This window comes from Pelophylax lessonae (assembly GCF_965119305.1).
Source record: "Pelophylax lessonae genome assembly, chromosome: 2".
In the NCBI taxonomy this organism is placed as follows: domain Eukaryota; kingdom Metazoa; phylum Chordata; class Amphibia; order Anura; family Ranidae; genus Pelophylax; species Pelophylax lessonae.
In genome coordinates this window covers 519,524,421-519,596,509 of record NC_138769.1, presented here as the reverse complement: position 1 = coordinate 519,596,509, position 72,089 = coordinate 519,524,421, and positions in this window count along the sequence as shown.

Below are 72,089 nucleotides of genomic sequence, written 5' to 3'. Positions count from 1 at the left end.
TTTCATACATTATCCACACATGGGACTTAAAATCTTGTCTTTGGACGTGCATGGACTCAACCATTCAGCTAAACGGATGTTTATGTGGAAAGTGGCCCAAAAACACAAGGCGGACATGATAGCAATCCAAGAAATACACTTTCAGGCTGATGCAGTTCCCCGCTGCCAACACAAAAACTTTCCACATATATTCTTTGCTTCTGTGCCAGTTTCACAAAAAGAAATTATTTAATGTATGCAGACATAATTCCTACTCCTGAATTGACCTTTTTGTCATCGACAAATGGTTATTACAACAAACCTCATCCTCTGACATACATTACATAACTTGGTCTCACCATGCAGACACTGTAAGGGCTCTTTCACACGGTCCGCCTCCGTAGGCGGATCCGTGCTGCTCAGCGGGATCGATCAGCGATCCCCGCTGAGCTGGCGGATGACAGCTCCATCTCCGCTTGCAGTGCGGAGAGGGAGGTGTCACAGCCCCCGCTGCTCTCTATGGGGAATCGGAGTAAGGCGAGTAAGTGGAGTTTAGTTTACTTCAATTACAATTGTTATTTCAGTCTGAATGCTTTTTGAGACTAATTAAGGTGAAAATATGGATGCAGTCCTAAGTCTATAGATATAAGATGGCAAAAAGTTTTTTTGATTGCTCAGTGCACTTACAGATTGACTGAACTGTTTAGAAATCCCTGGAAGGCAACCATAACAAGTTAGGAGATCAGAAAATCCAGCTTGGTGAGTTGTGACTTTTTCTAGTTGGTCATTCAGGAATAGTCTGCACAACCTGTATAATGGTCACAGACATGCAGTTATCTGCCAATCCAAAATCATATAAACTGTATGATGGTACCTTCATCTTTATTGGCTCCACTATATGCAGCTCTTGTCACAGCACACATATACAGTTCATTGTGCTGTATTTGAAAGATATTGTTATAATTTATTTTTAATAATTCCATTTATGTATAAGAAAAAAAAAAAACATTTCCTTGTGAATATACGCATTCTAGAACTGTTTACCTGTAAATTATTGCATGGATGGTTTTGCAATACCTGTATATTTTAATGGTAAGAACTTGAGTTACCATATTTTCCTGACACTTGATTCTTGTTTTCTGGTGCTTATGTTTTTCAATTGAATGCACTGGAATAGAAAAGCAAAGATCCTTTAATCTTCAGCTTCAGAAAATGTGTAAATGTCTAAATAGGCTGCAGTGCTTACTGATATTTGATATGTTAACTCAATTTGGAATATATTCATGCTTTTCAGGGTGCTTCTCTATCCAATTGAGTATGGGCCAAAAAAAACAATCAAAAATTCTAATTAAAAAGAAAGCACTTTCAGCTACTTAGGCTCACTGAATATTGTTTACAAGAACAATTGCCTTGATTTCCAAGATTTTCTAATCCATAGACTGGTGATTCAAGTACAGTACATGTTTCTGCTAAATGCTAGATTTCATAAATTGGATTATGAGTTGAGATAAGGTTTGGGTTTGCCTCTACCATGAGTACAAGGCAAATCTTGCACGTGCCATATTCTCACTCCCGACAAATTTACAGTGAATTTCACAAAGCAAAACTCTTTGAAACCATGATGCACCATGTGGACTTCAGCCTCTACCTCCAATATATCAGCCATGGTAAAAGTACTAGTCACCACATGCATGGGGAAACATATGACTGTTCATCACAGATCTGGGAGCTGATAATGAGGGTCAAATGAAGTATTGAACATCTGCAGAATTCTCATACATCCATTTCCAGCAGCATCCTTCCCAAGGCAGTTTTCTTTTATGCAACTATTGGAGAGAAAGAAAAATACTGTATGTCCCCAAATAAATCCCACGCCCAGTGTCCCAATTTCAGCTAGGTAAAACTGCTGGCTTTGCATTGGCTCTCATTCCAGCTCACAAAATAAGCCTTAATTTTATGCTATCTGCTACACCACAGTTACAGGTAACTAAAGGCCATACCTGCATTCCCTTACTATGTGGAACGTAATGTGTTTAAGTCACTGTGCAGGGTGTAATATGCTGTAAATGATTATGGAATTTTAGTATTAGAATTATCAGGATAAACAAGTCACAAGTACAGTCAAAATAACAACATAGGCTACTTACACAATGTGCAACATACTATATTTAATTAGGTATCCAGGCCTGATTATGGCATGGTATCAGATTCAGACACAACAATATCAAAACATGCTGCAAGTAGTTATGGGTTTTCCCTCAATTAATTGTCTAAAAATGTCATGCTTAGTCCATTTAAATCCTATTTAAAGGGATTGTAAAGGAAAAATATATATTTTTTAATCTTTTTATATTGTTTGGCTATAAACAAATAAGATTGACAATTAAAAAAAAAAAAAAAAAAGAACATTATTTTTTTACTTTTTGCTATTAAACATATCCAATAAAAAATGTAAAAAAGCCACTTTTTCATAAATGTAGGCCAATATGTAGTCTGCTTTATGTTTTTGGCAAAAAATAAATTAGATAAACATATATTGTTTGGTTTATGTGAACATTATAGCGTCTAGACACTATGGGATATATTTAGATAATTTTTTTTATATTAGTAATGGCAGTGATCGATAAAAGAAAATGTCCAAATATAATAGGTGATAAGGTGCTCCAGTGCAGATCAAACACTCGTGATTCAGGTGGTAGTGACCCCTCCAGGACCCCTACTCACCAGAACATGTGGACCCAGCAAGGGTCTAATAAGCTTGTAGACACTTAATAATATCAGGGCTTATCCTCAGGGATTAGAGCTGGATGGATTTTCCCAACTATGAGTAGTCCTGGGGGACCCAAGATAGTGAAGCCCATTTTAAAAAGTTTATTAAGTAAAAGCCAAAAACATACTCACATTACAAATGAGTAAAATGAGCGAGGTAATACAATATAGGCCGGAAGTGCCGCTAGCGGCGTGCGTTCCGCGGCCGTTCGGGAAGTAAACCAGAAGTGACGATACACTGGTGCTGTACCAGAAATTACGTCAACGCGTTTCGCCCTCCCAATAGGGTGTTTTCAAAGACTCATTTGTGATGTGAGTATGTTTTTGGCTTTTACTTAATAAACTTTTTAAAACGGGCTTCACTATCTTGGGTCCCCTTTTTCTTTTGTGGCAACACTGTCTAGAGGAACCCAGGACTACTCATAGTTGGGAAGATCCATCCAGCTCTGATCCCTGAGGATAAGCCCCGATATTATTAAGTGTCTACAAGCTTATTAGAGCCTTGCTGGGTCCACATGTTCTGGTGAGTAGGGGTCCTGGAGGGGTCACTACCACCTGAATCACGAGTGTTTGATCTGCACTGGAGCACCTTATCACCTATAATATTTGGACATTTTTTATTATCAATTATAATTCTTATTATTAATTTCTTCTATCATCTATTTATCTTCCAAATGTATATATTTTTTGGATATTCACACACATATATATATATATATATATATATATATATATATATATGCTTTTATCACTGTGTATTGAAAGTTTTAATATATTCACATATGCTAGCGCTGTGTTAACTGATTACCTACACCTTTATCCGAATACTTACTTGGTGAACAGCAGCTGCAATATTCGTATTGCATTTTATTTTAGGGTGGCGCGGGTTTAATTTTTTTTTCACAATGGCAGTGATCAGCGACTTATAACAGGACTGCGATATTGTGACGGACAATCAGACACTAACTGACACTTTTGACACTTTGCAGGAACCAGTGACACAAATACAGTGATCAGGGCTAAAAATATGCACTTTCACTGTACTAATAACACTGGCTGGGAAGTGACTAAACATCTAGGCTGGTCAAAGGGTTAATTGTGTGCCTAGCCAGTGTTTATATGTACTGTATGTGCCACTTTTACTAGGGGAAAATATGGATTCTAGTCCTGATTTGAAAGAACACAGAATATATCCCTCCTTCTCCCCTGTCAGAATGGTGATCCACCTTGTTTACAGTACATAGGCAGATCCCCATTCTGCATTATGTACTGACAATCGGCAGGTCCCAGAAGACATCGAGTGATCGACGCCTGCAGATCGGCTTCCCCTGCAGGCAGAAATGCAGAATCGTGTATATATACGTGGTCCTGCACACAAATGCCACCCTGTAGCAGTAAAACTGCTATAGGGTGGTCAGCAAGTGGATAAAATCTTTCCAAATTACTGTATTGCATAATAGAATATGTGATATACAACTTGTTCTTTCAATTGTTTTTTTTTTTCTAAATATTATGGTTCATTTTGTGAAAACTGGTAATTAGGGTGATGTCCAAAATTTCCAGTTGTTCAGATGTCTAATGTTAATAAACTATACAAAGTGAGCTGTTTTTAAAGAAATTCCCTCTCTTTCACCTAAAAGTAAAATTTCTTGAGGTTAGAAGATCTGCTAGCCCATAGCCAAATATTGAATAAATAACACAAGAATCCATGAGTTTTCCAAATCGTATCTAAACAAGGAGAACATGGATGTCTTACTGCTGCTGATGCTTTGTCTAGAACTGTAGGTGTTAATTGGTAGAGCAGCAAAGTGGGAAAGATAACTGGAGCACCTAGTGGAGAGATTTCAATTCTGTGACCATGGTAGCTACACAATTATCTAGGCTGTCATCTTGATCCTTCCTTAATTACTTGATGAGTCACTGGCCAATATGTACCTATTAGGTATCCTAACACTCAACTTGTTTGATAGCTGTTTGCGGGAAATGATTACAAGCGATCAAGCAAGGATGATGGTCCAAGAAATGGCATCCTTAAAAACTTGTGAGTTATATTTCTATCCTGTCTAGTTCACAAACAACAAAACTCCTTATAAAAGACTGTCCATGATTCTAGAAACATTGAAAATGACAATGTTTTGCACTGTCATAGTAGTTATTTGAATTTTCTTTGACAGAATATACAGTACATAATAAAAGAACAGTGTAGTTATGATAACCATAAATTGTATGTGCATTTTGATTTAGTTCATAGTAATTTTTTAGTCTATTAATTGCCCCTTTCTGTAAAAATTAGGGAACTCATCATTACAGAGATGTATGGAGTTTTTTTTTAACAGACTTTATTTGTGAGTAGGTACAATAATACAGTACATCTAATACAAACTGGAATGGTATATATGTGTGGATCATCTGTACTTATTTAAAAGGCGGATGAGCAAGTTTTGACAACTGTAAGGTAAACAAACAAACAAACAAACAGGGTAGGTACACCAGTTTCATCGCCTGAGTTGGTATAAACATGTAAGGTAAAAATACCAAATAGACTATTCATCCATGCGTAACATGACCAAAAGTAAAGGCAAGAGCAGAAATATTTCCACTATGTCTTAGAGATTGAGGATTCTGACCATATCGCCCAGTTGTGATCAAAATCTGCTTTGGTGAGGGAGTTGATGGCAGGACCATCTTAACGAATGGGCACACTGGGCAGTTGCCCGGGGGCCCCACTTGCTGGGGGGGCCCCACCTGCCTAGTAACCCAGCCCCAGTCAAGCATTAGTCCCAATTCCCGTTTGCATCCCGTCCCTCAGAGCTTAGTCATGATCATAGGGAGACCTTCTCTTCACTTTGAGGCATCCCTCCCAGCCCAGCACTATCAGCAGGGGACATTTTGGGCTTGAACCCCTTCCAGAGAGCCTGAGTGGCACACAGTGCAGGTTTTTGGGTCACAAGTTTTTTTTTTACAGTGTTCATTTACCAGCACTGTCACTAACCACTGATTGGAAGGGGGATGTTACTGCCACTAGATGGGATAAGGTTCATTTATTAGCACTAACCAGTGATTTAGGGGAAAAGCACTGTACTGTGAATAACCACCAAAATGATGTGGTTTTCAGTTACAGACATTGGCCACCAATAATTAGAGGAGGGGAGGTGGTTTGGGGGGCATTTAGCTAAAAAAAAACCACACCCTCTTTTTATCAAAACACGTCTTTTTTAATACAAGCCAATGTAAATTGATGTTAGAAAGCTACTCTAACCATTATCTATTAAAATTGAAAATATATTAAAGATAAAAATGACATGAAAAGTAACTTTTTTCCTTTATAGAGAAAAGATTTGAAAAACACACAGGGGATATTAAATAACACAAAAATCTCTATTGCTCACAAAGAAATATATATTTTAAACTCATTTGGGTACAGTGTTGCGTGACCGAGTAGTCGAACTATGAGAGCAGTAAAAATTGAAAATTGGTAGTGAAGCGGTATATACAGGCTAGTGCACAAGTGGTTAATAAACAGATATATATTGAGACAATGACTTTGTTGCTGAATATGTGATCCAATTCCGTGGTTACAGTGTAGAAATGGCTTTAATATTCTTATTGTACATGTCACATTCAATCTGACTCATTCTACAGCTTAAACAATAGACAAAAGTGAGGAACAGACCATTTTGATAATGACAATCTGACAAAGGCAAATTAACATTTTATGATCTAACCCAAAATGTATTAAACTCAATGGAATCAGTTGAATTATTATATGCCTAACTACCTGTCAGAAAAATCTTCCAAAATCTGCAGAAAACTCTGTGAACCGTGATTTATATGGAATAGAAAAAAAATATGCCTAGAAGACATTTCAGACCATTGATGTATCACAGATCAACAATGAACAACCTACTCACAGAATAGTGAGATCCCACAGTTTTGTCTTGTTTTTGGGTGGTCAGTTAAATATATTTACAGTAGATTTAAAGGTAGAGCAATAATTGCATTCTTTGCTGCTCATTTCAAATTAATTTTCAATATTTTCAAAATCTGCCCCTTTTTCACAAATAGTCTTTATTCAGGTATTTCCTATGATAGGATGGCTATGCTCTGTCGCTGTCTCCTAATTGTGCGCCTGGCCTTTTTATGTGGCATTAGCTTCTAATGAGGAATACAAGTGACCGCTTCCACACATGTTACACACACGGGTCACTGTTGTCATCAAGTTACCTGCCCTGGGAAATGACATGCAGCCTGTGAGGCTTTTCCTATACAAAATGTAATTATTAATGAGACATAGTGCTTTACCAAACAAATGTCACCCAGCTAAGGTTTATATCTACCTTAAAGGGTACTTCCACGTTTGCAGCCAAATAGGAATAATAATATATTTGTTACATGTCTTCATTCACATAGCATAGGTGGAAAATGCACATTACCTTTTTAGATGCTATTTTCTGACACTTCAAGAAAGAATAAATGCTACCTAGTTCTCTTTGTTAAAAGGGAGACTGGGAAGCTCAATTAACCCTGTCTGGAAACAGATATTCCATCAGTTGCACTAGATTTGAACATAGTGGGGGAGAGTTAGGCCTCTTTCACACGGCCGCTCCGTTTTTTTTTGTCCGCTGCGGCATTTTTTTTTTTTTTACGGACACGGATGACACTTGTGTCATCCGGTCCGTATGTCCGCATATCATCCCATCCGTTTGCGGATGATATACAGAAATAATGTTAGTCTATGGGGATTGCTAATGTCAGCAGATGACACCGCTAACATCCGATTTTGCATCAGTTCCGTTTTTTTTAACGGAGGAAAAATAGGGTTCTATTCCGTCCCAAAAAACGGAACAGAACTGAAAGGACACAAATCGGATGTCAGCGGATGGTCATCCACTGACATCCGCAATCCCATTGACAAGCATTATGTCCGTATATCACCCGCAAACGGATGGGGTGATATACGGACATACGGAACGCCCGTGTGAAAGAGCCCTTACTTAAACTGGAGAGTTCAAACTCTGGTGCTGCTCTAGATAGTAACCAATAAGCTTCCAGGTTTTATTGTCAAAGCTTAATTGAACAAGCTGACGTTAGAAAATGATTGGCCACCATGCACAGCTGCACCAGATTCTGTGTGCACCAGTTTTAGTAACTATATCCCAGTCTGTCTCTACAAAAGGTTAGAGGTTTAGAAGCTGAGTTCTTCATTGTATGGTAACCACTTGCCGACCACCTGCCGCAGTTTCACTGCAGCAGGCTGGCTCGGCTGCGCGAAACAATGTAGGGGTACGTCAGTCGCGTGAGTGGTGCTAATGGGCCAGCATGCGCTCCTGCCCCCACTAGACAGCAGGGATGCGGTTCCGCAGGAGCGTCCGCCACAACTGTCGCCGGGCACCTGCAATTGCTCCCCTCTGAGAGAGAAGGATGGTGAGCTGTTGTAAACACAGCTGACTGTTCTTCTCTCTGAAATGAACACAGAGCGCCTGTGATCCTTCTATATAGGATAGCAGGTCTCTGTGTTCATTTTACAAGCCAATCCCCCATACAGTTAGAAAACAGTCCTCTATTCTCACACCTAACCCTTTGATCACCACTGAATTAGCCCCTTCCCTGCCAATGTCATTATTACAGTAACAGTGCATATTTTTAGCACTGATTGCTGTAGTAATGTCACTGGTCCCCCCAAAAGAGTAAAAAATGTCAGTTAGGGCTCCAATCTGTCTGCCGCAATGTCAGATCGCCGCTATTACTAGTAAAAAAAATAAATAGGAAAAATCACATAAATCTTTCCCCTAGTTTGTAGACGCAATAACTTTTGCACAAACCAATCAAAATACGCTTATTGTGATTTTTTTTTTTTTTTTACCAAAAATATGTAGCAGAATACAAATTGGCCAAAAAAAAATTTAGATTTTTTTTTTTTTTTTTTTTGGGAATGTTATATAGCAGAATGCAAAAAAAATAGTTTTTTTTTTTTTTTCAGAATTGTCGCTCTTTTTTTGTTTAGAGTGCAAAAAATAAAAATCACAGAGGTGATCAAATACCACCAAAAGAAAGCTCTATTTGTAGGAAAAAAAGGACATCAATTTTATTTTGGTACAGTGTCGCACGACCATGTAATTGTCAATTAAAATAACGCAGTGCCAAATTTGCAAAAAAATGGCCTGGTCATTAAGGGGGCAATTCCTTCCGGTCAAGATCTGGTTAATGAGAACTGGACTCACTGGGCTATTGGGACAGATCATGCTGAGCAAGTTGAGACATTCTTGCAGTCAGCCATGACACCTTTTCCTCATCTAAAATGTAAGATATAGTAAAATAAAATCTTTTTAGCTATGCTTTGTGAAAAGGAAAATATAACGAACATATAGGGGTTGATGTATTAAAACTGGAGAGTGCAAAATCGGGTGCAGCTGTCCATTGTAACCAATCAGCTTCTAACTTCAACTTGTTCAAATGTTGCACTCTCCAGTTTTTTTAGTAAATCAACTTCATAGTGTGTTTTTTTTTTTTCTTTCCTAAATTTAAGTGCAAAAGTGGAAATACACTTTATGTAAGATAATTACTTATAACACAGATAATTGTACATAGAAGCCCCACTGGTTTATATAGTTTTCTGCATAGAGTAAGAAGACAGTAGTTAGGTCTTCATTGTAGAAGTAGTTACTGCTGTAGACCATAAAGAACATATTGGTAGCTTACATTTTAAGGTGTCAGATTTAGAGAAAAAGAGGGGGTACCGTTGTCCAAATTAACATATATGGAAAAGAGGAAATAGAGGCATATTGGACTTTGATGGTACCATAAACACTGGATGTAGACAAGATACCAATTTTATATAAACAAAAATATATATTTTTTAAATCACCATAAAATCATTGGTATAGAAAACACATACATATCGACAGATCATAGACATCACAACTGAAAAGACTCTGCATAGCTAATACCATGGATGCGACAACAAATAACATGTATTATGCAATAAGCATTGGTAGCTTAATCCAAATGCAAGTAGTGAAAACTAGAGATGTATAGAACTGTTCGCCGGCGGACAGTTCCCGGCGAACTTAGCATGTTCGCGTTCGCCGCTGCGGGCGAACATATGCGATGTTCGGTCCGCCCCCCATAATACATCATTGAGGCAAACTTTGACCCTGAACTTTACAGTCAGCAGGCACATTTCCAGCCAATCAGCATACCTCCCTCCCACACCCTCCCACCTCCTATAAATAAGCAAGGGCAGCATCCATCTTAGATCATTCTGAAGCAGTGTGTGTTAGTGAGAGCAGGGAGAGCTGCTGCTGCTGCTGCTGCTGCTGCTGCTGTTAAGCTAGGGACAGTTAGTCAGTGTTCCTGGTCTTGCAGTGTTCTTGGTCCACTACTGCTGTAAGGACAGCACCCCAAAAAGCCCTTCTAAGGGCTGGTATTTGTGTAATTTTTTTTATATATATATATATATATATATATATATATATATATATATATATATATATATATATATATCTAGCGTCCCCAAAAGCCCTTTTAAGGGCTGGTAATTGAGTTTCTTCTTCTTATATATATATATATATCTATCTAGTGTCCCCAAAAGCCCTTTTAAGGGCTGGTAATTGAGTTTCTTCTTCTTATATATATACATATATATATATCTAGTGTCCCCAAAAGCCCTTTTAAGGGCTGGTAAGGTAATAGAGTTTTTTCTGCCCACCACTGATATATATACGGTGGCACAGCATCTTGTTGCAAATTGAAAAAAAAAAATATTTTTTATTATTGCAGTTGCCTGGGCTGCCAGTGACTGTCAGGTCCACAGAGTGTACTGTGCCCACTGCAGTGCCACTGTGTGCCCACCCACCACTGATATATAAGGTGGCACAGCAGCTTGCAAAGTAAAAAAATATATATATATTTTTTAATTGCAGTTGCCTGGGTGCCAGTGACTGCTGTCAGGTCCACAGAGAGTGTACTGTGCCACTGCCCACCCACCACTGATATATAAGGTGGCACAGCAGCTTGCAAAGTAAAAAAATATATATATATTTTTTAATTGCAGTTGCCTGGGTGCCAGTGACTGCTGTCAGGTCCACAGAGAGTGTACTGTGCTACTGCCCACCCACCACTGATATATAAGGTGGCACAGCAGCTTGCAAAGTAAAAAAAAAATATATATATTTTTTAATTGCAGTTGCCTGGGTGCCAGTGACTGCTGTCAGTGTCAGGTCCACAGAGAGTGTACTGTGCCACTGCCCACCCACCACTGATATATAAGGTGGCACAGCAGCTTGCAAAGTAAAAAAAAAAATATATTTTTTTTAATTGCAGTTGCCTGGGTGCCAGTGACTGCTGTCAGGTCCACAGAGAGTGTACTGTGCCCACCCACCACTGATATATAAGGTGGCACAGCAGCTTGCAAAGTAAAAAAAAATATATATATTTTTTAATTGCAGTTGCCTGGGTGCCAGTGACTGTCAGGTCCACAGAGTGTACTGTACCCACTGCCCAACACTCCAATAGGGTGGCACAGCACCTTGCACTCATAGTACACAACACATTAAAAGAAAAATGACAGGCAGAGGCAGGCCACCCCGCAAGGGCCGTCGTGGTCGTGGTGCTGTGATTTCCTTAGGCCCTAGAATAATGCCCAGTGTTCAGAGGCCACCACAGACCCTGAACTCAAAAAATTCTGAGGCCATAGTTGACTGGCTTACACAGGACACCCAATCGTCTACAGCTTCCGCTCGGAACCTTAATGCACCATCCTCCTCCAGCTCAGCTTCGGGCACCTCTCAATTTACCACTCGCCAGCCCGCCGGCACCACCACCAACACTAGCACCACAGCCGCTTCACTTGATCCGTCAGAGGAGTTATTTTCACATCAGTTGGAAGAAATAAGTGATGCGCAACTATTAGTGCCAGAGGATGTAGATAACGGGATATGTCTCAGTCAGGCAGCATTATACACATGGACGTACATTGTGATGATGATGATGATGATGATGTTGTACCTGCTGCTGCTGCCTTTGCTGAGTTGTCAAGTGAAGCGGCTGATGATGACGATGTGTCTGTGGATGTCACCTGGGTGCCTGCTCGAAGAGCAGAAGAAGAGGGGGAAAGTTCAGATGGGGAGACAGAGAGGAGGAGGAGACGAGTTGGAAGCAGGGGGAGGAGGTCATCGCAAGGAGCTAGTGGCGCAGTCAGACAGCATGTAGATTCGGCACCCGGGGTCAGCCAGACAGCACGCTAATCAACACAAGCTGTTGCCACCACCAGAATGCCGTCCTTGCAAAGCTCAGCAGTGTGGCATTTTTTTTGTGTGTCTGCCTCTGATATCAGCGATGCCATTTGTAACCTGTGCCAAAAGAAACTGAGTCGTGGGAAGTCCAACACCCACCTAGGTACAACTGCTTTGCGAAGGCACATGATCTCACATCACAAACGCCTATGGGATCAACACATGAGTAAAAGCAGCACACAAACTGAAAGCCACCATCCTCCTCCTGGTCCAGCATCTTCAGCCACATCAACCACTGCTGTCCTCCATGCCCCCTATCAACAACCCGCCCCTCCGCCTCTCACCTTCAGCAGTTCCTGCTCACCTGCCCACAGTCAGGTGTCTGTCAAGGAAATGTTTGAGCGTAAGAAGCCAATCTCACAGAGTCACCCCCTTGCCCGGCGTCTGACAGCTGGCTTGTCGGAACTCTTAGCCCGCCAGCTTTTACCATACAAGCTGGTGGAGTCTGAGGCCTTCAAAAAATTTGTCGCTATTGGGACACCGCAGTGGAAGGTACCCGGCCGAAATTATTTTTCACAAAAGGCAATCCCCAACCTGTACTCTATTGTGGAAAAGGAAATCATGTCACGTCTGGCACACAGTGTTGGGGCAAGGGTCCATCTGACCACTGATAGCTGGTCTGCAAAGCACGGTCAGGGCAGGTATATAACTTACACTGCGCATTGGGCAAACCTGCTGGCGGCTGCAGAGGAGTTGGTGACACCGCCACGACTTGCAGGCAGGCCTGCTGCCACCTCCTCTACTCCTCCTACTCCATCCTCTTTGCTAACCTCCTCGGCTGAGTCCTCTTCTGCTGTTGCGTCTTGCTCCACACCAACTGCACCCCCCCCCCCAGCTCCCCAGGGGCTATTCCACATGCCGGATACGACAGTGTCACGCTGTCTTGGGGTTGACTTGCCTGAAAGCAGAGAGTCACACCGGACCAGCACTACTGTCCGCCCTGAACGCACAGGTGGATCAGTGGCTGACCCCGCACCAACTGGAGATCGGCAAAGTGGTGTGTGACAACGGCAGCAATTTGTTGGCGGCATTGAATTTGGGCAAGTTGACACATGTGCCGTGCATGGCACATGTGTTGAATCTGATTGTGCAACGTTTTGTGCATAAGTACCCAGGCTTACAGGACGTCCTCAAGCAGGCCAGGAAGGTGTGTGGCCATTTCAGGCGTTCCTACACGGCCATGGCGCACTTTGCAGATATTCAGCGGCGAAACAACATGCCAGTGAGGCGCTTGATTTGCGACAGCCCGACACGTTGGAATTCAACACTGCTAATGTTCGACCGCCTGCTCCAACAAGTAAAAGCGAGTATTTGTATGACCGGGGTGCTAGGACAGCCTCTGCGGAGCTGGGTATTTTTTTGCCACGTTACTGGACGCTCATGCGCAATGCCTGTAGGCTCATGCGTCCTTTTGAGGAGGTGACAAACCTAGTGAGTCGCACCGAAGGCACCATCAGCGACATCATCCCATATGTTTTTTTCCTGGAGCGTGCCCTGCGAAGAGTGCTGGATCAGGCCGTAGATGAGCGTGAAGAGGAAGAGGAAGAGTTGTGGTCACCATCACCACCACTAGAAACAGCCTTACCATCGCTTGCTGGACCTGCGGCAACACTGGAAGAGGAGTGTGAGGAAGAGGAGTCAGAGGAGAAATGTGGCTTTGAGGAGGAGGAACACCAACCACAGCAGGCATCCCAGGGTGCTCGTTGTCACCTATCTGGTACCCGTGGTGTTGTACGTGGCTGGGAGGAAGAACACACCTTCAATGACATCAGTGAGGACGAGGAATTGGACATGAGTAGCTCGGCATCCAACCTTGTGCAAATGGGGTCTTTCATGCTGTCATGCCTGTTGAGGGACCCTCGTATAAAAAGGCTGAAGGAGAACGACCTGTACTGGGTGGCCACGCTACTAGACCCCCGGTATAAGCAGAAAGTCTCTGATATGTTACCCAATTACCGGCAGTCGCAAAGGATGCAGCAGCTACAAAATAAGTTGAAAAGTATGCTTTACACAGCATATAAGGGTGATGTCACAGCACAACGGGAATCCAACAGGGGAAGAGGTGAAAGTAATCCTCCTCCTACCACCACAACCACACCGGCAAGGACAGGACGCTTTACAGACGTCTTGTTGATGGAGGACATGCGGAGCTTTTTTAGTCCTATGCATCGCCACAGCCCTTCGGGGTCCACCCTCAGAGAACGACTCGACCGACAGGTAGCAGACTACCTTGCCTTAACTGCAGATATCGACACGATGAACCCCTTGACTACTGGGTGTGCAGGCTTGACCTGTGGCCTGAGCTATCCCAATTTGCCATTGAACTTCTGGCCTGCCCCGCTTCAAGCATGCTCTCAGAAAGGACCTTCAGCGCAGCAGGAGGTATTGTCACTGAGAAGAGAAGTCGCCTAGGTCAAAAAAGTCTTGATTACCTCACGTTTATTAAGATGAATGAGGCATGGATCCCGAAGGGACTGACAGTGGGGGATGCATTTGACTAAAAAAGGCCTGGTGATGACTGAGATGCCTTGGCCTAAAAATTGGCCACACGCTGCTGTCTTTAATCATTCTCTGCATGCCGGATGACTTACGTGACGTCTCCACCACCAACTACGGTTCAAGCCGCAATGTTTTAGTGCACTTTCTGCCTTGAAAACCTCAATTTTTCAGGCCGCTGCTACAGCAGCGGCTGCAACAATACCTGCTTTTTCATGCATGTGTACATGCCTAATTTTTCTGGCCTCTGTGGCTGCAAAAAAACAAAAAACAAAAAAAAAGGCACATACATGTGTCAATTCCCCTTCGTGATCGTTACCTTGTCGTGGTGAAGGGGCTTGCGTATCACAATGAAGCGATCACCTCTAGGAGTGTGTTGGCACACCCCAGATGATAAGGTCGTTGCTTCATTGTGAACAGACCAAAAGCGATCCACAGGATAATTTTTCATAGAAAAAACATTCATTTTCTTTCATTCTTTCTGCGGAGCTGGGTATTTTTTGGCCGCGTTACTGAATGCTCATGAACAATGGCTGTAGGCTCATGCGTCCTTTTGCGGAGGTGACAACCCTGGTGGTCAGTTGAACCAAAGGCAACATCATCGACCTCATCCCATATGCGTTTTTTCTGGAGCGTGCCCTGCAAAGAGTACTGGATCAGGCTGTAGATGAGCATGAAGAGGAAGAGTTGTGGTCCACTCCCCATCACCACCAGAAGCAGCCTTGTCGTTGTCAATTGCTGGACCTGTGGCAACGCAGAGAGAGGAGTCTGAAGAAGAGAAGTCAGAGGAGGAAGGTGGCTTTGAGGAGGTGGAATACCAGCCACAGCAGGCGTCCCAGGGGGCTTGTTCTCACCTTTCGGGGACCCTTGGTGTTGTACGTGGCTGGGTGGAGGAAGAGACCTTCAATGATGTCAGTGAGGACAAGGAACGGGACGTGGCTAGCTTGGTATCCAACCTTGTGCAAATGGGGAGTTTGCGGTTGTGCAAATGGACTGACTGACTGTTGTTAAACGGGGAGTTTGGTCTGTCAGAGTTTGGTCTGTCACTGTGAAGCGGGCGTAACCCTTACACTACTTGACCGATAAAACATCATACCTGATCGTATTCACACACTGGATGTTTTAAAGCACTTTATTCCAAACAATTTAGGAATGTTAGGTGATTTATGCCCTTTATGGATCAAAACCCGACTCTGCGTCAACTACGTAATTTTCCATGGGAGTTTTGCCATGGATCCCCCTCCGGCATGCCACAGTCCAGGTGTTAGTCCCCTTGAAACAACTTTTCCATCACTATTGTGGCCAGAAAGAGTCCCTGTGTGTTTTAAAATTCGCCTGCCTATTGAACTCTATGGCGGTTCGCCCGGTTCGCCGGTTCGCGAACATTTGCCGATGTTCGCGTTCGCCGTTCGCGAACGGCGAATTTTAGGTTTGCGACATCACTAGTGAAAACCTTGCTAAAGACATCAAGTATATGCAAATGTTTGCATATGTGTGCCTTCTACCATTGGTGATATTGCTTGTACTGTATGTCTATTGAGTAAAGCTGTTGATTTAACTCCTTTACGACCGCCCGCCGCAGATGTACTGCGGCAGGCAGCCGCTCCTGGGCGAATCGCCATACATGTACGGTGCTCGCTCTCAGGAGTCTAGGGGGAGAGTGCACGCTCCCGCCCCCGCTCGTCAGTGGGGAAGCCGATGCGTGTGTCAGGCGGCTCCAATTGCCGCCTGACACCCATGATCGCTCCCCGCTGAGAGAGAAGGACAGTCGGCTGTTGTAAACACAGCCGACCGTCCTTCTCCCTGGGATGATCATAGAGCCCCTATGATCCTGCTATATAGGATCACATGTCTCTAAAGGCATCTCAGAAGTCATGCCCCCCATAGTTAGAATCACTCCCCTAGGGTCACATTTGACCCCTTGATCACGTATACTGTTAACCCCTTCCCTGCCAGTGTCATTATTACAGCAACAGTGCATATTTTTAGCACTGATTACTGTAGTAATGTCACCCCAAAAAATCTCAAAAATGTCAGTCAAGGACCGGATCTGTCCGCCGCAATGTTGCAGTCCCGCAAAAAATCGCAGCTCGCCGCCATTACTATTAAAAAAAAACAATAAAAATTACATAAATCTTTACCGTTGTTAGTAGACGCGATAACTTTTGCGCAAAGCAATCAAAATAAGCTTATTGCGATTTTTCTACCTTAAATATGTAGCAGAAAACAAATTGGCCTAAAATGTTAAAAAATTTTGATTTTTAAATTTTTTTTGGGAATGTTATATATCAGACTGTGAAACATATTGTTTTTTTTTTTTTTTTTTTTTTTTAAATTGTTGCTCTTTCTTTGTTTATAGCGCAAAAAATAAAAATCGCACAGGTGATCAAATGCCACCAAAAGAAAGCTCTATTTGTGGGGAAAAAAAAGAACGTAAATTTTGTTTGGGTACAGCATCGCACGGCTGCGCAATTGTCCATTAAATGAATGCAGTGCCGAATCGCAAAATAGGGCCTTGTCAGGAAGGGGATTAAAATCTTCCGGGGCTGGAGTGGTTAAAGTGTACCTTTATTCAGTATAAGATGTTCCAGAAGAGGAAAAAAGATGTCAAACATCTGACACCTGTTGAAGGAAATATGTTATCAGAGAAACAGAGGCTGCCAATGCTGAGCTCTTCTGAAAATACTAATTTCTTGGCAGATTTTATGAAGACTTTTTTCTGACATTCCAAATCTGCATATCTGTTTCAGGTCAGAAGCTCCAGGCATATTGATACCAGTGTAATTAGAATTTTCAATAGGAGGTAAACAGTGGCATTTCGCACATTTATCCCATGACAGGAATAATTTAATGGCTAAAGTGTCCAAAGACATCAGAGAACGAAATTGAACAAATGTATGTTAGTCTGGCTAGTTGCTTGCATGGCACAAGTGTCTTCAATAATAGAAGGCCAAAGATGCGTATCAAGTGATTTTCAATATACAGTACAAGAAATCTTTATTTTAACAATTTAGAACAAAATATGTTTCACTCCCTGCTGGCCAGAACACCGTACAAAGCATCTTGTCCTCAATCTGTAAACAACAAATCATGCTAGGCTATAACTTCAATCAGTTGCCCCTGAAAATTGAAAGCTTGCAAATCACATTTGAAGAGGATTCTTAAAACCACTTAACCCTGGGTGGACTTCTTATGACGTCCTGGACTTTAAGTGGTGATATCTGAATGATGCCTGCAGCTACAGTCATCATCCAGATATCTTTTTTTTTTTGTGCTGGCGATTCCCTTACATATAAAAGCCATCATAGCAGCTGTTCAGCCACTTGATTGCTTTTACAGGCAGCGGGAGGGGACATCCCCCCTCCTGCCTTCCTCCAGTACTTCTGGTCCCTCCCATGTCATCTCTATGACTCTCGGAGGTCGTTTTTTTTTTTACCTCATGCCCTATTCCTATTACAGGGGATGTAAAAGGAATGAAAGTGTTCAAAAAATAAAAGGGAAAATCTAAAATTAAAAAAATAAAATAAATAAACAATAAAAAAATTTTAAGCACCCCCATCCCCTTGTGCCTGCATGCAGAAGCAAATGCATACATAGATCACGCTTGCATATGAAAACCACTTTAGCTCGGAAGATTTTGCTGCTCAATGACCAAGCCACTTTTTTCAACTTGGCACTGTGCGACTTTAACTGACAATTGCGGGGTCATGCAATGCTGTACCCAAACTAAATTTATGTCCTTTTTCCCCCACAAACAGAGCTTTCTTTTGGTGGTATTTGATCACCTCTGCACTTTTTATTTGTTTGCGAAATTAATAAAAAAAGAGCGAAGATTTCGCGAAAAATTGACATTTTCTACTTTGACTGTTAAAAAATATCCAATATATTAAATTTTTGTAATATATTTAGGCCAAAATGTATTTAGATACATGTATTTCTCAATGAGTGTATTTTTATCCACTTTAAGACTGGAAGATTTTACCCCCTTCCTGACCAGGCCATATTTTGTGATTCAGCACTGTGCTACTGTAACGGACAATTGTGCGGTCGTGCGACGCCGTACCCAAATTAAATTTATGTCCTTTTTTTTCCCACAAATAGAGCTTTCTTTTGGTGGTATTTGATCACCTATGCGATTTTTCATTTTTGAAAAAAAGAGCGACAATTTTGAAAAAAAAAAAAAAAACAGTATTTTTTAACATTCTGATATATAACATTCCAAAAAAAAATGTAAAAATCAAAATGTTTTAACATTTTAGGCCAATTTGTTTTCTGCTAAATATTTCTGGTTTGCGCAAAAGTTATCGCGTTTACTAACTATAGGAAAGATTTATGTAATTTTTATTGTGTTTTTTTTTTACTAGTAATGGAGGTGATCTGCGGGATTTTTTGCGGGACTGTGACATTGCGGCGCACAAATCGGACCCATAACTGACATTTTTGACACTTTTGGGGGGACCAGTGACATTACTACAGTAATCAGTGCTATAAATATGCACTGCTACTGTAATAATGACACTGGCAGGGAAGGGGTTAACATTGTTGGTGATCACGGGTGTTAAATGTATGCCTCATGCTTACTGACGTGTGTGGGAGGAGGGGATTCTGTGACACAGACAGAGATTGCAGGTTCAACTATGCTGAATCCAGTGATCTCTTCCTATCTGTCACAAATAAGATCCGCCTGCTTTGTGTACACAAGCAGGCGGATCTTCTCACACTTTCCCCGATGATTGGGGAAGAGAGAGACGGCAATCGCCACCTCTCCTCCTCTGGCCCGACATCCACTGTGTCTAAACACAGCTATGAGTCCAGCGACGTAGGTCTATGTCGCTGGACCCAGGGGAGCTGCTGTGCTGCAGTAGCAGCACCGTGAGCAGCCGGCAAGTGGTTAAACCACACATGTGAGGTATTGCCAGGAACATTAGAACAAGAGCAATAATTCTCGCACAAGACCTCCTCGATAACTCTAAATCGGTAACCTGTAAAATGTTTTAAAGCGTCACCTATGAAGATTTTTAAGTACCAAAGTTTGGTGCCTTTTTACGAGTGTGCACAATTTTAAAGCATGACATTTTAGGTATCTATTTTTTTTACCCAAAAAATTGGGCTTGGAAATTACCTTGTGACATAAAAAAATGCATTTTATTCCCTAGAGTCTCTGCTAAAAATAAATAAATAAATAAATAAATAAATAAATAAATAAATATATATATATATATATATATATATATATATATATATATATATATATATATATATATATATATATATATATATATATATATACATATACATATATATATATATATATATACACACACATATATATATATATATAAATAATGTTTTGGGGTTCTGAGAACTTTTTTTAGCAAATAAATGATGATTTTTGCATGTAAGAAAGGAATGCCAGAATTAGCTGGGGCTGGAAGTGGTTAAGAATTCAATGTTGCTGCTAAAGTAAATAATATCCTTATAATAATTTATTCAGTAGGACAATTGTATTTTAATCTGCCATGACAAAGTGTCCTGTAACAACCAACAAAATATATTTTTTTCCCATATTTGCCCCCCACATGCATTCGATTTGTATGATTTTTAATCTTTCATCAGCAGTTGGAAAGACGCTGTAGATTTGTTGTTACTGGGCACTTGCTGGGCTAACTGTTGCCATATCTATGTTTTAATGGATGTGATATCAGCAAAGGAAACACCAGGATACCATACTCCAGCTGATGCTAAAACACATCTCTAAAAGTGTTCAACTTGGCATTGTTTAGACTGTTGTATATAATTTATTTTGGTTGTCTTATCTATCTCTAATGCATATATTAGTACAAGTCTAAGATTTACTGAACTGTCAGTAAAGAACAATGATTAATATAAGGCTCAAATCACACAGCTTATATACCAGGATGAGGATAGGTATATACAGTACTGTATATAAAAAAAAGCTACAGTTAATTTAAGATGAGTACATTGATACTTCGAAATTACAGCCAAATGGCTAAAACTAAAACGAAAATACTTACCTTGTGCTAAAGCTTTGTGAACTAAGAATATCTTTTGCTAATGCTGTTATAGTATCTTCTAGTTCTTACAGTGCTGCATTACAGACTTTTTTTTAGCTCTGCCAATTAAAAGCAAACTTTAAATGGTTTTCTCGTAATGTTGATTGATGAGGACCTCATCAATGATAATTTTAGCCTTATTTAATGGCCAAATGAGTAAAGGTTTATAACTTCTGGCCAGTGTTTGGTGAGTATATGTTATTCAGCTGGAGAGATGTTGTTTTTTGTGGAGACAAGAGACAAGAAACAAGGGAACAAGGTCACTAGGACAGGATGGCAGAAACAGCAATAAAAAATTCACACAGATGCTATTGCAAATTTTTCTTTTGGACACAAAAAAAAGTGTTTTTGCTGTTTTCCCGTTTTTGATCATTTCCTGTCCACCTCTCCCCACTGTCATCTATACAAGAAGTGAAGAGAAATCTTAATAGTGGAGATGCAAACAAAACCTCGATAAATGACTGCTTTTTTTTAGCCATTCACAAATTGCATCAAAAATGTAATCAAACAAGCTTTTGGAGTTGTACCTCGTTATCACTTAACATACATTAATATTGAGGTGCCAGCAACATCCAATGGTATCTTAACCACTTCAGCTCCGGAAAGGTTTTACCCCCTTAATGACCAGGCCATTTTTTGCGATTCGGCACTGAATTACTTGCGCAGAAATTGCGCGGTTGTGCGCCGCTGTACCCAAATACAATTGATGTCCTTTTTTTCCCACAAATAGAGCTTTCTTTTGGTGGTATTTGATCACCTCTGCGGTTTTTAGATTTTGCGCTATAAACAAAAAAAGAGAGACGATTTTGAAAAAAACGCTATATTTTTTACTTTCTGCTATAAAACATTCCCAATTTTTAAAAAATTAAACTTTTTTATCATTTTAGGCCAATTTTTATTCTGCTATATATTTTTGGTAAAAAAAAATCCCCAAAAAGGGTATTTTAATTGGTTTGCGCAAAAGTAATAGTGTTTACAAACGACAGGATAGATTTTTGGACTTTTTGTTTATTTATTTTTTTATTAGTAAAGGCAGCGATCATCGATTTTTAGCGGGACTGCGACATTGCGGTGGACAGATCGGACTCCTAACTGACATTTTTGACACTTTTTGGGGACCAGTGACACTAATACAGTAATCAGTGCTAAATAATATGCACTGTTACTGTATAAATGACACTGGCAGGGAAGGGGTTAATACTGGGGGTGATCAAAAGGGTTAAATGTATGCCTAAAGTGCTTACTCACTGTGTGGAGGGATGGTTCTCTGACAGGCACAGAGAGATCACAGTTTCAGCTTAGCTGAAACTGCTGATCTCTCCCTGCCTGTCTGACAGAAGATGTAAACAAAGTAGGCGGGTCTTCTCTCGGTCTCTCCGACGATTGCGGGAGGGCAGCAGCAATCGCCACCGCTCCTCCCTTGGCCCACCTCTTGATGTGTCTAAACACAGCGGGAACTCGGCTCCGGCGGTGCGCGAGCGCCGCCGAAACCACGTGCACTCAGTCACGTAGTACTACGTGACTAGACGCAGCCAAGCCGCCCTGCCGCAGTAATATTACTACTTTTTACTGAAAATCTCTCTTTTATGAATGCACACAGGAGAATATCAAACCTGTATCACAGTAAAAAAAACTGCTCCCCTAATTTACCTATGTTAATGAAATAATATAAACAAAAAAATTTAAAGAATATGTTACCACACCATTTCATATTTCTGATATATGCCTGTTGTACCATGTACTTATGTTAAAAAAAATATCCTGTTCTCTTTGTATTGTTTCCTTTGTGTGAAATACCTGCTGATCCTTTCAGTTCCCCAGCTTTCCAATTCAAAATTGACCATGCTGGGCATAAAAGCACATCCATCTTAGCGTGGTCAGTTTTTTAACTACTGTGGAAGAACAGACTGCCTGTCCTCCAATGATGAGACTTGTGCTGACATGCCACCATGCCACCCCAGCCCCCCCCCCCCTACACACACATACACACACACACACACAATGCTATTCGCTGGGGAAGATCAGTGTACTTTTGTTTCTCCACTTCCACCTCTCTAAGCCCCTTATGCATCTCAAAACAGACTATAAAATTTATATTTTATACTGAAGAGCTGTTTTACAAGGTAAGTGTTCACATATACTTTAAATGGCTTTCAATCACCTCCATCCCAAACCAGGTGTTTTGTTCAGTTGAAACGTGTTTAGCTTCCCATGAGTCCATATGGGATCATGCAGAAACAGTCAAATTTTAATTTATCCTTGTAAAATATTCAGGTATTTAGCATTTTATCTAATTTACTAAAGCTATGTATTTTTTTCCAAAGTACAAAAAGAAAGGTGTATTTTACTTCCCACCGAGAAAAGTTCTTTATTATAATTAAGCTACAGTACATCTACATGTGGTCACTAAGTGATTTTGACATTTACATCATAAATTCATATTTTTCTCTCATTAATTGAGTTCTAGAATATTGTAGACATAAGGCCACCATGGTCAATATAATTAACTCAGTGTTTTATTTTTGAATATTTTTAGAGAAAATGGCCTTTGTGTCAGTAAAGGACATTGAATACAAGAAGGTTGTCAAGTTTCGCCTAATACCCAAAGGAATGTACAATTGCTTCATACATTCAAGATTGTTTACATAGTTTGATAATTATACACTGCTAACAGTACTGTTCTACAACTAATTATAAGCAGCTATGCAGCTAAGAGTACTTTCAAAGAAATGACCAGTAGAAGATCAACATTCAGGCACAACTTTCTATATCTTATTATTATTATTACTAGACATTAAACCCCTTAAATTAACGGGCGCTAGAACATATGTGGGCAAACATTTGTAAAAACAGACTTGTTCCAGTACAAAAAAGAGTGGACAACCATGCAGTTGATTTCTATCTTATCATATTTATTCTTTAGAAATGTTACAGAAGAATAATGTGAAAAATGTCACATTTCTATTTTTTTTTTATGTAGTAAACAAAAACAATTAAGGTACAGTAAATGTTGCTTAAGTGCAAACCTTTTCAAACAATTGTAAATATACAAAATCAGTAGAGTTTTTTTTTTTTATATTTGTTCTTGTTTTTTTTTTTGGGGGGGGGGGGGTTGGGGGGATTGTGTTCACTGTGCATTGAAAGGGGGGCATGCAGCACTGGGCAATGCTGTGGCACGCAGCAATGATTGGGGGCAATGCTGTGGCACTCTGCAATGATTGGGGGCAATGCTGTGGCACTCTGCAATGATTGGGGGCAATGCTGTGGTCACTGTGCATTGAAAGGGGGCACGCTGGTCTCTCTGCATTGAAAGGGAGGCACGCTGATCACTGTGCATTTAAAGGGGGGCACGCAGCGCTGGTCACTGTGCATTGAAAGGGGCACGCTGGTCACTGTGCATTGAAAGGGGGCACGCTGCTCACTGTGCTTTGAAAGGGGGCACGCTGCTCACTGTGCATTGAAAGGGGGCACACTGCTCACTGTGCATTGAAAGGGGGCAAGCTGGTCACTGTGCATTGAAAGTGGGCACGCTGGTCACTGTGCATTGAAAGGGGGGCACGCTGGTTACTGTGCATTGAAAGGGGGCACGCAGCGCTGGTCACTGTGCATTGAAGGGGGGGCACGCTGGTCACTGTGCATTGAAAGGGGGCACCCTGGTCACTGTGCAATGAAAGGGGGGTACGCTGGTCACTGTGCATTGAAAGGGGGGCACGCTGGTCACTGTGCATTGAAAGGGGGGCACGCAGCGCTGGTCGCTGGTCACTGTGCATTGAAAGGGGGGCATGCGGGTCACTGTGCATTGAAAGGGGGGCATGCAGCGCTGGTCACTGTGCATTGAAAGGGGGCACGCTGGTCACTGTACATTGAAAGGGGGCACGCTGGTCATTCTGCTGGGAATATATGTGTATATATATATAAGCCAGCCCAGGGTTTGACACCCCCAGTGGTTTGCAGATCTCAATGTGAACCAGCGTGCGATTCAGAAACTAGCACTGAATCGCAGGGTTTCCAGCACTGCACCAGTGTGAACCAGGGCTAAATGTGTGCATGGGGAAATCAGGTCAGTTTTTTTCATCCAACGCACCGGTAGAACGATAAAACAACTAACTCACCTATGGCCAGCTTTAGAGTGGTGATAAATGTTTGTGAATAGAGCCTATTGGATGGCAGACAACACACCCGACAGCAGTGCAGAGAAGACATTGAGGAGGTGCTCCATCTGTAGAGGACTCTCCTCTCCCTCTATAACAAATTCAGAACACACAGAGGATAATCTGCTGCCTGAACTCTGCCCTATACCTGGGTGCAGAATCATTCTCAAAACACATGGAACTAATACTGTATACACAGCACTTACCTGCAGCTGCAGAACCACTTCATGTGTCCCGCATAACCCTTCCCCCTAGAAACAGAGTACGGAATTTCCGGGTTCCGCTTCTCCTCTGTGCCTTGTAACTGTGTGTTGGTGCCATGGAGAGCTTACACTGACACTGAATATGTGATAATAATAATAATAGGGTCAGAGCAGAGTCAATCACAGAGAGAGAGATCACTGCACAGCCGGGCACGCAGGTCTCTCTCCAGTCTCCACCACCACTCCACTTTGCGGGGTGGTGCCAAGAGCTAGAGCCGAGCGGGAGGCCGGTGCGGCCAATCCGAGGGAGGCCTGAGGCTCTGCCCCGAGCGATCGCATTGCATCAGGGATTGATCTGAGATTCTTATCGGGAGATGGCTGCAGAGTGAGATTTGCGGCGGACACTGCAAGGACCGCTCACGGACACCAATGTCCGTGTGTGGACACATTGCCGACCCCTGATCCTGAGGTGGATGTTGAAAGGTGGGCGGGGATCAGCTCATATACACGCCCACCCAGCGCCGGCTCTGCGTCCCAACGGCTGTCCTGGGGCACATGCGCAGTAGCTCATTTCCACGGACACAGGGAAAGCGGACGCAGAGACACATGGCTTTTATTAATATAGATCATTATTTAGGATTTATATAGCAACAACAGTTTGTGCGGTTTGGACGGTTACAATATAGTTCAGCGCAAGAAGAATCAGAGGGCCCTGCTCATCAGAGCATACAATATTAAAGAAATTCCTAGTTAGGAAAATAGTATATATGAGAAATTCTTTATTAAACCAAAAAAAAAAATAACAATTAAAGAACCTGATATTTTTAACACTCTAAAAACTTTTAAATAAGAACAAGTCCTGCTGCTCCAGGTGAATGAACAGAGTTGTGGTGTCTACTTCCAAGCCTGTAGTATGGGGTGAACACGAAAAGCATCAATAAAAACAATTGGCAAATAGGCAGGGAAGAAGGGAGGTTGACATGTTTCACACATTAAACGTGCTTTGTCAAAACCATACTGGATACAACCATCATGCACACACACACACATATATATATATATATATATATATATATATATATATACAGTATATATATATATATATATATATATATAGTAAATATCACATGGTTACACAGGTGTAAAACATGAGTTGATGGGTTCCAAGAGCTTCAATCAGCTGTTTCCGCTTCACATGAAGAGCAAGCCATATTGCTCAGCCCATTCTTCAAGAAAACATAAAAAAATAAAAAGTATCCAAAAGTAATCTGAAAAAATAACAAAATTAAGAACATAAAAACTATAACTCAAAATAAAATAAAAATACAAAGTATACGTGTGTGTTCATAACAGACCACACACAAACTCTGAAAAAAATGTACACATATTACGTATATTGAACAAACATAAAATAAATTAAAAAAATGTAAAAACAAACAAATATGGCTCAAATTTGGAAACATAAACAACACAAGAAAGACAAAAATATGACTATATTCTTGTAATACTATTAGGGCACTTTCACATGGGCGGTCCGATCAGATCCGCCTGTCAGTTTTTTAGGCGGATCTGATCGGATCCTCCATGCAGCTCTATGGGGCAGCGGATGTCAGTGGAGACACCTCCGCTGACACCCGCTGCCATCCGTATCCAATCCTGTCCGTGAAATCTGGACGGATGGAAACCCTATTTTTCCATCTGTTCAGGGATCGGATCGGATGAGAGCGGACAGGTGGTCCGCTCTCATCCGATCCCCCATAGAGAGCAGCGGGAACTGTGACACCTCCCTCTCCGCACTGCAAGTGGAGACGGAGCTGTCATCCGCCGGCTCAGCGGGGATCGGCGGATCGATCCCTGCTGAGCAGCACGGATCCGCCTACGGAGGCGGACCGTGTGAAAGAGCCCTTAGACCATAGGGATTTATATCATAAAAAACTCTTTTTGTACATATATTTACCTATTATGAGATTATCTTTATCCCCATCTAGTCCAATGTCCACATGTTCAAATATAGTGAATTTGAAGGCTTTAATCATAGAAAGTGAGTCAAATGCCACTCAAAATTCAAGCCCTTTGGAATTCTCATTTGGAGAAAAAATATCCAATAAACCTCACATTTACAGAGAATTCTGAAACTGTCTCCACCTCTCCTGGGGGTGACAACCTTCTCAAATCCCTGTATCTGTAACAAAGTGGTGTCACCTCCATGAACTTCATTAAAATGTCTAGCAACACTAGTGCTGTGCTCCTTTTCAGTATCATAAACATATTCTTGCAAATGATCTCAAAGCCTCCTCCTTGTGCGACCCACATATTGGATTGCACACTTTATACAAGTAATCAAATAGATCACATTTTTACTGTTGCAATTAATGAAGGTCTTGCTTTTGATGGTCCTGCAATTTGCTGTGGAATGAAAATAGTCACTTTAATAAGCTGAGGGCAACATGGGCAGCGATTAGCACCACACTTAAATGAACCTACAAAATCCAGCCATGTTACAGACTGACTGCAGGAGCTAAAATCACTGGGGGACAAGGTATTGGCTAATGGTGGTGCCCATCGTGACACTGATTTAAACCCTCCAGACAGAATTGTAGCATAGCATTCACTCTCATACAGTATGGGTATATATCTCTCCACTATTCTTCTTATTCTATTATACTCCATACTGTACGAGGTGGAAAAAATTGGGGTTTTAATCTATGTGGATTTTCATCTTCCGTCCTGTAATAATTTCTCTCTAGGTGTAGACTCTGCTATTTCAATTTCTCTACTAATAGTATTGGGTTGATACCCTCTATCACAAAACCTGGAGCACATCTTATCTCTCTCTTGCTGAAAATCACCCTCCTCACTGCAGATCCTGCGCAACCTCAGAAACTGGCCAACTGGTATACCCCGTGTCACATGACTAGGGTGCCCAGAATGAGCACAGAGGAGAGCGTTTCCAGAGAGGGGTTTCTTATACAAACTGGATACAATGTGATTATCCTTGCTAGACAAAACCACATCCAAAAAGAAATAGATCTGTCACTCAGGTGTCCTGTAAACCTTAGGTTTAGATCATTATTATTAAAAAACAACAAAAAATCCTCCAATGTGCCCACATATCTGGAGCAAATGAACAGCAGGTCATCAATACAGTGAAGGTAAAATGTAATCCTTGAGCGAAAAGAACCGCTATGTCCAAAAATGTGTACCCTCTCCTACCAACCCATGTACAGATTGGCGAGAGAGGGTGAAAACTGAGCGCCCATTGCATTTCTGGAGATGGAAAGAACCATCATCAACAGTTTTCCTTTCCAACTGTAAAAACTTTGTTTGACAAAAACAAAATCTGGTTTATAATTGTTTTTTTATAATACATCGTGGTGCCATGTACACTTTTACATATTTGATATCTTCTATGCTGTATACATATATATATATATGCTTTGACATTTCTTATATAGGTAAGGATGGGGGCACCTGGTAATGTCACCTAGCGGCCCCTCCCCTTGTGACATCACTGGCCCAGTTTCCAGGTGCCCCCCCCCCCTTTCCTGACCTACCAGGCTGCATGCCTGGATAAGGGCCTGGTATAGATTTTGGCAGGTACCTCGCACCCATTTTTTTCCATACCCTAATTTCCAGCGATTGCAACCATGAGTCAATTTAAACGGGATTTGACTAGTTTGTTTTTCTTTAGAAATTTAATTTTTGCTGCAGAATGTTATATACATGGTACAGAAGTGCCACTTTACAGACAAACTAAGGGGACCCCCGGGGACAATATTTAAAGGAATTTTTCATTTTTATTGTTGCACTTGAACCAACCTGCTCCTAAAAAAAATTATCGTTTTTAAAACAATGTCCCACAGGGCAGTACCCAAGCCCCCCATACCCCTTTTATGCACAATTACCTGCATAAAAGCCTTCAAAATGGGCACTTTTGATTTTTCCTGTTTGGCTTCCATAGATTTCAATGGGGTTCATCATTCGGGTTAGAACGATTTTCCCTGTTCGGGAGTTCTGCTGTGAACCGAACAGGGGGTCAATCAGCTCATCTCTAGTTCCTGATACAAATAAGTACATGGCCAGCTCAATGAAAATCAGCCACTAAATCACTGAAAGGAGTGCAAGAAAAAACATATTTTATCACCCACTGCAAACATTTAGTTTACATTTGTCATTTCTAAAGCTATGGGCAACAAAAAAAATCTTGTTAGCACACCTTTCATACATAAGTCCTGTGACCAGCATTTCCAGGATCTCCTCCTAACAGTATGATCTCTTGTGTCCTTCACACTGCTGCAGCCATTGTACAATGGTTCATTCTACAATGAACTGCAGCCACTAAACACTGACAGACTGTGTGGAGTGTTGGAGAATAAAAATTGCTCCAATAAACTCAATTGAGTGCTGTCTATGATACTTTTTATTTGCACTAAATTCAAATTATCAGAACAATCTTTTGAGGTGTACCACCTTCTTCTATGGTCCACACAGTACTCAATAAACTGTATCCACTGTGTGCTAAGAGACTGTGTGGAAAGGCAGCAGCGGGCAGAAGTAGAGTTCCACTAATGAGCTGTAGCCACTGTGCACTGATAAGGTGTGTGGAGAGTCAGGAAGAGAGCAGTGTAGTGGGAATAGAATTCCCTAATGGCGTAACAGCGTGATTGCGCTCCAAAAGTCCCAACCGGTTTCGTCAGCACTCAGGCCGTCGTTGTCAAAGGTCATATGGTCGCAATCACTCTATTGGCAATTTATATATATATATATTCCGACCCCCTCCTTCAACCAATCAGCCCTGATTGGTTGAAGCATACTTGTTAAACAGGCGATTGTAAGGTGGATCCTTCAGGAGGGCTCAGACACACTCTGGATTCTGAATATTGTGTTACAACTCTGCTTGCATTGACCCCCTATAATCAAACGGTCGGTGCCTTCTGGTAGGCATTCCCACACATTGGGTGTCCATGTGGTGAAGGGAGTGAAGATTTTAAATGTGGAAGAATCATCCTTTTAAGACTGCACCATTTTAGTTTTCTTGTTGGCGTATGGGACTTTACCTATTATCCACTCATATATTATCTGTTGATGAGCTTTGTATTTAAGATTTTTATGGATTTATATTGTTTTAATTATATAGTGCACTTTAGGTGAGCACAGCTCTGTACACTTTAGGGGTAATTTTTACCATTGTATATTGTGCCCTAGTCATAGACCATGTTAAAGGTTGTCTCCTTTTTTGCAGACATGATCACACTACTAAGAACAAAATGATGAATAATTATAATGCGTTGCCTTCCATTTATGAATTTAATGTAGACTGGAACTGAATAATTAAACTAAAAAAAAAAAAAAATAAATACTTAGAGTAAGTAAGCCCTCTAACATTTTATATGTAATCATTTTATATGTCATATTTTATAATATGTGAAAACCCTATAATATGCATTAAATGTTATTGCACTTTTTGCCCCAATAGAGAAGCATATAAAAAAACAGTTTAACGATTAGAATAGTCTCATACCAACCACATGAATAGAACATAGTCTACAATATAGAAGCTGGTGTGGCCCCACAGGTCCCTGGTCATGATTAGTGTGGCTTTAGTGTACATGTGTTGCTAAAGTTGACAGCATACCTGACAGTTAACATTCAAGTAAAGAGAAAATATATGGCAGGTATGAAAAAAAAGCATAAACCATTTACAATACATCATTTGTTTATTAGACACATAAACGTGATATTTTATTCATAATAAACATTATTTTAATGTGTAGTTGCACATTTTTTTTTAAATGTATGTGTTGCTTTATCTGTTTGTTAAGAGTCTCATCATTTATGTTTTTCAACAAAATGCTACCCTAAAGAGTATGATTAGGCATTAAAAAAAAAAAAAAAAAAAAAAACATATGCAATGCATCTCCGCAATACATGCACATTCTTGGTATGCTTCAACCCTATTGAGACCCTGCGAGTACAGAAAAATACTTGTTTTTCTTCCAGAAATGCACTCAGCTCCTGCGTTTGTTGTGGGCTGGGAAGACAAAGCATTTTTATGCAGTGTTGTCAATCCTTCCACTGTCTTACTGCCTTGCTAAACTACTTAGGCCCCTTTCACATATGCTGTCCGTTTGTCTGTTTTTCATCCATTCGTTGAAGGATGAAAAACGGACATCAATGTATCTCTATGTAAAAACAGATGACAACGGATGATCATCAGTTAACCACTTAAGCCCCGGAAGATTTTACCCCCATTCCGACCAGGGGGTATTTTGCGATTCGGCACTGCGTGACTTTAACGGAGAATTGCGCGGTCTTGCGACGCTGTACCTAAACGAATTTGGCGTCCTTTTTTTCCCACAAACAGAGCTTTCTTTTGGCGGTATTTGATCACCTGTGCGATTTTTTGATCACGCGCTATAAACAAAAAAAGAGCGTCCATTTTGCAAAAATAGCAATATTTTTCCTTTTTTTTATATGAAATTCCCCCAAAAAAAAATGTAAAAATCAAAATTTTTTAAAATTTTCGGCCAATTTGTTTTATGCTACCTATGTTTGGTAAAAAAAATCGCAAAAAGCGTATTTTGATTGGTTTGCGCAAAAGTTATTGCGTTTACTAACTAAGGGAAAGATTTTTGTCATTTTTGTTGTTTTTTTTTTTAACGCGTAATGGCTGCGATCTGCGATTTTTTTGCGGTACTGCGACATTGCGGCGGACAGATCGGACCCTTGACTGACATTTCTGACACTTTTGGGGTTACCAGTGACATTTCTACAGTAATCAGTGCTATACATATGCACTGTTACTGTAAAAATACACTGGTAGTGAAGGGGTTAACTTTATTTGAGAGGGAGGGGCTGTGTGTGTCCCTAGGGGCGTGATTCTAACTGTGATTGGCTGGGGCTTCAGCTGTATGCAGAGTGATCAACGGATCTACATAGTAGATCCATGTGATCAGCTCTCATACAGCGAGGAGAATGACAGGCAGCTTGTTTACACAAGCTGCCTGACTTTCTCCCTCTCCCCCGCCGATCGCAGAGTGGCCGGCGGACATCGGGTCCGCCGGTCACACGCGCGGGGGGGTCCGTGACCACTCGGGAGCGGGAGCGCGCCTCCGGGGGCGCGCGCTCGCTCCCTAGACCCTCACAAGCTAGTGACGTAGCCCTACGTCACTTTGCCTGTGAGGGGCTGACCGCCGACGTAGATAGTCGTGCGGCGGTCGGCAAGTGGTTAACATCCATTTTCATCCGCTTCCGTCAATGTCCGTTTTTTTGAACGTATGAATGCCCTATTTTTTATCCGTCAAAAAAACGGATCGGACGAAAAACGAATGACAACGGATGAAAAACAGATAACTGACAAAAAACGGATGAAAAACTGATAACAACTGACAAAAACAGATGACAACTGATGAAAAACGGATGAAAAATGGATGAAAAACGGATAACAACTGACGAAAAACGGATGACAACTGATGAAAAACGGATGAAAAACTGATGAAAATGGATGAAAAACGGATGGAAAACTGATACATTTTGACGTGACTGAACTGATAAACTGAACGGACCGTATGTGTGAAAGGCCTCTAAGTCATTCCCACTCTAAGATCTCTACAACATAATGGCTAATCATTCTGTAGTCTATGATAAGAACTAGGAGGGCTAAATAGGCTTCCTAAGATAACTCAAGAAGAGTTCAAAGAATACAGGACAGATCTGGATTTCTGACAAGATCAAAAGATCTTTAATTGCAATTAACAAACAAAAAATTTAACAAAATTAAGTCAATTATATATCTATTAGACCAAAAAGAAGCAAACTATAGTGTTTTGTTAGGGGTTACATAGCCTTTATGCAGGTAATAATAACAGCCAATGCTAATTAATTTTTGCCCAGACTTCTTAAGCGTTGGAAATCCTTTACTTTACCTTATTGCACTATATAACTTAGGATATGTATATACTGTTATATGCATGTAGTTTTGTTTATATCATTTTTTATACAGTACATCCTCTGATGAGAAAATGCACCACATCCATTTCCAAGCAAATACAAATCTGGTGCAAATCAGGATGTATCTAAGGGTTTCAATCTGGAAGCCATCTGCAACACAGCCCATAATTTCCTGCATTATGCTCTGGTGAATACTGCAATTTCCATAAAATATAGTGCCTAGTTACAACATTAAAAGTTAGTGCTACATTTTTGCCCATAGAACTGTGATTGAGCTTTGGTAGGATTGTGGCAGCTTCTGAGCTGATATGTACTATTTACAACACTATCTATCTCACTATTTATATTTAGACATTAACAATGTCTATCTATCAGGATTACCTATTAGTGGACTGCAATTGAGTCCTGGCTATGCTTCTTGTGATACACTTGTTTTAAAACACTTGAAAATGAATTGAAGGAACGTATCAGCTCTATTATGATAGAACAACAGTTGGACACCATGACTTAATGGAATGGACATACAAAGCATTCATTGACTGATTTTATGTGTCAGAACTAACTTTCACAAGTTTGATGTCATTCACTATATGTGTCCAATTATATTTTACCATACTTGAAGACTACAAATGCTGACATCTTTCTCAGCACATCTTAAATTAACTTGTTACAAATGTTTTTGAATTGAATAGATCAGTAAACCTGTAATACAATACTGATAGCACTGCTCAAAGCACTTATCAGCTTTTTAACTGCTTCAAGTGGCAGTTCTCTAAAGTAGCACATCCCCTCCATGCTTGTACTGGTTTGGCAAACTAAGGCTGGACTCTGTCAATGTTAACTGTGGTCTTAGAACTAAAATCCTGGCTTCAGCTCAGTCCCCTCCCACTAGCCACACCCCTCTGATTTGTTTCACCCAGATAAGGCTTAATTAAATAAGACCAACCTGGGTGAAATGCATCAGAGGGTGGGTCTAATGGGAGGGGACAGAACGGAATCTGGGATTCTAAATTATATGGTTAATATTGACAGAGTGCAGCCTCAGTTTGTTATACCAGGTCAGTATACCCATTATCCATATCGTATTCACACTCATCGTATCGTATTCAAGTCATATATTACCAACATTAGGATTTAATTTCACTGATTCTAAGCAATTTAGTAATGATACATGAATAAAAATAACATTTGTATTTATTTAACTGCATGTTGATCTTTGCTTAAATGCATGATGATGTTTGAAGTAGCATTATTGCTTTGGTGATTATTCATAACCAGCAAAACAATTGATATTGCCTAGGTATTTCGTTGGGCAATATTTTGTTAAAATAATTTGGAACAGGTTCTGAAAAAACATACAGGGATAATTTTAATTCATTTATTTGACATTACATCTGAGTGTTTGTCATATATTAGATTGCCCCAACAGGCAAAACCTCCAAATCCATTGCAACAGCTGGGGTAGCCAAGTTTTCAAACACCTATTTTTTTTTTTATGATTGTAAACTCTCATTAACCTCCCTGGTGGTATTCCCGAGTGTGGCTCGGGGTGGGATTTCACTGCCATAAGCGGTAACCCCAAGCCACACTTAGGGTGCCACCAGGGAGCATCGCTGGATCCTTGTAGAGGTTACTTACCTTGTCACCGGGACCCAGCAATGTGTCCCTTCGGCAAACGGCAGCCGGATCTTCTGATCCAGATGCTGTAGAGCCCCGGCTTCCATCTCCTGCGACGTGACGCTCGCAGGGGGGTGGAACCGGCGGCAAATTTAAAAAAGTTATACACACACAAGCACACTGATTTCATTGCAAAATAAAATAAACTGATATTAGTTTGCCCCCCAGTACCCTTTCCTGCAGTTTTACTGCACTTTTATATATATATATATACATATATACATATATATATATATACACAGTAGATATATACAGTACACATATATATATATATACACACACACATATATATATATATATATATATATATATATATATATAACATATGTATATGTATATATATATATATATATATATATATATATATATATATACTCTTTAACCTATTTATAGTTATTTATTATATTATAATTTTTGATTTTGTGTTTCAAACTTTATCATACCCGAGATGTTATAAAGAAGAACGCACAGTAAAAAAAAAAATCATATGTAAATAGTTGGTTTGGGCTGCTCGTCCTTAAGAATTACATGCAAAATAATTGTACTGCTTTCAACACCTAAAATCCGAAAGAATCATACCGCCAGGGAGGTTAACAAAACATTCCTTTTACCTAGTATTGTACTGTACTGTACTGTCTCTCTTTATATGGCAAAGTATGGTACAATCTGTTGACTCTATATGAATCCTGCATAATAATATTAGGTTGAGCAAATAATTGCTTTTCCCTTAGAGAATGTGTTTACTAAATAGAAGAGGTAACATTCTCAAGCATTAGTTATTTATTTATTTATTACTTACCTAGCGCCAACAATTTATGCAGTGCTTTACATATATATTGTACATTCACATTAGCCCCTGCCCTCAAGGAGCTTACAATTTAAGGTCCCTAACTCACATTCGTTATGCAAGGTATTTGTGTGCAAGATCACTTGAAATGGAAGCGGAGGAAAGCAGCTAAATTCAAAGTTGAAATTTATTTGTGTGACATGCCAAAATGTGTAATTTTGTTCTGCCAGGTTTCTAATCCAGGCTTCCCTGTAAAGAAATGCCAGGATCTTTCTCTGCTGCAGGTCTTGTAATACAACTTGGTCAAGGACCTCACCAGCCTGTGGCTGGATAGGAAAGAGGCAGGAAGGGAGTGCAGGTTAATCCTACGCTCTCCAGTCCTATCGGCTAGCTCCTGGTGTAAAGCCTTTAAAGCCTGATTGGCTTTCCAAGCTTTTGCTTCCTCTTACGGTATGAATCATGCGTGGACTACAGAGGCTAGCATAAAGAGACTGAAGTACCAAACTGTTTTTAATGATATTTTTTGTGAATACATAACTGTTTTTATTTATTAAAGCATCCTCCATATTAACATTAATAATGCGATCATTATAAATATTTTGTAGTCTTCATTTGAAGGTAAAATATTTCAAATTCAAGAGCTGAGACTAAACACACTTAGCAGATAAAAGTCACGGATACAAATTGCTCTGTTTACTAAAAGCTCTTTTTCCAATAATAAAGAAACAACATTTCCAGAAATTGCATTGTTTAGGTGAAAAGGGTTTGTGCCATATTAAATGTAAGCGCAAATTAGATGAAAATACAACTTAAAGACAGCGGTTGTTGCACTGCAAGTCAGAAAACTATTTAGAAGATCTTTGAACAATATATTGCTTTTATTAGCTTTCCCACACTCAAAACTTTTTTTTTCTGTCACAATTTAAATTCTGTAATGAAATTCTCATCCTGTGAAAAATTGCTGCCACTGAGAACAATAATGTGTTATTTATCTGGACACCAGAAATAGACATTCGGACGTGTGCATTCTGCACATCCCTGACTAAATAAGTGAATTTAAGAATGGCTAACATTTCCTAGCACTATTTGATCCTTATTATAAGTCTAGTCCAGCTAGAGAGTCTCATTATGTTCCTGGCAAGCCTGAGAAAATTAAGCCCTTTGCAAGGAAAAAGAAAATACAAATCCGGTTAAAAGTTATCAAAAGCTTACAAGCTTGTAAGCAGAAGGCAGCTACTTATTGCAATCTTGAAACACGTCTAGTTGATGCTGACATTTGCTTCAAATTTAATGAAAGCTTAGGATGAGGAGTTCTAATGATTTGAACAGACTGAGTAAATCTTTCAAAGCCAACAATAAAATGAACCGAGGAGTTACAGGCTCTTCTTACTGGAACACTTCTCTCCTAAAATTCAATTTAGCTGAAAGGTCTTTACAGACCCCAGGAATCATTCTTCCCACTTTTCCTGTGATTCCACTCTTTGTTTCTGCTTACAGTTTGTATCTCTCTAATTAAACCTTCCTGACATTAGTTGCAAGTGTGGCTCAAAAAATGTCAGTGCTAATTTTATCTAGAAAGATCAATGTGTTATCTGCTTGCTACAAAAATAAAAGCATCACTGTAAAAGCATCTACACAGGTGAATAAATAGAAACTAAACCACTTGGAGTTTCATTCAAAGAGATGGGATGCTTCTTTCTATTAACCTGACTATATACTACAAAATTACAATAGTAAGTATGTCAAAATATTGCCTCCAATTATTATTACTGTTACTATATGCCAGTAACACATCTTTTCCTGGGGTGACAACCCACACTTAAATGAACAGTATCTATGGAGAAGTAGTCTTGTCACGCTACAAGAAGACTATAAAAAACTCCCATCCTCTTCTTTTCCTCCTAATATAGTGGATTATGTAGCCCTCGAAGATAATTGGTGAGAATATAACGAAAACAAATGCAGCACACTCTGAGAACACAAGGGATGATAAACTGACAAGATTTCTGGCAAGATGAGCAACTATTTTCAATAGTATACATTTACCAGATCAAAGGGAACCAAATAAGAGAAGTTTATTTCAGGTTTTATATCCCTCCTAACCATGGAATTATCACCAGATACTCTTCACCATGCTTATATCTGAACAATACAAAAAGGTGCCCTCAGCTGCAAATATAAGACAACAGTTTGTTGTATTTGTATGTGGGAAAGTTGGAGCATCATCTCTTCACTAAACACATTGAATTCTGGAGCACTGGGCTATTTCTGAACTGTTAGCACCATTTATTATTTGTCATTTTTTGTGAACAGATCATGGCTACTTATTCACAAAAAAAGTATTTGTGATGTAATTCCCTTGTTACACCGTTCTAGCCAAAAAGAGTTTCACCAATCTGGTCAGGGCTGGATTAAGAGCACCATGGGCTTGGTGCTGAGGATTTTGAAGGGCCTTAAGGTCCGTGTCTCAGCATGTGCCTTGAGAAGGAGGGGGGCAGCCACGTAGGCCTAATACAACATGGGATGCCCTCTCTGAAGCCCATAAACACATTAATGCATCGGCAACTGTCCCTCTGTGTCTGGCGTTCGTGCTGTGTGGGGAGGTTCTGAGGGAGCTGCCTGGGAAAAACGTGCTTTCACTTGTATTACAGAAGCTAGACTTCTGTGTTTGCAAGTGACGGTAAAGAGCAGTAACAGCAAATCTGGTTAGCCTGGGCCTATATTAAGGTAGGGGCCTGGAGCTGCAGCTCCAATAGCCCCTACGTTAATCTGGCCCTGAATCTGGTGACACTTTGCCATTTGAACATTTACTATTGTCTGATTTTGCCTATTGCACATTGTTTATTGCATCAGTTACCTAATCACTTTTAGGATAACATCTCATTTAAAAACAGTGCATCCTATTCATTTTGCAATACTTAGATCTGAGTCTCCTAAACTGAATCCTAATTAAAAATGATAATCATTACATTAAAAACTCCATGGAATGCTTTGTGACATTTTAAAGAATATGTTCTTGCTCACCAGCTCTGCATAAACTGTTTAATAATGCAAAAGTCATTAAATAGTTAGTACATCCCAATTTAGCTGTAGATTCAATAAGCTATAAATGTACCTATACGCTTAATTTTTGTTTGTGGCCCATTTAGCTGTATGTTCCTATACTGTGAAAATTACACATTGTTTATTTATCACATTCGTGAGAGACGAGCAAATGGATAAGTCCCCCATACAATCTGATATCTGACTTGTAACGATCTGCAAGATGAAGATTCACTGCTACCCCAGATTACAGGCTGCATGAGTATGCAACCTGGAATTTTACTGCTCCCCTAGCAAACTACTGAGTAAGTTTACCATCCACACAATCATTAGACTGTGACAGAACACAAAGTCAGAGTTGGCACCGATAGAGTAGATTTAAAAATGATGTTATATATATATATATATATATATATATATATATATATATATATATATATATATATATATATATATATATATATATATCAATTACCAAAAGTATTGGGTTGCCGGCCTTTACACCCACATAAACTTTAATGTTACCTCAGTAACAGAATACATTCTTCTGGGAAGGCTGTCCACAAGGTTTTGGAGTGTGGCTATGGTAATGTTGAACCATTCTTCCAAAAGCGCATTTGTGAGGTCAGGCACTGATGTTGGAGAGAAGGCCTGGCCCTCAGCTTGCACTCTCATTCATCCCAAAGGTGTTCTGTCGGGTTTAGGTTAGGAACCTTTGTAGGGCAGTCAAGTTCCTTCACCCCAAACTCACTCATCCATGTCATCATGGACCTTTCTATGTGCACTGGTGTGCAGTCATGTTGGAACAGGAATGGGCCATTCCCAAACTGTTCCCACAAAGTTGGGAACATGAAATTGTCCAAAATGTCTTGGTATGTTGGCACCTTAAGAGTTCTCTACACTGGAACTAAGAGGCCAAGCCCAACCCCTGAAAAACAACCCCACACCATAATCCCCCCTCCACCAAATGATTTGAACCTGAGCCTTGACCTCAACCCGATAGAACATCTTTTGAATGCATTAGAGTGCAGACTGCGAGACAGGCCTTCTCTCCAACATCAGTGCCTAACCCCACAAATGTGCTTCTGAAAGAATGGTCAAGCATTCCCATAGACACACTCCTAAACCCTCTGGACAGCCTTCCCAGAAGAGTTGAAGCTGTTATTGCTGCAAAGGGTGGGCCAACTCAGTACTGAACCCTACAAACTAAGACTAAGACTATTCTCTTTTTTTCTATTTTCAACGCAATCAGTAAGCTAAGGGAAAATGTCCTTGCAAAGTGAGCAGCCTATTTGCTTTAGGTAAATCGAACTTAATACTTTGAAGTTATTCCTAAAACCAAACATTAAAAAATACTACACTCTCAATCACACAATATTGGTTAGGTCTATAAACATCTATAAACCTAAAATCCTACAAGAGTTAAAACATTTATTTTAAACTAATGAGATTTAAAAAAATAAATTCCCACTAGATTTCACTTTCTCTTACTTCCATTCAAAAAGTAAAAAACACACACACACACACACAAACACACACACACACACACACACACACACACATATATATATATATATCGGTCCAACCATTATGAGGCTTTGGGCTCACTTCATCATCCTTTACATGAAACTGATTCACAACACAGCTGGTGCAATAGTAAAGACAACACAGTGGACCTAATTCACTGAAAGGAAATGTAAAAGGGTAATACTTACACTCTAAATTAATAATAAAAAAGCAAAAGAACACAAGGGGTGCCATCTAAATGTGGTATTAATAGTAAGCTTTAAAAAAACAGCCAAATGAAAACACATAAATTATGTGCAATGCGCTTGTCAGTTGATTAAAAGATGGTAAAGGAATCGATCATTCCAGAGAGACACTTCAATAGCAGCTGGCATGGTGGAAAGAACCATGCAGCTGCTCATCAGCCAAAATAGGAAGTCTCAGAATCCACCATGGAGCGCAGAACCAGAAGTGATGTCACACCCGGGTATGGCATGAAAGCATGTTAATGTGTTTCCTGCTTTGGCTGATGGACAGCTCCAGGCTCTCTCCAGTGCACTGGGTGCTATCAAAGTATCTCTCTGGGCTGACTGATCCCAGTGACATCCTTTAAGTGCATTACATCTGATTTTCATACTGCACTTAGTTGGCGCCCCATGTGTCTTTTTTCTATATTTTAAAGATTGCTTCCTGTTTATTTGGTGGAGTTGCCTCCTGCCTGTACTTCTTTGGTCTTACACACAGATTTTGGATGGATTATTCTATGGACATATTGGATTTTAAGCCTATATAATCATAATAATCATTTACTTTTTTTGTGGGGGGGATACTGTATGCTATATACACCTCTGTATTGTGCCTTATTACCTTTATAGAAACATAGAAAAGTGGTGGCAGAAAAAATACAGAGTAGCCTATGGAGTCTGCCTGTTTTTTGTGTATATTTTGTTGTTGTTCTTTATGTTGTTTTTTGTTTTTTGGTTAAATTTTTTGTTTGTGCATAGATCTATGTTTATAACATGTTTACTGTTGACTGTCTTACTACCTCTGCTGGAAGTTTATTCCAAGCATCAAATGCCCTTTTAATAAAATAATACTTTCTAAAATGAGTTTTGAACTTTCCTCCAGTTAGTTTGAGGTCATGTCCTCATGTTTTTGATTTTGGTTTCATAAAACTGCCCTCTTAAACCTTATTTACCCCCTTGACATATTTAAAGGTTTCAACCATGTCTCCCCTTTCCCTTCTTTCCTCCAGAGTCCAGACGGTACATATTAATTTCCTAAAATCTCTCTTGATGTTTTATCCCTCAGACCTTGCAATATTTTTGTTACCCGTCTCTGAACCCATTCCATCTTATCAATATCTTTTTGTAAGTGAGTTCTCCAGAATTGGACACAGTATTCTAAATGAGTATTCTGCTCTGAAGAAGATGGATTGGCGAGTGAAACACATCAATGTGACATCCTTATGTCTGTCAGCTCAGCTCACAGGCTAGCTACTCCAGACATGCGCAATTCAGTTGGGAAGTACCCAGAAGGTACCGTTTGCATAGCGAACCGACAACGAGTGGTGCACTGCATACTATTCTTAGTGGAAGCCAGTCCCATCCAGGATCTCAATGACTAGGCACATGCTCCTGGGGAGTGGTGAGACTTTTCTGATTGACTTTGGCACATACACAACCCTAAGGCATCTGCCCACCCACATGCAGCCCGTCTCCCATTTCCATGACTGCACATACACTCCCCCTGCCTGCATTCACCCTCAGACTGGCCACATTTAGCATGGGAAGCTATTGGGTTTAAACCTTACTACTGTTTTGCAAGGACTGTCCTTACCATCCTTATAGACTGACAGCTCAGCCCAGTTAAATTAGCACCCAACTATACCTTTTAAGATGGGACTTCCTACTCATCATGCACCCTATGTAATCAAGGTCAGAAATTGGAAATTGAGTCATTTACACGTAGGGCTCCAGACCACTCCATTGTAGGATTGCACTTTGCGCATTGGAGATATAACTTTTACCATTTAAATTTTCCATGACCTTGCCTTATATGATATATTCCCTTGATTAGGTGGGTAAGTATGAATGGAGGCATGACTGCAACAGCTGCTTGGTCTGTGATGACAATGTTGTCACTTTAAATTTTTGATATGGTGGAGGTTTACATATATATTTTTTCGAATTTGGATTCATCAAAAAAGCTGTGAATTTTCTAATACCAGTTGATTCCTAATTGAAGATAATCTTGGGGATCTCCAATACTTTTTATAGGACCTAGTACAAAGCCTTGTTGTACACCACTAATGACTGGTCCCTGTGCCGAGTGATCCTCATTTACAACCACACTCTGATATCTATCCTTTAGCCAACTGAAATCAAGATATGCTGTGTCCACAGCACCACCGTTGTCCAAAACATTGGTAAATAGTCAACAAATTCAATCAGATCAGTCTAAATGAATTTTTTAAAAACATAGTGGTTCCTGTTTTCAGTGTGCATTAAAGTGATTGTACATGATCACCTTGTAAAACCACCCATTCTGTTTAAAATAGAAATGAAATGCAAAACATTTTTGTATAGATATAAAAAAAAACATTATACATGCCATTTTCCCTTTTTTTGTAAGTGATCACATACCCTCTGTTGCAGAAGAGCTGGAGGGAGGAGGAGAAGCAGCAACATACTGAGCTTCCCAGTGAATGGCTGTGCAGCGGGGGCATGTCAGGACAAGTCTGATCATTGGAGGAGAGCATACTGAGTTCTCAGCATAGCTACAGAACTGACCACACCAAGGAGTTCACACAAAGAAAGCAATACAAAGAGAACAGGATACCTACTCATGCAAGTACATGGTATAGCAGGCACATATCAGGAATATGACGTTTTGGGGAATCAAATACTTTAAACTTCTACCAAATGCTATCATTGTGCATTATTTACAGGTATGTTTCATTAGGAATTGCTATGAATGTGGAAAAATAAAAAAATTAATGTGACAAGCACCAGGGTGGCTTACTAGGGTATGAAAGACACATGCACAAAACAGGGGATATAATGGTACTTGTCTTTACAAAGAAAAATAAAAGTAGCAACATAAAAAACTGTGTAAGCATATTCACCATGAACACTATCTGCACTTTTGTGCCTGTGAACTATGCTTACCCTATGCATGCCACTATGCATGGCCTTTTTACTTTCAGTCGTCTTTTACATTGGCCTTTAGTTCAAACTGTGTTGTTCCTTCAAGACAAACACACACATAATAGCTAAAAGATATAATGTAGCCTCAATAACAAGAAAGGAAATTCTACTTATATTCTAGGTATGCCAAAAATTAGATGGTGTACATTTAGCCAATGGAACATTTGCTTCATTGGAAACCACATCTGTTGGATTTTTTTTTAGTAAAGCTGTATATATATATATATATATACACACTGTCACTTCTATATGTGCCTCTACATGTATCATGTGCATGCAATAAATTCTGTCTGAGTACATTTGCATTGTTCAGTCAGCATGGTAGACCCATTGATGCCTCAGCATATGTACATACTCTTCAGTAAAGCAGACCCTCTATGTCATTGAAATGACCTTTTTATAGTTTAGCTCTATTCAACAGATTTTTGTTCTTCTTCTTTGCTGTTATGGAAACAGCTTTTTATATAAGGATTATATTTTTTTCTTAAAGCAAACCATGTCATTCTTTTTGCTCTCCCCTCCAGCAGTGCCTATACATAAAAGCTGTACAATATTTATTGTTCCCCCTGACATGTTACAGCTCTTGAGCAATCACCAGATATCAGCTGCAAAAATATAGATTGGAAAAGTCAATTTTTACACAGTTAAAGTTGATTTTTACATTGAGTTTTAACAGCTGCTATCGTGGGATTACCAGATGAGAAATAAAGCAATAAAGAGATTACAGCCTTTACAATATGCACAGGCACTGTTAAATGGCATAGCAAGAGGAATGGTTTCAAGAAAAAAATAAATCCTTCTATTTAAAAAAATGTTTTAATGCCTCTAACAACAAAGAACAAGACTACAAATCTGCTGTGTAGAGCTCAACAGTAAAAAGGTCAACCAAAAAGCATAGTTGACCCAGTTTACTGAAGAATATCTCTATATATTAATATATCAATGTGCTTGCCAGGCAGACTGAACAATCCAATTGTATGCCCACAGGCATTACTATGTACACAGTCCTTTACAGTGCAATATACAGCCTCTTCTATACTCCATAGTCCAAACAGAGGGAAAATATAGCATCCTTCCAGGACCCAGCCCCAGCGTCCTGTACATATCCTCCACTCTGCCCCAAAACCAAGGAGGTGGAGGCAATAGTGGAGCTAAGACAATGGGTTCTGGAGAAGAGAATCTGAATTTTGACGCAGTCTTCTGGGCCTGTGCTCCACTACAAACCTAAATTCCTAGAGTGCCAGGAACCAACCCTGGCATTCATTCCGTTACCTTGTCTCATCCCCATTAAAAGAGTATGGTCCTTATGGCCCTTGAGATTATCGGCCAGGGATAGGGCTGATGCACCTTTTTTAAGGCATACGTGCTGAGGACATCTAGTGGTGGAAACCTAATAGGACCATTCTAAGGATTTATTAACACTACGTGCCTATTTCAAGTGTAACTGAGGTGAGCTGCTAGAAAGTACAGTGGTGCCAGCTGTCAACACTGGTGAAGGGACACGTGATAGTATTTATTAAGGACTTTTTTCATGCTTTTTTTTTCGATGGATTATTGTCATACGTTTTATTGAAGATTAAAAATGTTTTAATTTTATTTTTTTGCATGTGTGCACTTTTTTCCACATGAAGTGACACACCATCTGTTCCAAGGAATTTATATATGTTTGATTTTAATAACTTTGTTTTACACATCGCATCTACTTTGCACAATTGGACAATGCACTTCAAAGATTGTTTCTAGAATTGTGATGTCATTCGTCAGTCTGTCAATGAGTAATGATCTCTTTCTATTGGTCCTATGGAGTAATTGTATCATAATACCTCTACTAAACGCCTTATGGGAACTCCAGAGAGCCGCAGACCCCGATACCGACCCTATGTTAATATGAAAGAATTCAGTTAATGATTGCTGGAGGTGTTCGGCATTTTCATTCATTTTTAAGATGTCTGCCCTTGCGCTCCATGGCTTTTGCACTTGAGTTTTAGGGTGGAGTGTAAACATCACAGTGATCGGGGCGTGGTCCCACCATGTAATGGGGCCTATCTCAGCATCCGTAGCCCTCTGGAGCAATGTCTTATCAGTTAATATAGCATCTATAAGTGAGTAGCTATTATGGACCACCGAATGGTGGGAGTATTCTCGAGAAGATGGATGGTGGCAGCGCCAAAAGTCTAATAAATCATTCCTGTGCAGGAAGCCCTGTAAAGACAGTTAGTGTCTGGTGTGATGGGTGGAAGTGTCCATAGATCTGTCAGGAGGCAGATTGAAATCACTGCACAGAACAATGGAGTCCTTCTGCACCAAACTGATTTTTTTGATCAAGCGGTTCAAAAAACAGATTTGGTGTATGTTAGGCACATACACAGCTGTCAGAGTCAACGTGTAACCACCAATAGAGCACACCAGGATGATGTATCTGCCATTAGGATCTGTCACAACAGTGGTAAGATGAAAGTCTAGCGATTTGTGCACAGCAATCAGCACCCCCTTTCTCTTCTTAGGGCCCGAAGCTGTAAATACTGTAGGAAAGTCTTCATGTGTGCCTCTAGAAAATGGGTTTCCTGGGCACAGATCACTTGAGCAGAGTGCTTAATGGCAGTGCGCCACAAGGATGCACGCTTGGCAGGGTGGTTCAGGCCATTGGCATTGACCGATAGTATTTTAACGGACATATCTGGTATGGTGATCGTGTGATAAGCATGTACTCACGGGACCAAGAAGGATAAGGCAGTCTATCAGTGTGATGAGAAGATTGGTGCTCGAAGATGGAACAGAAGAGCGATCATCAGATGAGAAAAAAAAGGACTTTGAACACTAGAGCTCGATTCCGGTACTCGATATATGCCATATACAGTGATCAAGACGTGGGGTAATCTGCAGAGGGTAGAAGGGGAGAACAAGTAACCGTACAAACACACAAACAAAAAAAACAAATATTCAGGAGAACACAGGCTATAACCGCTGTCTCCAAAAACAGGGGTGAAAAAAGTTCTTAGCCAAACGGGCTATGTGGCATCAGGCTTTGCAGAGTTTAACCGTGCAGTGCGCCAAGTGGGTGAATTGGGTGAGCATGGGGTGTTCAGTCTTCCCTTCTGTTGCGTGAGTTCACGGTGTGCCATTGCTTGGGCAGTCTATTTGGGAGTGTCTTTGCGCCCACAGGGGGTGCTGGGTCTGGGATGATGCCCCAGGTTTGGAGCAGGGCTATTCCCCTTTCCAGGGTGGTGATGGAGTGAGAGACGCCGTCTTTTTCCAACACAATTTTCGAGGGGTGCTTCCACTTGTATGGAAGATTATGGTTTCGTAACGCTTTCATGATAGTAGAGAGTTGTCTGTGCAGATCCAAGGTGTCTTTAGATAGGTGTGCAAAGATCTGTATATTAACGTAGAGGTCAGAAAAGTGACCTAGAGATCTAGACTTGGAGAGTATAGCTTCTTTAGATTGGTAAAAGTGGACCCTCAGTAACACATCTGGAGGTGTCTGCTGAGGGAGGAATGGAAGCTTTGGTACTCTGATAATTCGATCAATCGTTAGCTCTAGAGGGGTCGCTCCAGGGAGGATAGCTGAGAAGAGATCCTGGGCAAATTTGTGTAGCTCAGGTGGTTGCACTGATTCAGGTATGTCCCGGATTTTAAGGTTTTTTCTCCTGGAGCGATCCTCCAGGTCTGCAATTTTGGTTTTTAACCATTGCCTCCCAGTAATGTTTTCTTTGTGAGCCTCAACAAGATCATTAACAGTAGTGATCACATCTGAGACTAAGGATTCCACAGCATGTACTCTATCTCCTAGGGAGTGCACCTCTGCAGTGAAGCAATTAGTAAGTGAAACCATGTCCGCTTGTAATGAAGTATGCAGGGACAACAGCATTTCTTTTAGTGTGGTGTCTATGATGGGCTGGCCCACAGTGGGGAAGGCAGCAATAGGAGAGGACCCCAGGTTAACTTCAATGGGGGTGAGGCCTAGTACAGAGGCCTGGGCACCATTTTCCAACCCCATGCGGGACTTTGCAAGGCTGTTACTGGAGGGACAGGATGGCTTAGGGGATTGGGGGGAGACAGTACCTTCAGGCTGATGTCCCTGGGTGGATGCGTCTTCCGGAAGGTCGATGTAGTGGACTTGCCTGTTCCCCAAGGCAGTAGCGCCTGGACCGCCGGCACCATCTTGTCGACTGCCCCGGGGTGGCGGTGGGAAGAAGGCAGTCAATTTCTTGGGACCCTTTTCCTCTTTCCTCTTGCGGGACATCTCCTGTGTGTTAGCGGGTGTTAAGGAGCTTGGATTGCTGTTTGTTCCTGCCTGGGATGCCGCGGATGGCGCTGGATTGAAGAGCCTGGTGCCGGAGCTCAGCTTCAGGTGTCCATTCACGTCCCGTGCTGGCCACGCCCCCACTTCAAAGATTGTTTACATGATTGCACGTTATGTTAATATGATGATAAACTATGCTAATATGTTTATGAACTAAGTTTTCACTTACATATTTATAAGGTTCCATACTTAATCAGCTATTTAAGGATAGCGCTACACTCATTTATTACTATTTTTTACACTCCTAAATGTAACAACAAAATCTTTCCTTATATGTTTTTCCTCTACAACAGCAAAGAAGTGTAGAGTTCTATTTCCAATCTAAGGCAGGTTTATAATTCTGAAATGGTTTAAATCATAATCCTTTTACCCTGATGTCAGGGAATCCAATACACACTAGTTGAAGTTCATTCGTGAGCTGTTTACAAAAATCTCCAAAAAGCGCTATGATAATCACCTGGTCTGTGTGGATTTTAATATTGTTCCTAATCCCTGTCTTGATTCCACCTCCTTGGCAAGAGGCTGTAGTCCTACCCTGAGTGATTTTCTACACAAGGAGAACCTTCACGATGTGTGGCAATGCCACCATGCCAGTGAGGATTTCACATAACACTCAGCCAGACATAATACATACTTATCGACATGTTTATTGTAGATAAATGGGTATTGCAGTGGGTGTCTTCCTCCTCCATCTATGATATCACTTGGTCCAATCATACTGCGATCTCTCTTACAGTGGAGGAGAGGGACACCTGTTGCCCTGTTTATGTATGGTGTTGTAATAACTCTATTCTACAAGTCCCTGAATAGTGAATACCAACAGATTCTTAGCCAGCATTTCTAAGAGTTTTTTCAGGAAAATTACTATCCAGACACAAAGGTGTGTACAGTATGTCCATAAGGCATTTATGAGAGCCATCCTGATTCAATTGAGCTCCGGAGTTAAAAAGCACTATAACGAACTTGTTTAGAAATTGATCTCGGATATTCATATTTTAGATTCTATGAGCAAATCTTTCCCCTCTACTGCTGCAGCTGCTTCTCTATTCAAATTTTGGACTCAATTAGGGAAAGTCCTAGGCGAACACCAGGAAATGTATCTTAGATCCCTAAGATTAAATTATTATGCCCATCATAACAGAGTTGGTACATTTTCGGCTAATGAACTTAATAAAATTAAAATATAAAAAGCTAAGGCAAGAACACCCTACCTAATGCACCTTGTGGACAAACATAAACTTATGAATCATCAGGAAATAGCGGATTCCTTCACAGACTTTTATAGTAATCTGTATAATTTAAAAAAAACTTTGACTTTACTCCACAACCATCTGATACTTCCATCCAGTCCTTCTTGGCATGTCTTTAACTCCATACTCTATCTGCTGCCCAGTTGGAGCAGCTGCACTCTCCATCACCCAGGAAATTGAATAAACTATAGCATCCCTATCATCTGACAAGTCTCCCAGGCCAGATGTATTTAGCTATGAATACTATAAAGTTTTCCAGAAGACTCTCATCAGCTCACTTGGTTAATGTGTTTCACAATGCTGTGTCTGGACAATCATTTCCTGAAGAGATGTTGAAAGCATATGTAGTAATGTTGCCTAAACCAGCTAAAGACCTATTACCCCAGCAAACTTTCGCCCTATATCACTCTTGAATACAGATGTAAAAATCTATGCTAAGCTGATATCTAGACATCTGATTGATATTATACCCACACTGGGGGAAACAAGGCCAATTAGGATTTACCAAACATAGGCAAGCAGCTGATGCTAGTAGGAGAGTGCTGAATATCCTACATCATGCATAGATCTCTCAAATGCCTTCTCTGCTCCTCTCTATAGATGCAGAGAAGGCGTTCAATAGAGGTCATTGGTGCTATATGAATCTAGTTCTAGAAAAATTTGTATTCGGTGGTACAAACCTATCTGCTATCCTTGCCCTTTATACTGGACCACCTGCCCAGGTCTACACCTTCGGCCTCCCCTCTAAATTATGGCACGAGACAGAATTGCCCGTTATCCCCTCAATATTTAAGTTAATGGTCAAGCAAATAGAAATGCTGGAGGTGTGGGCCTGATAGATTTGTAAGACTATTGCACTGCCACCCAATTAGCCAATCTAAAACATTAGTTCTGTCATAAGTCTGAAGCTTTGTGAGTTGATATGGAAGCACACTTGGTGGAATCCCCCTCCCTACATTCTATTTCTAGCTGATATATGGAAACCATTGGACCCATTTGTTGACTCCCACTAACTTTATGCGCTTCCCTGCTGGCTTGGAGTGTCCTACTAGGTCAAAAGACCTTGGATGCACAGGATCATAACATACGTATTCCGTTATGTACACTGGACATCCTTATAACGCATTTGAATATTAGAAATGGAGTAGACCTGGGGGTAGTAATGGTTGATGATCTTTTTAAGGGCTCTACAATTAAGAGCTTAGCCACTCTAAAGGTCCCATTTGGGTTCTCTACAGTGGATGACTTTAAGTATCTTCATCTTGCTAAATACCCCCTCCCTCAGTTTCCATCAATTTACTGATTTGGAGATATTTTTCCACAGATAATGCAAATCTCAGGGGGATATTCCTTTTCTACAACCATTTACAACTGAAGGTAACATTCATGAAATCACCCCCAATTCTCAAATGGAGAAACAGACCTCTACTCCTCTATCTCTCATTCAGAATGGCTCAAATCCCTTCAGTCAGTATATAATATAGGGTCTCATACTCTGTGAACCACTGGGAGCAAACTCAAAAATTGCTAACCCCCTGGTACCTTACCCCTTACCAGTTAACCAAATTTTACACAACGACATCGCCTCTTTTTTGGAGGGACATTTTTTGGGCCTACAAAGGCCTTACAAGCTTTTATTTAGCTAATATTTATCAGCCAATATCACCGGTGTTATCATCCAGCTCAACCCCGCATTGGCAATTCTAAATCTACAAATATATTAGATACCCTCCCCCTTTTGAATGGTGGTACTTCATGTTCTTCTGGCAGCCAGAAACATCATAGCTAGACATTGGAAGGCCTCCATAGCTCCTAATGTGATTGAAGTGATTTACCTAGTTAAGCTAAACTTTTCCTATGAAAGATCACTCTCTGTTAGAGCTGACAGGTATAAAGTGTTTGATAAAGAGATATGGACAGATTGGTGTGCCATAAACTCTACTGATCTTTAATGCTGTTTATATGTAACTCTTGGCACTCTGCCATTGGATTTTTAACTCCTTTGGTGTTCATGGAAATACTGACCTCCTTTTCTATTGCCCTGAGGGCAGGAATGCCTTATGTGATTTGCTATATTCTGTTGATGCTAAGACCTACTATGTGTTCTACTGATTGTACTATTTTCAAAAATTATAATAAAAATTGATTAATAAAAATATATTTTTTCCCTTTTTCACATACCCTCTGTTCTTAGCCCCATAAGGTGCTCAGAGAGCTAAAGGAGAAGAAACAGCATCACACTAGTTTTCCCAGTGAATGACTAGGGGGGGGGGGCTTGTCATCACAAGTCTGATCATTGGAGGAGAGAAGGCTGAGTTCTCAGAACACTTTGCTCTTATGCCCAGTGTTTTCAGTTTTTATTAAGAAAGCAAAGGGACTGATAGGAACACATACATATTCACACATAGGAATCAATACAAAGAGAACATGATACTTTTCCATACAAGTAAATTGTACAGCAGGCACATATCAGGGATATGAAATGTTGGAGTAACATTTTCTTTAATTTCAAGTATGTAGTATATAAACATAGCTTTATTTTAACCAAATTTTAGAATTACATAGCTCAAATAGCTGAAAAATTCAAATGTCCATTATGTGTGACCCTTTAGCAAACCGTTATCATTTTTATATTCCTCAGAATGGATAATTGAAAAAAATATGATCTGATATGAAGGAGTTGATTTATACAGTTTCTTGCTGGATTTCTGCATTTTAGCCTTCATCTGAAATGTGTTTTGCTACAACATTTCAGACATCTGTTGTAGATATACAATGTCAGTTAAAAACATAATCAGAAATTTAATTTTTCATAGCAGTTGGATGTGTACTTAACAATTCAAAATTACTGGTGGATGTTTTAATGCATTTCACATTTTGATATTGGTTTTCTTTTCTTTTCAGACTTTTAGCACAATATTTTTCTCTAAAGACCTCGGTTTTCGTGTGTTCAGTATTGCAGACTTTCCAATGAATAAAAATGTAATTGTTTATCAAATAACAAATTACCACTAGCCTTAGTTTTATTCTGGTAAGCAGAAATCTCACCATACCCTGAAGACTTCAGTAATTTAGTGATGAAAAAGGAAAGTGAAGACAGCTGTTGAAATGCCCTTAGACATGAATTGGATTTTCATGTAGTCAACCGTTTACTAAAATATACATTAATCTACTATTATTATGTACTACAAACAGCAGGTACATTTTCTGACAGTCTCAATTTGAAAAAATACCTTGTTTTTGTGCACAGATGCTTTGAATTTCCTCTTTCAAGGACGACGTTGAGAAGACCTTCTTTCATATTTTACACAACTGTTTGTTCAAAATTACCCTGTCTATGTATGACAATACTATAATGTCATAAACACAGCCAATTTTTAAGCCGTTTTACCCACCATCAGAATTTGATCACAAAAATGATCAAATAGGTCAAAGAAACCTACTATTATCCCTGCCACAATAATTTAAATTATTTCATAATATATGCTAGTAGTAAGTGGCTCTTGATTAATTGAAGTGGTTGAAATTGCAAGAAAATTGTCCTGTGTGTGGCTAGCACTGGGTATTAAAATGATAGCCACCTTTAACCTCCCTGGCGGTATGATTATGTCTGGAAGTTTATACCAAAAGCAGTACAATTATTTGCATGGAAATTTGGTGTTATGTATTATAGGCCTACAATTCTTAGTAATTACTGACTTAAACCTGACCAAAACAAGACTCTAGTAGACATCCCAGATATGATAAATTTTGAAACACAAAATCATGAATTATAATCTCATAAATAATGTAATTTTATTCAATAATGTAGTAAATAAGGAAATTTGTCAAAGAAAGAAAATTCAATACACATGCTGCGTGTGATAAATCTTGAAACAAGGAACTACACAAAGTCCGACGTCACAATCAGGACAACGGAACCTGGTTTCCTTTCGGACTTTCTTTCCATTTCTATCGCGTTTTGAGCAGCAAACAACACACATCCTGGTCGGTGCTGCCTTTTTTGCAGTTGGCGGGATATAGTCTGCAAAGTGACGGCCGGTCAGACGCTCTGGGTTGACCACGTCAACAGCGCGACGTCCAGGTCTATTTACAACTCCTGATGGTGTCTGGTGCTTTACAAAAATCTGCTCAGTCACCTTCCAGACAAACTTGGAATGAGCAAGAGGCTTGTCACTGTAGGCTTTGTGCAGGATGTAAGCGTTCCATAGACATTGTTCCAGAAGATGTCTAAATATTTTTTTATAGTATTTTTTTTGCTGTTTTCGCATAGCGGGATAGAAGGTAATGGCCTGATCGGCTCTGTCGACACCTCCCATTGTTTTGTTATAGTCAATCACGACCTGTGGTTCCAGCACATCCTTCCCACATTTTGTGTGGACCATGGCAGTGGAGGTAGTGTGCACAGTGCTCATGAGACACACATCCTTCTTGTCTCGCCATCTCATTGCCATCATCTTACCCTTCTGCCAGGCAACCATTTCTCCGGTTTTTAGGTTTTTTTGGGCAAACAAAGATGGCATGTCTCGTCGGTTAGGCCTAACGGTACCATATGCGTCGGTTCGATTTTGTAGCAAAACATCATATAGTTCCGGGGACGTATAGAAGTTGTCCGTGGTCACATAATATCCCTGGTTCAGCAATGGCTCCAGAAGTGTAAGGACGGATGATGTGGCCATCCCAAAGCCGCTGTACCTGGGGTTGAATTTAGTGCCTTTGCCGGTGTAAATTACCGAATTCCATATGTACCCCGTGGATGACTCGCAGAGCATATATGATTTGATGCCAAAACGCGCTCCTTTGGATGCGATGTACTGATTCCAGCTTAGGCGACCCTTGTAGGCCATCAAACTCTCATCCACGCTGACGTCCCTTTCTGGCACGTAGGTCCGCTGGAAATTGGCCACAATAATTTTCCATACCTCCCAGATTTTTTTCAGTTTGGGCGCAGGATGCGTGACCTCATCAAACTCCTCATTGTTTGTGAAGTGGAAATAAGTGGAATCACGGTTCCAAAGAACGGAGTGGCCAGTAACCTGTTGGTGGTCCAGTACCATTTCTGGAATGGTTTCCCCACCAACCCCTGAAGAAAGAGGAGTCCCATAAACAGCCACATGTCCTCTTTCGTCACCGGTTCCCACTTTATGCTTTTGGAAAGCCTGGCATGCAGCATAGCAGATTGCTGCTCTTGGTAGCGATTTGTCTCCGTGACAATTATTTCAATTACCTCCTCAGTGAGGAATGATTGCAGGTATGCCAGAGGATTGTCACGCTCGACATCTACCTTCATCCCAGGTGATCCGGTGAACGGGAATCTTGGGGGCGCTACCTGGTCTGCATCGCAATCAATAGCGCACCAAGTGCGCACATCACTCAGGTCAGGTGCAGGGTCATCGCCGTTGTCACTTGCCAGATCCGTGTCAGTGTCAGTGTCAGACGACAAATCACTGCATGACTCGCTATCGCTCACTTCCGCGAGCACCTCCGGGTCGCTGTCGCTGCCGCTTTCACTCAGCTGGTCCAAAAGCGCTTTAGACTGGCGCTTTTTGATGCCATAATATATATTTTTTTTGGGCACAAATCACAACTATAATGTAAGAAGGGGCACTGTACTGTCAGATGTGTGGTAATCTGTGGTGATACAGTGTAATCCTCTCAGATTACAGTGTATCACCTCTTTTATTTAGTTTCACTTTTCAAATTTCCCACCCAGTTCCGCTCCCGTGCACCGCCTCTGCTCGCAGGGAACGGAACCAGGAAGTCAGACGCCGGTCACCCGGCAATCGGAGCGAAGGACATCGCTGGATCGCCGGGACAAGGTAAGTGCATTGTCTCGGGGAGATAATGGCGCTCCGCTGGCACTCTGCAATACTACCCCGAGCGTGACTCGGGGTTACCGCTCCTGATAGAAAAAATCAACCCCAAGTCACGCTCCGGATCACTGCCAGGGAGGTTAAGGCAATGGAAGATAAAAAAAGGCCTTAGGGAAATACACATCAAATAGAGGCTTGGTATAGATATGTAATAAAATACCACTCTGACAATGGACATGGCAAAATGTGTGGAAATCTGGATGGTTTTAAATGTGTTCTGGTAGTTATGTTAGTGTTCTTTATCCAATTTAAAGTGCAACCAGTGCATCATTTAGGCATTGCACCATTTACTAAAACAACATACCTATTGACATGTTCATTCTGAGCAAATACACGAAATAATAAGAAACAATTAAATATTATTTGTTAACCTTCTTAGCGGTATTCCCGAGCGTGGCTCGGGGTTAAATTTCAGAGCCAAAAGCGGTAACCCAGAGCCACACTCCGGGTACCGCCAGAAGCATCGCTGGATCCGGTAAAAGAGGTTACTTACCTTGTCACCGGGATCCAGCGATGTATGCGAGCGGTATGCAGCGGCGGATCTTCCTCCCGATCCTCTCCGTCCCCCGGCTTCCGTCTCCTGCGACGTGACGTTCACAGGGGGGTGGAACCGGCGGCAAATTCAAATGTAAAACACACCGAAAACACTGATACCATTCAAAATAAAATAAATTCACATTACATTGCCCCCCCCAGTGCCCTTTCCTGCAGTTTTACTGTACTTTTTATGTATATATATATATATATATATATATATATATATACATACATACTTTAACTTATTTATAGTTTTTTATTATATTATAATTTATACATTTTTGTGTTTCAAACTTTATCATACCCAAGATGTTATAAAGAAGAACGCACAGTAAAAAAAAAAAAAAAAATGTAAATAGTTGGTTTGGGCTGCTCATTCTTGCAAGTAAAGATCACAGCATATATCATCATAAGGGGTATACTAGCTTACTAAACCTGAGCATCGAGAATTAGTGAAGGCGTGATCGTGGAACTGGATCTCCATATTCATTGATGTCCATGTTGGTCACGTTTGGGCTACGGGGAAGATGTGGGTAGTACAAGTCTGTGTAGGCAGCCCATTTCCTCCAGAACTTGAGAGGGTTAGCTCTGGTGAGGGTCAGGTCCAGAAGTTCCTGTCGTAAAAGGGCATTAGGATCAGCTGTGACTTCCCCCACCTTAGGCATGTCGGGGGATACCCAATGACGTAAGATTACCCTTCTAGAAGTCATGAAGCATGTGGCCACCCAGGGTTTGTGTTTCCGGATAATGTTGTTCCTTTGTCTGATGGCAGACCCCGGGGTAGATGTTGACAGTCCATCCAGATATCCAAAAAGAAGGGGGTAAGGATCTTTAGTGGGCTGTAGGCCAGTAACCCTGAGTGTCATGAGTTCCACCTGGTCCCAAAATCTTGATATGTGGGGGCAGGACCATAACCTATGTAGCAGAGTGGGGCGGGGGGCCAGACACCATGAGCACGCTTGGTAGGGAGAATGCAACGGTGAAGATGAGAAGGGTGCATAAGCGTGGTGAAGTATCTTTAGTTGCTGTTCCCTCCAAAAAGCATTGCAGATAAAAGCACAGGTGGTGTTGAAGCCTGCCAGCGCGATAGATTTCGTAGATGGAAGCGAGAGTGCCCTGTCCCAAGAAGAATTGAAGTAGCCTTTGGTGATGGATAACAGAGCTGTTTGGATGGGCCTGTAAAGATGGGAGAGCTTCAATGGGGGCTGCAAAGCATGAGAGTCCAGGGGGTCAGGGGCAAAGCGGTTTTGGGATCGTGAGCATAAAGAGTCAACAAAGGCGTGCAGTTGGTGAATATATAGAAAATGATTCGGAGGTATTCCATAGGTTACTTGAAGAGCATTGAAAGAGAGGGGAGAGCCAGAGACGGGGTCATAAAGTTGAGTCAGGAATTTGAGGCCATGGGCCGCCCAGAGAGAGTACACTCGTTCCAGGTCAAAACGTTGAAGGGCAGGATGTCCGCCAATGGGCAAATGTCTAGATACATGCTTAGGAAGACCCAGTTTCTTGCGGAGTTCCCTCCATGCGGCCCCGGTGTCCCTGAGCAAGATATGCTGGCGAAGAGATAGAGGAAGTTCCCCCAATTTACAATGTAGTATTGCTGCAAGGCTGAATGGTTGTGCTATTTGGGATTCCAATGAGAAGTTGGAGACAGTCGAGGTACCATGAATCCAGTCAAGACCTATCCTCACTAAACTGCACAAATTATAAAGCCTTATGTCATTCATGCCACCTCTGGGTCTAGGGGGGTACAATTTATGAAGAGCGATGCGGGGATTCTTTGAAGACCACAGGAAGTTAGTGAGAGACTTATGGAAAGCGATTAAATCCTTGTGCTTGATGAGTATAGGCAGGGTCTGAATCACGTATAATAGTTTAGGGAAAGTGACCATTTTGTAGAGATGACCTCTGCCAATGAGGGATAGAGGAAGTTTGGACCAACCGTCCAATTCTTTGGCAAGTTTGAGAAGAAGCGGGGTGTAATTCAAGGTATATAGGGAGGATGGGGTCCTACCTATCAGGATCCCTAGGTATTTAATGTGGTTCTTGGCCATTGGGAAAGGGGAAGACGCCGACCATGGCGGGGATCGTGATGACTGCAATGATAGCACCTCGCTTTTGCCATAGTTAATCCGAAGCCCAGAGTATAATCTGAACCTATCAAAAATATGTTTAACCCTATCTATGTCCTGCGCAGGATTGGAGGTAAAAAGCAGTATGTCGTCCGCAAAGAGCACTGAGCGGATTTCCTCATTACCCAACTGAAATCCGGACAGGGGGGCATGGTACGCTAAATATCGAGAAAGAGGTTCCAGGGCCAGATTGAACAGGAGGGGAGATAGGGGACAGCCTTGACGGGTGCCCTTGTGTAGGGGAATGTCATTGGACAGAAAATTCGAGGTGACCACCCTACCAGTAGGGGATTTACACATGGCTGCGATAAGGTGTAGAAAAGGGCCGGAGAAGCCGAATTTTTGTAAGGCAAGGTGAAGCCAGTGGAAGCTAAGGTTGTCGAACGCTTTTTCGGCGTCTAATGTGAGGATGGCGATATCAGAGTTTGGTTGGCTTTGCTGCTGGGACAGCACAGCCAGGACTTTGCGAATGTTTGTAGTGGCCGAACATCCTTTGGTGAAACCCGATTGAGAGGGATGAAGGAGTGAAGGCATAATAAGTGCAAGGCGATGGGCAATAATTTTAGAAAGTAATTTGGCGTCAAGGTTAATTAGGGATATAGGGCGATAAGAGCCGGGTTCTGATGGGTCCTTACCGGGCTTGGGGATTAGCTTTATATATGCCTGGGCACCTGTGGGGAGATAGTGGCCACCGTCCAGGATGAATTGATAGAGAGAGAGTAAAGAGGGAGATATCACATCTTTGGTTAATTTGAAGAATTCAGAGGTGAATCCGTCCGGGCCTGGGGCTTTACCTGGGGATAATGAGGTAATTGCTTCCTGAATTTCCGAGATATCAATAGGAGCATTAAGTTGGGAGAGTTGGGAGTCCGAGACCCTGGGTAAGGTGATATCTCGGAGAAAGTGTAGGGCTTCCGCTTCATCAATAGGGTCCTGACCATATAAGGTCGCATAGAAGCGTTCCATGACCAAGTTAACACCCTCAGGGGTAGTTATCAGGGAACCCGCAGAGTCTTTCAGAGATTTAATGGGTACAACTGTATGTGGTCCCTTACATAAGCGAGCCAACAATTTACCCGACTTGTTACCAAATTTATGATATTGTAGGTCAAGAACAGATTTATGAAACTGTTCCTGGGCCAGAGCCCAGTTGTCAAAGTCACGTTTTGCCTCCTTCCATTGAGTTACATGTAGAGAGGTGTGCCGCTGTTGGAGACGGGCATGCTCATCCTGGAGTGCCGCACTGGCCTTTACATAGCCAGCAGCTGCTTTCTTTTTGTAAGCCGAGGCGAATGCAATAATTCTCCCTCTCAGGACCGCCTTGCCCGTCTCCCAGAGCAGCACAGGATTGTCAGCATGTTGGGCGTTGTCCAACAAGAAAGTTTGCCATGTGTCTGCCAAGACAGTACGTAGCTCAGCATTGTCCGTCAGGTAGGTGGGGAAACAAAACGGTTTGAAGGTGGAGGACGGGGTTGACAGTGAGACGGTGACCGTTAGGGGGGAGTGGTCTGAGATAAGCATGTCGTGGATTGCAGGGGTATGTATCGAGTGGAGGATAGGGTGGTTACCGAAGAAATAGTCTATTCGGGAGAAAGAGTCATGGGGAGATGAATAGAATGTGTAGGTGGTATCAGTCGGGTTTACCAGGCGCCAGACATCAGTCAGTTGGAGGCTATGCGCAAAACTTGCAAGGAGGGGAGGGGACGCACCGGGCTTCAGGGAAGCTGTCGAGGTACGCCTCGACTTGTCAACAAGGGGGTTCATGACCGCATTGAAGTCTCCTCCCAAGAGGAGTGGGAGGTGGAGATATGGGGCCAGTAGACCAGTTAACTGATGGAAAAAGGGTGTTGAGGAGGGGGTGGGAGCATAAACATTTGCCAAAACGAGTGATTCAGCTCTTTCCGTCAGTTGTAGAAACATTATCCTGCCATCAGTGTCTGAGTGTAAGGTGGAGATATCAACAGTATCCCGCTTATGGACCAAAACTAGGACTCCGGCTTTGCCCTTGTGGGAAGCCGAACCAAAAACCCGTCCCACCCACAGTTTCTTCATACGGTCAATATCCGATTGGGGTAGGTGGGATTCCTGGAGTAGTGCTATGTCAACGTTTAAACGCCGCAGATGACGTAATACTGCCATACGTTTATGGGGAGAGCGGAGACCCTTCACATTCCAGGAGACTATGGTCAATTCAAGGGGGATTAAGTGGGAGGATTAATGGCTTGCAGGTAGAAATTGTTATACTAGTAAGTGGTAGGAGCACTCGGATACAGTAGGATGGCAAAAAGGGGATAGACACAGGGGTGGCATGAAGCGGGAAAACGTAAAAGGAAATAGTTCCGTACCGTTCGCATCCCAGAAGGCCTGACATGAGAAGGGACGGAACAAACGGTAAAATAAAAAGAGAACTAAAACATACCGTAATAAATGCGAACTTCACTTTTTTCCGTAAGGAACCAACCTCCGACAGCGTTACCGATTAGTAGCTGGTTCCACTCGCTCCTGTCGCTAGGACGGCGCGCTACAGATAAAGGGGGGGACAGAAGTTAGTCCAGGCGCGGTACCCCAGTACCAGAGGCGAAGGAAGCAGGAAACTCGGCAAGGCTGTGGACAAGGAAGCAACAAAGACTACATTACATAAGCAGTAAGATTCAGTCTCAACAGAAACTAGAAAGCAGTGGGGAAACTTGCCGGTCAAAGACCATTGGGGCCGCAACAAGGCTCAAGGACGTAAGGCTACTCAGCCATGGACAATAGAACAGTAGTGGTGAACAAACAAGTACAATCCAGTATACTGCGGCAAATTCAGAGCAATGTCGAGAAGGCCATAATCAGGAAAACAGCTTCAACGGCTTCTGTCCCTGTAGGAAGAATGAGAAGAAAAGCGGCCCCTCTTGGGGGATTCTTTCCGAGGGCTGCTGAGATCTCTGTGGGAGGGTGAGATGGAGGGTGCAGCCGGGGGCTGTGTGTCCATGGAGAGGTGCAGATGTGTTTGAATGTATTCTGTGGCTTCCTCCGGATGATTGAATGCTTTGGATTCACCGAATTGGTCAGTGAACCTGAGGACAGCTGGATAAGCAAGGGTGAATTTTAGGCCCTTCTGGTAGAGGGCGTTACATGCAGATTGAAAAGCCTTGCGCCTGCGTGCCACTTCTTGGGAATAGTCCGCAAAAAGTAAAAGTTTACTGCCATCCAGGGTGAGCGACTTAGCATTTTTAAACGACTTTAAAATGGACAGTCTGTCAGCATAGTTTAAGTAGCGAACTATGACTGGACGGGGGGTCTTACGGTCGTTGGAGGGCGCACCCAGGCGGTGGGCTCGTTCAATGGTGCAAGGGGTTGTTATACCCAAGGCCTGGGGAATGCGGGTGGAACAAACATCCAAGAGATGACCCGTATTAAATGATTCTGGCAGGCCGATGATCCTCAAGTTATTCCTGCGTGATCTGTTCTCGAGGTCATCAATCTTGTCTAGCAGGTACTGTTGTGTTTGTGCTGTTTTAGCATCATTGGAGAAAGTGGATTGAAGTTCCTCCTCCAGGTCAGAAACTCTGCTTTCCACCTCAGTGAGGCGTTTGGCTTGGTCCCCCAGCTCTTTTCGCAGTTGGGATATCCCTGCTGACACAGCCCTCTCTACAGCCTCAGTAATGGTGGGTGCTATAATAGCAGCAACCGCTTGGGCCATGAGCTGGTATTGTGGATCGACAGCCGTGTTCACTGCAGATTCTACATTTGACAGCGCCACGCCATCAGTAACAGGCGCGGCCGCCATATTGCCTGGAGGGTGGGGAGCAGCCTGGAGAGATGGATCCTGCTGCAGCACGGCCGTATTACCGGTGGCTCCGTGGACGAGAAAGCGGTCCATCGCTGCAGAGCAGTACGGGGAGACTCACCGGCGCTGGATGAGAGGTAACTGATGTGCGGCGAGCGGGTGTGAAAGGCTTTATATGAGCGATGTGTCGGAGCCGCTGCTTTCACTCCCGCTCCATACGGCGCCAGAACCGGAAGTCTGGGCTGCTCATTCTCAAGAATTACATGCAAAATAATGGTAACGCTTTCAGCACCTAAAATCCGAAAGAATCATACCACCAGTGAAGTTAATTGAAGGCAAGTCAGCTGCCTTTTGTTCCTACAACCTTACATACTGTTACACGGTGACAGGCTTTATTCACAAGTAACGGTAAGGCCCAATTCACACTTGTGGGACTTGTCCTGCGAATTGGGGCTGAAAAGTCGCATGACAAGTCGTACTCCATGATTTCCAACGAGTACCATTCATATCTGTGCGACTTCAAGTTGCAACGACTTTAAAGTAGTCCCTGCACTACTTTGGTCCAACTTTGATGCGTTTTGAGTTCCATAGACATAGGCATTGCTTCAAGTCCAGTCAAAATTGCAGCAAAATTGTGTCAAAATCGCATCAAAAAATCCCTGTAAAATCACGGCAAAATTGAGCGACTTTAAAGTCACCCAAGTTTGAAAGGTGTCTAAATAAAACTTTCTACAACAAATAAGAATAAAGTGTGTTTCATTCATCCTTTCTTTATGAATAGCATTGAGTTTCTGTACAAGTATATTAACTACAGCAACTGCATCTAGTCAGGTTTACAAAGCAAACAAGGTCAAATGTAAGACAAAACTTTAAAAACCTATAAGCCACAATTATTATTATTTTTTTAAATAAAACCAGAGTTTTATTTTAACTGCTTTTTTTAGCTATTTATTTCACATTTTATTACATATATATTATACACTTACTGTGGCCACTTACTAAAACTAGAGGAAAGGTGGTTTAACCTTAAAGTGCGTAAGGGGTTCTTCACTGTAAGAGCGGTAAGGATGAGGAATTCTCTTCCACAAGCAGTCGTATCAGCAGGGAGCATTGATAGTTTCAAAAAACGATTAGATGGGCACCTTAAAGACCACAACATACAGGGGTATACAATGTACGGTTAAAAGCAAACACACACACACATCATAGGTTGAACTGGATGGACTGATGTCTTTTTTCAACCTCACTAACTATGTAACTATGTAATCAGTAGAAGACTTTACAATGTTAGCTATGGATGAAGATACAAGAAAAACACATAGCAACTCCAACATCTCCATAATTCATAGTAACATGGTTTGTAATATTTTGCTAACACAAAGATTATTCATTTGAATTTGATTATTTATATTTGTCAAATTTACAATGCAGATAGTAACCTACATGATACAAGGTGAAAGATAATGATCCATCCCCTAGAAAATGTTATATCCCATGATACACCCAAAAAATGTTTTATAAGCATTCATTAAACTCATTTCACAAAACTTTCACTCAAGTCTAAGGTGCTTCATTTTCAGCCATTTTCAATTCTCATTGGACTTTTAAAATAACGGTTCTTTCCCATGTTCTTTGTTTTGCAATTTAAAAAAAAAAATGTCCCTAATGGCTCATTTACATTTTTAGTTGGGGTGCAAAAATATGTGGTTTAGCCAGGATTTTACCACCCCCTTAATCATGAAGCAGCAAAAATGATTCCCCCTTGTCACATTCAGAGGGCTGTACCACCACCATTTACTGGGTTAAAATGGGTGGTATGGAGATGACTTATCACCCCTCACTGCCTGTCAAATACCTCTGAGAAGCAGAGTGTGATCCAACTTTTCTCTTTTCAAAGGCACAGCAGTGACAGCTGCATGTGTAATCATAGCCTAAGTGAATAATTCAGGGATTTAACCTTCCTAGCGGTATTCCCGAGTGTGACTCGGGGTAAGATTTTAGTGCCAAAAGCGGTAACCCCGAGCCACACTCGGGGTAGCGCTAAGAAGATCGCTGGATGCTGGAGGAGGTTTTACTTACCTTTTCTCCAGGATCCAGCGAAGACTGCGAGCGGTGTGCGGCGGCGGAGCTCTCTCCCGATCGTCTGCGAGCCCCGGCTTCCGTCTCCGGCGACGTGACGTCCGCCGGGGGGTGGAACCGGCGGCAAATTCGAATGTAAAATGCACCAAACACACTGATATCGTTCAAAATAAAATAAAATCACATTACATTGCCCCCCAGTGCCCTTTCCTGCAGTTTTACTGTACTTTTTATGTAAATATATGTATATATATATATATATATATACATATATATATACAGTATATATATATACGTATATATATACACATATACATATATATATATATATACACACACATATTATATATATATATATACATATATATGTATATATATATATATATATATATATATATATATATATATATATATATATATGTATGTATATATATATATATATATATATATATATATATATATATATATATATATATATATGTATATATATATATATATATATATATATATATATATATATATATATATATATATATATACACGTATATATATATATATATATATATATATATATATATATATATACACGTAATTCTTGTGAATGAGCAGCCCAAACCAACTGTATACATTATATATATATATATATATATATATATATACGTATATATATATATATATATATATATATATATATATATATATATATATATAATATATGTATACATAATATATATATATATATATATATATATATATATAATATGTATAATAAATGTATACAGTTGGTTTGGGCTGCTCATTCACAAGAATTACATGCTTTCAGCACCTAAAATAATGGTACCGCTTTCAGCACCTAAAATCCAAAAGAATCATACCGCCAGGGAGGTTAATTAGGGCATTTTGTTTTTCAGCTGGAACATGCCATAATGGATTTCTTTCACCTCTGATGCTAGCCCCTTGTTCACTGCTCACTACTGTCACTTATGCCCCGTACACACGTGCAGATTATCTGAAGACTTTTGTCTGCAGACTTACCAAAACCATATAATATGAGGTCAAACCTAAACACTTTCAATTTGTATGCAATCCGGCAGGCCCTTGCACTACATAGAAAAGGTAAATCTGAAGACAAAAGTCTTCAGATAATCTGCACGTGTGTACGGGGCATTAAGCCCCGTACACACGCACCGATTGTTGGCCGTAAATTTTCGCCCAACGTCCGATCGGCTGATTGTCGGCTTGTTAGTATGATGCTTCCGACAACCGACTGCGACTTTTCGGCCAAACAAAATCTGGTGTGCATGGTATAAAATTTTTGTTGGCCGTCACCAGAACGGCTGATTGTTCGTCAGTCAGTACAGATTTCGGCCGACAAAAGTCAGATGAGCAAGACTGGGCATGCTCAGAGGAGAAAAAACACACGAAAAGTAGACCAGAACATGACATCACTTCTGCAGTTGGTTGTTGTTGGCCGACAAAATTCGTGTGCAGTCTAGAGCACATTTCAACCAACACAACAACACTGGACAAAAGACTGCCGATCGGTCGGCCAACAATCGGTGCGTGTGTACAAGGCTTTACACACACAGAAGCTTACTGAGTCCTGCACCCTGTACATAGTGCACTTGCAAGTCCTTTACCGTGTACATATAAAACTCATGGGTCCAGTACCCTGCATGTAGCACACTCCTGAGTCCTGCACCCTTTATGCAGTGCACCCCTGAGCCCTGCACCCTGTATGTAGCACACTACTGAACTCTACACTCTGTATGTTGTGCACCCGTGAACTCTGCCCCCTGTATGTGGCACACTCCTGTATCTATACTCTGTGCATAGTGCAGTCCAGAACTCTGCACCCTGTATGTTGCATACTCCTGTACTCTGCACTTTATGTATAGCTCACTTCTAATCTCTGCACTCTGTACATAGCATACTCCTGCACTCTGTACATGGCACACTCCTGAACTCTGCATTCTGTACATAGCACACACTACTGAACTCTGCAAACTGAACATATCGCATTCCTGAACTCTGCATTCTGTACACACTCTCCACAGTGGTTGGCTACATTATTCCTTACTCCATGTCAGCATATCTCACTATGCCATCATGGTGGAGGACTTGTTGGATTGAACTCCATGCAAGCTGTTCCATCTTGCCCTGTTTGCACTGCTGGGCCCTTTGAATCCCACTCCCACAGTTCTCGCCTGGGTCAGACATTTCCAGATGACTACCATTAGGTCATGAGCATGTGATGTCTTGCAGATTTACAATTGTGTGTGCATCAACTCCTGAGAAAGTTACACTATGTCACAAAACGTGTCGGGTTACATGGATGCAAGTTCACACCTATCATTGATTGATCTTTGTAACACTGTACCTGGCTACAGAATTAATACATATTTATTGACCAATCTGCTTGACTATATGGCATTATGTCACTGTTGATCTGTTGACATTGTATTTACCAATAAATCTTTACCTTGTTGATTTTAGAATTGAGTGTGTTACGCCTCATATCAAGTCCCATAGGCAATTTATGTTTTCTTATGTATTCTGTACATAGTGCACTCCTGACTCTGCACCCTGTACATAGTGCTTCCTTGAACTCTCCACTCTGTACATAGCTCTGCATTCTGGATGAAGCACACTCCTGAACTCTGCACCTTGTATATCACGCACTTCTAAACCCTGCACCTTGTATATCACGCACTCTTGAACTCTACATTTTGTACATTGTGCACTCATTGAGTCTGTACTCTGTATGTAGTGTACCCTGAACCCTGCACTCTGTATGTAGCACACTCCTGAACTAGGAGCGTGTTTACCCAGGCCTTTGTAAGGCCTTCCCACTGTGCAATTTGGCCACATCCAACCATGCAGCATATTCTCCCCCTGGAGGTGGAGGGGGCCTTGCGGTGGGGATGTGGGGGAGTTCCTGCACATATTCTCTAAAAAAAAGCCCTATTAAAATAGTATAATTCTGAAAAGCTGGGTCAGTGATTAAATATTGTAATTATTGCACATTTTCCAGTCAATAATACAACATGTTTTCTCTGCACTAATTATGAAAAAGCTGTGTTGAGAACATATGGTGGCTGCCATTGCCGACCTCTCCTAAAAATATTAGTTCTCTGTTTGTCATGATAATCTAGTTCTTCACTGCTTTCTGAGTTCCTGACCTGGAACATGTATGCAGAGCAGGATTTTTATGACCTGCATGCTTGTACTAAATCAGTGTCCTAGAAAGTTCTAAAGAAATACGTCATCAAATAAATGAGCTCAGCAGTGGCAGTCTGTATTTCACACCATACAGGTTTTCCTTTAAAATAAAGACAACATAATGCAAACAGAGAATTGCATCTACAATATAAACAGAAAACGGGGATAATTCACTTTTTGCCTGCAAGCAAACTACATAGACACAAATACTAAATTTTATGTTTTTTTTAGAACTGATGCAGTGCCTTGCAAACATTCAGTTAATGTTCCAGACCATTGAATGAGATGTGGTGAGAGAACCACATTCATACTCCTTGCACTGAAGCCCAGCTGACCCAGAATAGGAAGATTTTTTTATTGCTTCCTTTGAAGCAGTTTGTTTACAGGTGCTGAACGTGGAACAAAGCCCCCATTGAACACCTGTTCCTGTAATTTATATTTACATCTGAAGAAAAGACATATGCAGGCTTAAAAGATTATGCACTACATTGCCTTATGAGAATGACACTGCATGTTGATCCATGAAAGAATATCAAAGCCAGTGAAGCAGCTTTTATTGCTATAAAAGAATGCTGATGATAGAAAGTATGTGCAGACAAAATACTACGAAAAAAAAAAGTATGAGAGAACAAATTACAGGGATAGGAAAAATCAGCTTCTCAACAACATCCAATATGCATTTTATAACATCCCATGATAGAATTACATATTACATATTCAGCAATAACAACATAAAAACATGAAACAGGAGCAACAGTAAATATTTCTAACAGTTTGTTGTCCTCTTTGCCAGGCACAAAATATGTGTAAAATGTGTTTAAATGCTAGTTTCACCTGTTACAGAAAATAGCCTATGCAGTCAAGGGGCCCCAGTAAGTATTAAAAACATGTGCGGCTTAAATGTTCATTTAATTTATTGTTATGCCTGTAGGCCAATTAGATCCTCTCAGAAGCCTGGCCTGAAAACTCCCAGTTAGCACTCCCTACTTCCTGTCTTGTTGCAAGGAAAATCATTTAATACTAACTCTGAAGTATTAGGGCTCTTTCACACGAGCGTTCCGTATGTCCGCAAATCATCCTATTTTTTTGCGGATGATTTGCGGACATAATGTAAGTCAATGGCATTGCGGATGTCAGCGGAATACCATCCGCTGACATCCGATTTCCTTCCTTTTAGTTCTGTTCCGTTTTTTCGAACGGAACAGAACCCTATTTTTCCTCCGTTCAAAAAACGGAAAGGAAGGAAAATCGGATGTCAGCGATGTGTCGTCCGCTGACATCCGCAATCCCCATAGACTTACATTAGGTCCGCATATCATCCGCAAAGGGATGGGATGATATGCAGACACACGGAGCGGATGACAGAAATGTCATCCGCTCCGTGAAAAAAAAAAGGACCGCAGCGGAGCTCTCACACGGAGCGGCCGTGTGAAAGAGCCCTTACAGGAGTGAAAAAAATAACAGCTTTCATGTCCCAGCCATGAGACAGGACATTTGGATTGCTAAACGGGAAGTTTCAGACCTCCTAGTTCTGAACTGGAGGTATTTATTTTTGAATTTGGTGCATTAATAGTTCCACTTTGTAAAGCTACCGAAACGGTAGGCAGGGTAATTTAAAAGTGGGCAAATGCCATTGAAAAGGCCATACTACCAGAAAAGTGTAAGGGGTTTATTCAATTCCCTGACTGTGCTATAATACAGTGCATCCGGAAAGTATTCACCGCGATTCACTTTGTTCATATTTTGTTATATTACAGCCTTATTCAAAAATGTATTAAATTCCTTATTTTCCTGGACCTCAGACTGGGGCGAAGGTTCATCTTCCAACAGAACAATGACCCTAAGCATACAGCCAAGATAACAAAGGAGTGGCTACGGGACAACTCTTTGAATGTCCTTGAGTGGCCAAGCCAGAGCCCAGACTTGAACCCGATTAAACATCTCTAGAGAGTTCTGAAAATGGCTGTGCACCAACTCTCCCCATCCAACCTAAAGGAGCTTGAGAGGTATGGCAAAGAAGAATGGGAGAAACTGCTCAAAATAGGTGTGCCAAGCTTGTAGCATCAAACTCAAAAAGATTTGAGGCTGTAATTGGTGCCAAAGTTGCTTCAACAAAGTATTGAGCAAAGGCTGTAAATAGTTATGTACATGTGTTTTTTTTTTTTTTTAATTTGCAAAGATTTCAAACAAACTTCTTCCACGTTATCATTTTGGTGTATTGTTTGTAGAGTTTTGAGCAACATAATGAATTGAATTTGTTTTGGAATAAGGCTGTAACATAACAAAATGTGGAAAAAGTGAAGCACTGTGCATACTTTCCGGAAGCACTGTAACACCTGATTCATATTAAGAGTTAAAAGCATTCACAAGCACAAAAATAATACTGCAGGTAAGAGAAGCGCAAGCCCATGGAGAAATGGGGGCACTTAAAAGCATGTACCACCTTTAACCTTGAATAATTAAATACTGGATAAAAGAAATGCAAACTACTGAAAGGAAAATCATTATCGTATTGGGACAATTTTATTTTATTTTTTGGTTCATTTTAGCAAGTAAAAAATAATTTTTTACTTTTCTTGCGACCATTGTTACTGATGTCGCAATTTCTGCTCCTCTTTCTCTCCACACTGGACATCTGTATCAGAGGAAACAGAAGTTCCAACAACCTCCATCAAAAGCTTCATTCTCTCTCTCTTGCAGAATGCAGGAGTATTGAGATGCATGCTGCATGTTGACGGTTTCTCAAATACAATGCCTATGGCAGACTCAAACTGGAAACCATCAGTGTACAGAACACACTGCATTTCATATGTGCCACTTTAGCTTACGGGAGATATGAAGTCTTGGCAGAGACTGCTACTTGATTACCCCACCCTTTAACAGGCTTTAGTGAGAAAGAAAATATAAAGTATGTAAGCAACCAGGGGGGGGGGGGTCTATTTGGAAAATATTTGTTGTGTTAACTTCTTAGTTTTTGCCCAGCTGTTGCAAATAATCCCTGTATTATTTCTAATATGTATGAAAAGGAATTTTCTATTTATTTCCAATGACCATCAGCTCAATCTACTGGCTATAAAGCAGTATTTTTCTGTTTGCGTTATTTCATAAAAATACAGCGGTATGACCACTAGATGGAGCTGAGGGTTATAGGAAATTAAAAGAAAATGACATTTCACATAAAATACATATATTTTGGGGAGTATTCATAAAGACTGTGCCAATGCAGAGACATTCGCACAGCATTTTTTTTTTTTTTTTATAAATAGACCCCGATGTGCCCTAGTTAAAAAATTATACAGCCATCCTAGTATCTAGTGACTATTGTGCATTTTATGAAACTATAGAAAATCCAGCACAACCCCCCTTCACCACCACTACCACTTTACAGCACCCTATAAGATGGCAATGTATAGTATACATTTGCCTTTTAGTACTTTAACAACCCAAGGGTCAACAAGGGTTGAAAATATTCCATCTTCATAGCATATGAGTGTAAGAACATTGAGAGTGCTGTTTACTCTGTGCTAATCAATGCAGTTTTATGACTGCAAAATTGCTTCATAAAATCAACCAGTTGTGGTTCAGATCCATTCAGTAACTGGGATTAACGTTTAATGAATTCTGAGGCTTAATGCTTTATTTGCTAAATGAGTTTTACTTCAAAAGAATATGTAAAGATATGCTACATATAGCCATCTTATTATTTAGTCAACAACTAAAACCATTCTGCCTTTTCTCCTAGGGATAGAAAACGTAATTTGGATCACTGGGAACAGCTGGCGTTTCACAAACCATTTAGAGCACTGGTATTACAGGAAACTTTTCAAAAGCAAATTCAAGTAACAGAGGAAAGCATCAAAGGTCTATAGGGACATATCATATAAAAGGAAAATCAGACTCAAAAGAAAATTTTAGTTAAATGTCTTAAGTAAGAACAATCAAAACAAGGACATACAGTATGTAATAATATGCTTGATATGCTGGTGATTTTCTGTTGGTGTTTTCAGAAGTAACTTGTATTTGATCTGCATAGAGTACAATACCATTGTGCTTTTTTACTAAAACTATATTTTTGTATTGGTAGTCACCTAAACTCAGGGTAATAAAATTTGATGCCAGAAGTATGGGAACAATTAAAACTCCAGCTTTTATTTAACAAACTGGCCCAAATGAACTACTTCCTTCACTAGCAAATTAATGCTGTATATACTGTATGTTGCATCAGTTACATAGTGTACAGTATACAGCGATGTGTTCCAGCAGCAGTAACGGGACTTCCTGTCCTGTCCCTATAACAAAATTGAATCGGGCTGAGAGCTGCCCAACCATTTACAGGAAGCCTTATTTTTTTATGAATTAAGACAAGGCTTCCTCTGGCCAGCTGAGGTGGAAAAATGGGCGGATGATGTCACAATCTCCACCTCAGCCATTCAGATGAAACCTTGTATTCAATTCATTAAATTTATGTATGAATTAACAATGCTCAGCCCAACCTAATTTTGCTCCAGGTATGCACGGTAAGTCCCCACATTACTGCCGAAACATGACGCTGTATACTGTATGTAGCTGATGCAGGTGCATCAAAATTACCTAAAAAAGGTAACAAAAGGGCAAGCTCCTCCTATTCCCACCCTGACAGGTACCCGCTCCCATTTCCTGGTAAGATCGTCAAACTGCTACATGTCCGGCCCCTCCTCCTTCCCCCCGCTGCTTTCTGGGACCTGTGTGCCCCAGAGGACGGCGGCACCATTCAGAAAGTGCAGCACAACTCACGCATGCACGGTAGGAAGGCTTCACTGCTGGTTTCCCTTACTTGCAATGCCGGTGCCGATACCAGAAGCCGATGGACGAATCGGCTTGGGGTGCTGACATCTCGAGATCCCTAGACAGGTAAGTGCCCTTAAATAAAAGTCAGCAGCTACAAATACTGTAGCTGCTAATTTTTAATATAATTATTTATTTTTTTACAAGCTGGAATTCTGCTTTAAATTAAACATGGAGTTGGGTTTTAAAGGCAGAAGAGTTTTTTTTCTTAATACATTCTATGCCATGGGATAAAAAGCCTTCTGTGTGCAGCAGCCTCCCCAGTATCCCCTAATACTTACCTGAGCCCCATCTATGACCAGCAATGTCCATGAGTCCCTCGGCTGTCTGGGATTCTCCCTCCTGATTTGCTGAGACACAGAAGCTCTTTGGCACATTGGCTCATGGCTATCAATTAAAGTCAGTTAGGCAATCAGGAGAGAGGGGGGGCTGGACTGAAGCTCCGTGTCTGAATGGACAAACAAAGCTACAGCTTGGCTTGGGTGCCCTCATAGCAAGCTGCTTGCTGTGTGGGGCTCTCGACAGGAGGGAGGTGCCAGGAACAGTGAAGAGGGACCTGAGAAGAGGAGGATCCAGGCTGCCCTGTGCAAAAGCACTGCACAGGGCAGGTAAGTATAACATGTTTGTTATTTAGAATAAAACAAGACTTTACAATCACTTTAAGAGCCCATTCACACAGGGGCGACACGACTCAGCGTGCACCGCGACCTCGGCGCGACATGCACAGACTTCATATAATTGAAGTCAATGCAAGTCGCCTCCAGTTCGCCCCAAAGTAGTACAGGACCCTTTTTCTAAGTCGGAGCGACTTGTGTCGCTCCTATTAGAACGGGTCCTGTGCTAATCAATGGCAGGTGACCCACCGCAACTTGTCAGGCGACCAAGTTGCCTGACACGTCACGCTAGTGTGAATGGGGACTAAGCATCAGCTAGGCAATCTAGAAGAACCAATAAATACAAG